We start from the raw sequence: 71,295 nt of genomic DNA on the forward strand, positions 1-71,295 counted from the left end.
TGAAAATTGCTTGGTCAGGACCCTTCCCTTAGCACCTGGAGGAAGCATCTCTCAGTGGAGAGAGAAGTGAGTTCCCCGTACACGCTGCCCCCAGACCTAGCCGACGATCCCAGCACAGTGTCCACGATAGGCCAGGCCCCAGTTCTCAACCACAGAGGACGCTGAGAGCGTGGCACAGGGGTCCTTGGGGCAGGCCCTGGGCACAGCCTGCCTTGTTCAGGACGCTGCCCTTGGAGGCACTTGGGATCTCTCTCCTCACTTCTCACTGCACTGCTGGCGATCCTGCTGAAGCACTGCGAGGCGTCTCTGGGGCCCCTGTTAGGCCGCGTCAGCCTGTTACCCGGCCTCCTGGGACAGCTGCCGGCCTGGGGGAGCCTCGGCCCCTGTGGAGGCAGCTGGCTGCTTCAGGGACATTGGGCTCTGCTGGCTTTCTGTCTGTCTTTCTGTCTGTCTGTCTAATGGGGTGTGGCCTCTTCACATCCCTCCATTCTCCAGGCGGTTCTCAAGGTTGCCCAGAGAATGCAGGTCAGTCTCCAAGTACGAGCCCCCAGACATGGACTTTCCTGACACCTGGTGGCCACTCGCCACCTCCCAGGGCACCTCAGGTCTAACCCATCTTAGGGTCACTGCAGAGGCTGCAAATTAGGCTGACTTGAGAGAGAGGAACAGGAGAAAAAGAAACAGAAGTTACTAAGGCGTGCATGGCGTGTCTACACCGAGAACTCAGGGATGAGGAACTCAGGGTGGTGGGAACCCACAGCTCACACAGCCTCCCCGCAAAAGAACAACAGACTTGGAGAGAAGGGACAGGCCAGAGGACAGAGACCTCGAGCTTCCAGACGCAGCGAAAGATGGGACGGCAAATGCATGGGGCGCTGACGGGAGGTGAGGGTGTCTCAGGGAGGAGCGGAGGCTGTCACGCAGGTTCCTCGGTGTCACCTCCGGGCTGAGAAGAGTCTAGAGTCATCTCATAATTAAGAATAGCCTGGCCCTTACTGATGGGGGTGGGGGAGAGTTTTTCTTGTATTTACTTTTTCTCAATGCTTTCAGCTCAGAATCCTCCCTGTGCTAGAGCGGCATATCTGGGGTGACACCCCCCCCACCCCTCCAGAAGCCAGCCCCAAGGGGCAGTGCAGCCAAGGGGCTCTGGGGCCTGGCTCTTCACCACCTGGAGGAGGTGACTTTCCCGTGCGTCTGCACAAATGTGGTCAGAGTCCCAGCCTGTGTCAGTCACCTGAGCGGGCAAAGCCCCCCAGGCCGGCTGGTTTCTCCTCAATCGCTCCTCTGCCACAGCCCGGAGCCCAGACGGGACGTATCGCCGTTGGGTCAATCTCTCTGCCTTTGTTTCTGTTCCACTCGGAGGGAGCGGATGCCCTGTTCCTCCCGAAGGACAGGCTCTGGTATCCCAAGAATGAGTCTTTCCTTCGATTTGGATCTGAGCTGAATTCCCTGGAATTAGGGGGAAAGCAACAAGGATGGGCTCCGGGCCATTGAGATTAGAATTTAAGAATAGTATCCGCTGCAGGAAGATAAAAACTTTTTCCTAAAAACTTAAAAACTTTTGCCAGCCATTCTCTAGCGATTACTCTCGAGGTGAAATGCTCGAGGTTTTGTGACCCAGCCTTTATCCCCCTTTCAGGTAGATGTTGCACTCTGAAAAATGTTGGGTTTAGCAATACAGCAAAATTGGAAAACAATGTAATTATTCTTTTGTATACATTGGTTTGTTTGGATTTTTATAAATTCACCTGCTAAGTATGTTATTGTTGCAGGAAGGGGGACCCCTTCCAGGGCCCGAGAGTGGGCTCTTGTCTAACACCCGGAAATGAATTGTCCACGGAGACACACGTGCTGACAAAGCAGGAGACTTTATTGGGAAGGGGCACCCTGGTGGAGAGCAGCAGGGTAAGCAGTCTCAGGTTTTATGGTGATGGGATTAGTTTCCAGGTTGTCTCCGGCCGATCATTCTGACTCAGGATCCTTCCTGGTGGCACGCACATCACTCAGTCAAGATGGATTCCAGCCAGGAGGATTCTGGGAGGCTGGTAGAACATACGGACTGAAGTCTCCTCTCTCCTTTTGACCTTTCCCAAATTCTTCTGGTTGGTGGTAGCTTGTTAGTTCCAAGTTCCTTACCTCCTGTTGTAAGATAACTCATGCAACTGGTTACTACGGTGCCTGGCCAGGGTGGGTGGTTTCTGTCAGTGGTTCTGCTAACATTATGACTCAGCATTTCCTACAAGCTCACGTGGGGACATCTTAAGAGAGAGAGGGAGTTCCTCAGGGCCCCTCCACGGAGGGGGCACACCTGTTACTTTTCTCTAAAAGGACAGAGAAAAATTTCTTTCTGCGCGACACATCGTGATTTTGCCTTTCTCTGAAGATTTTCTTTCAGATGTAATATACAGACACAGTGTACAGAATGTACTGTGAATGAAGAATGCTGCTGCCATATCAGTAAACAGAGGATGTTGCAGCCGTCCCCAAAGGTGCACCCTGAGGGTACTCAGGATGGGAAAGAACAGAATGCCGGCCCCAGGGAGCTAAGGCGCATATCAATGTAAGGTAGATAGCTAGTGGGAAGCAGCCGCATAGCACAGGGAGATCAGCTGGGTGCTTTGTGACTGCCTGGAGGGGTGGGATAAGGAGGGTGGGAGGGAGGAAGATGCAAGAGGGAAGAGATATGGGAACATATGTATATGTATAATTGATTCACTTTGTTATAAAGCAGAAACTAACACACCATTGTAAAGCAATTATACTCCAATAAAGATGTAAAAAAAAAAAAAAAGACTGACTTCAATGACCCAGACACTTGCATCTTCCCATACACAGAAAAGCGCTAAATTCATTAACTTGAGATGTCTGATTTTCTTTAATTAGCAGTACTCTTTTGATGTTCTGACTACCTGGTTTCTGTTGCACATATCCTGGCTCCCTCCTCACCTCTTGGGAGCAGTCCCTCAGAGCCATTGGAGAAGCTGTCTTCCAGACTGAAGTCCTCAGAAAGTCCAGCAAATAAAACGTAATTCTCAACTTTTAGGTTGTGCATTTTTTTCAGTGGACAGCATTATACTGTTTAGACTTTGGTCCATGGTTAATATTCTATTACATGTGAGTGACCACTTTAGATTCTGGGCTTCCAGGAATGAGAAAGCATACTTTCTCCTTGATTCTGTTCTGAGTATGACCGTAGGAAGGATGCAATACTTACAACACTTCTGCAGAAAATATTTGTGTAGTTTGCCTCAGGCGGGGCACTACCACAGGAAAATCGGGGGTCAAAGAATTTGGTGAGCACCAGTTGTGTGCTCTGCAAGGTGCCAGAGAGCAAAGCAGCCAGACCCTCGTCCTTGGAGAGTGAAAGAGGGTGCAGTGTGTGAAGGGCTTGGAACACCCTGCTCTGTGGTTCAAAGTAGTGTGACCGAGCAGGACCCGATGGGGCCTTCCTGGGACAGGCCCCTCCCCCAGGTCCTCAGCAGCTCCGCTCTGAAGTACCCAGATCATAGTATCTGATGCACCTTTCCCGAGTTGTTTTACAGATGCTAAAACCGCCACCAAATGGAAGAAATTAACTACTTGACGACCATGGGCACGTAGCCCCCAGCCCTACTGGCACCTAAGGATTGATCATGTGGACCCCCGTGACCCCGCCCTGTGACCTCACCATCAACCAATCAGAACTGTGCACGAGCTGATCACACACCCTGGGAGCCCCCTGCTCCCTCAGCTGGCCTTTGAAAATGCTTTCCTGAAATGCGTCGGGGAGTTCGGGTGTTTTGAGCACAGCTGTCTGGACTCCTTGCTTGGCGCCTGCAGTAAACGCTGCACTTTCCTTCCCCACAGCCCGGGGTCAGTGGCTTGGCTTTGCTGCTCTGGCGAGTGGACCCAAATTTGGCTCAGTTACACGATGCCAGTTGAATTCGAATCTGAATTGTCTGGGAAAATAAGACTATATGAAATACCTAGACGACGATGCCAGGCGATCCATAATTTACTGTGAGACAGTGTAATAAAATACGTTCTCAAGGAAATCCAAGAAAGCAACTGCCACTGTGAGCTCAAGAAGACGTTTGCTTTCCATGAATCGCAGAGCCCCCAGCTCACCGTCAGCTCACATCACCGACCTTTATTGATAGCTGTCAGCATCAGGTTTCATGGCCCAAGCTCCTCTCTCAAGCTGCCCACTCATATGTAAATGAGATGTTCAAAAGCGAGAACCAGGTCCTACGGTCAGCAAAAGGAACCCCATCCCCGCCTTGTGTAGCAGACTCATCACCCAGCCTAACCCTGCGTGGGCTGCTGTAAGCCCAGGTGGGTTCCCTTTCAGAGGTCTGTAGAGGCTGGGGGATATAGGTGCACCCTTGCTTCTGGGGAAAAGAAAGTGCTTTACAGGGGAAGTGCTAATATTGAGGAGGAAAAAGTTGTCCTCTACCCTTCTAGGTTCTGGCTGGTCTAAGAATTAAACTGACATGAGACGGATTAACAGGAGAAAATCAAACAAAATTTTAATAACGTGTGTACACGGGACACCCCCCAGGAAAACTGAGTAACTTTTCACAATGGCCAAAACCCTCACCTTAAATACCATAAAGATAAAAGAGGATGTTGAGATGGGGAGAGTCAGTTATGGGAAGTCACCAGGAAAAGTGCAGTAAATAAAGACGATGGTGACGCAGATTTAAGTCTTGCCTTCTCCACTGATAAAGAGTTTCTAGAGATATGGTCACCTTCCTCTTCCAGGTATAGAAAGGGAGACACCCTTACAAACCTACTCAGTTTCAGTTTCTTCCATGTGTGCTGTTTCTTATAAATAATCACCTTAAAATAATTAATACTCCAAAGGGGCACGTTTCAGGGCGACCCCTTCTGCTCCCTACACTAGCTTCATTGCAGCAGCACCCCGAGTCCTGTCTTCAGAGAAGGCAGCAGGCACCCTGTGCCTGAGTTTTTCTCTCAAAGGGGCTTCATGTGTTTGCCAGCTAAAAATTGACACTTGCCGTCTGCCTCTATAAAGACTAAGTTGCAAACTGCTATGGCCACTGACCTACAGCAACCTGAAAGGAGCTCGGGGTGGCGAGCAGGGATGAGACGCTCTGTGCTCTGGGAAAAGCTGGCAGAACAGGCCTTCGGGTAGTTAGATATTTTCAGGAGAAGATTTTAGGAGCCCAATTCTTGCATCTCCCGGTATCTAGAAAAGCAGTAAAATCCTGAGCCGTGACATCTGCTCCTCGTGACCGGCAGCCGGCCTCTGCCGCCACGTGTGCCTGATACACGCGCCCCTTCTCTAAAATCGTACATAACGCTGACCTTCCCCCGGCCTCTTTGCAGCAGTTCCTCAGAGCTATCTGAGATGCTGCCTCCCGGGCCATAGTCCGTGTTTTGCCCCAAATAAAACCTAACTCACGACTCTTACGTTGTGCTTTTTTTCAGTTGACATGTTCAACAAGGAATGTGGGCAGTTTGGGGCAGTTTTGGTCCTGCTGTTTCAAATGACAAATTAAAAAACGTTATTGATATCCCAGTCTTTAAGGGATTCAAAGAAAGCCTGAGGCAGGCTGAGTTAGGACGCCTTGAGCGACCTCCCTTGTGGAGCCCACAGCTGGGCTCACACCGGCTCCAGAGGGACAGTGCAGGGCGCTGAGGACCAGGGGACCTGGACCCTCACCCAGGCCCAGCTCCTGGGCAGCAGATGGATGGGCTGGCAGGGCCTTCCTGTGCCCACGTGGACTCGGGACTCTAGAGCCAAGGCTGGAATTTGCAGGGTGTAGGGGAGGAAAATTTACCACCCCAGGATGTGTCTCTGTGCAATGACAATTATTTTAGGCACCTTATCTATTTTTTATTTTTGGCTACGTTGGGTCTACGTTGCTACGCACGGGCTTTCTCTAGTTGCAGCGAGCAGGGGCTACTCTTCGTTGAGGTGCGTGGGCTTCTCCTTGCGGTGGCTTCTCTTGTTGCGGAGCACGGGCTCCAGGCGCACGGGCTTCAGTGGTTGTGGCTCGCAGGCTCTAGAGCGCAGGCTCAGTAGTTGCAGTGCACGGGCTTAGTTGCTCCATGGCACATGGGAATCTTCCTGGACCAGGGCTCGAACCCGTGTCCCCTGCCTTGGAAGGCGGACTCTTAACCACTGCGCAACCAGGGAAGTCCTAGCACCTTATTTTTAAGAAACAGAAGACTCAAGAAGTGTCTCTTTTTACCTCCCCCTTTAGCTACCTAATTAATTTAGATTAAAGGGTCAGTTCTTGGAAGAGATTTCCATAGTTCACTATAGTATGAAGGTGTATAGACACGGAGGAACCTGTCTACAGGTTTTTGTTGGGGCAAAGAATAGTGGCTTTATTCAGGAAGCCAGCAGACGAAGAAGATGGTGGGCTCGTGCCCCAAAGAACCATCTTGCCTGAGTCAGAATTCAGGCTCTTTTTATACTAAAAGGGGAGGGAGTAAAGTTAAACACTTCCTGGTTCTGGGCAGCCTCCAGAGGGGATGTGTTCATTTCTTCTTCCCCGTAGTCATTCACAGGTGGGCTGGCCAGGATGTTTTTGTTAAAATTCCTCTCTGTGTCCCACTGTCTCTGCTGGCTCAGCAAACATTAATTTACCCAACATTTGCTTTTCCATCCCCACATGAATTGCTTTCCTCCCATTTGAGGTCCCAAACCCCCAACATCCTCTTTTGTGTTTAGCTGAAAATGGTGTTCAAGGTGAGGGCTTTGGCCATTTTGGTGACTTACTTAGTTTTCTTGGGTCTCTCTCATGTATACATGTCATTAAACTTTTGTGTAATTTTTCTCCTGCTGATCTGTCTCATGTCAATTTAATTCTTAGATTCGCCAAAAGAACCTAAAAGGGTAGAGGACAATTTCTTCCCTGCCAGCAGTTGGCATAGGTGGCTGGATTCAACTTTACTAGCTGAACACTCCTTGCCCCAAGGCTGCTGCAGCTCAGAGAGCCTGGGACACCTGAGAAAAGCAGGCAGGAGGTAAGCATTTTTATTGTCAGTTAGTCTCCCAGATCTCTGCCTGCAGGGTCTGTTAGAAACAGAGTGGTAAGTGCCCTTTATATCTTTTCTAAAATTATATTAGCAGGAGAAAATACTTGTGCTGATTCCTTGGCTCAGTGACTTTGGGGAAATTTGGTAAATTACTCTCGGTTTGTGGAGAGTCACTCTTTTTCTTTGTTTTTTATGCGTTTGTCATAAGGAAGAAAACCATTGGTCTGATTAGTCTTCCTTTCATCTTGTTCTGAGTCTTGGGAGTGCAGGGGAGCACGAAGCAGAAGTGAGGAGCGCTCCCTCAACAGGGGCTGGAGAAAGACGGGGACAGAGAAGAGGCAGGAGCAGAGAAGAGGCAGGAGCAGAGAAGAGGCAGGAGCAGAGAATGACTTTCTCGCTTGGCTCCAGCTTAAAGCCTAGTTGGCGGTTTATGTTTGGCTTCTCTTAGCTGCTGGTTTCTAAACTTTGAGGTATTTTGTTACCACCTTTTTGCTCATTTCCATTGTTTCTTGACAGTCCCAGCTTGACCACATAGGGACAAGAAAACTCCTCTGCCCAACCTGGAGGAGGGGCTGATGACAGAAGCTTGATGTCTACTCAAGAATGAGGAAGATGGGGCTTCCCTGGTGGCGCAGTGGTTGAGAGTCCGCCTGCCGATGCAGGGGACGTGGGTTCGTGCCCCGGTCTGGGAGGATCCCACATGCCGCGGAGCGGCTGGGCCCGTGCGCCATGGCCGCTGAGCCTGCGCGTCCGGAGCCTGTGCTCCGCAATGGGAGGGGCCGCAAAGGTGAGAGGCCCGCGTACCACAAAAAAAAAGAAAAAAGAAAAATCACCATGGTTAGAGATTTGATGAGAGTGCATTTGATAAGAAAAGTTAGTTATTTCCGTGCCATACAACAGTTTCAGATAATAACTGGACGATGGGGGTATTGACAAATTTCTATGAAGTTCAAACAGTTTCTGGATACCCATATTACTGAGAAATATTTATACACATGTAAACTAAGAAGGTTTATCATCAGTTCCTATTTCACATACCAGATTAACTTCATGTATCTTTTAAAAAAATTTTTATTGAAATATAGTTGATTTACAATGTTGTGTTAGTTTCAGATGTATAGCAAAGTGATTCAGTTATAAATATATATATATAAATATATACATTCTTTTTTTACATTATAGGCTGTTACAAGACATTGAGTAGAGTTCCCTGTGCTCTACAGTAGGTCCTTGTTGATTATCTATTTCATATATAGTCGTGTGTGTGTGTTAACCCCAAACTCCTAATTTATCCCTCCCCCCATCCCCTTTTGTAACCATAAGTTTGTTTTCTATGTCTGTGAGTCAATTTCTATTTTGTAAATAAGTTCCTTTGTATCTATTGTGTTGGTCAAAAAGTTCATTCGGGTTTTTCCATAACATATGGAAAACCCAAATGAACTTTTCGGCCAACCCAATATTTTTCAGATTCCATATATAAGCTATGTCATATGATATTTGTCTTTTCTGTCTGGCTTATTTCCCTTAGTATGATCATTTCAGGGTACATCCATGTTCCTGCAAATGGCATTGTTCCATTCTTTTTATGGCTTTTCCACTGTATATATATATACCATATTTTATCCATTCCTCTGTCTGTGGACATTTAGGTTGCTTCCATGTCCTGGTTGTTGTAAATAGTGCTGCAATGAACATTGGGGTGCATGTATCTTTTCAAATTATGGTTTTCTCTGGATATATGTCCAGGAGTGGGATTGCTGGGTGGTATGGTAGTTCTATTTTTAGTTTTTTAAGGAACCTCCATACTGTTCTCCATAGGGGCTGTACCAATTTACATTCCCACCAACAGTGTAGGAGGGTTCCCTTTTCTCCACACCCTCTCCAGCATTTACTGTTTGTAGACTTTTTGATGATGGCCATTCTGACCGGTATGAAGTGGTACCTCATTGTAGTTTTGATTTGCGTTTCTCTAATAATTAGCGGTGGTGAGCATCTTTTCATGTGCTTTTTGGCCATCTGTGTGTCTTCTTCGGAGAAATGTCTATTTAGGTCTTCCGCCCATTTGGATTGGGTTGTTTGGTTTTGATATTGAGCTGCATGAGCTGCTTGTATATTTTGGAGATTAATCCATGTTGGTGGCATCGTTTGCAAATATTTTCTCCCATTCTGTAGATTGTCTTTTAGTTTTGTTTAACTTCACGTATCTTTTAGCAGTGTCCCTCTGGGAAATTTCAAAGTTAGTTTGAGGTCAAAAAGATTCCATTCAAACTTTGATTTGGGGAAGTTGTCAAAAATGTCAACAGATTTGAACATTTGATCAAATAAGATCACAGATCATTATGAAATAATGCTTAATCGTCTATTGAAACAAAGTGACAATGGGAGATTTTAAAGGCAAATACAGAAGTTTACCAAATTGTGAATAAAATTTAGCTCTTTTAATATTGAGAAGACTCAGTTCTCCCAAGCAAAGACCTGATAAAGACACGAAACACAGGAAATTTTGGTAGGACACAAAATCTTTACTTTCCAGGCAGATTACCCAAAAGGTAAAGAAAAACTTTTCACACTCTCTTATCAAGAGCAGAACAATAGTCTAAGAAAATTGTGCTCTTTTAACAAAAGAAAACTAAATGCTAATTTTGCACCAGATTGCACTTGTGTAGTTAATTAGAAGTCAGTCTGTGATTTGAAAGTTGAAACTCCAAGGGTATCTGAAGGCCAATAAAAGAAACTCAGAAACTGTACAGACTATGTGATGTGCTGGGAAAGGCATGGCTTTGATGTGCGGGGCAGAGTCAGTTCCTCTACCTTAAATTTAAGGGCACAGCGCTACCTGTGTCCATCACAGTATCATTCTTACAAAATGAATAGTATAAAATGTTTGGCAAAACATAAAGTGCTGCACAAACGAGAGTGATGACAGACTGTGGGTGTTAAATGAATTCACGTATGTAGAGTTTTTATTACAGGATGGCGTGTGCTAAGTGTTCAGTGAAGGGAGAGGGCAATGTTCAATGAAATGTTCAATGAAAAACTCAATTACAGTTCACTGAATAGCATAACAGACACACCATTATAACAAATATGCTGGGAGAACAGAACGCATAGTACCTACTCTGGCTGGAAGAATTGGAGAAGACTTTGAGACGAGGTAATTTTTCTGCAAGGACTTAAATTCTAAAGGAAAGTTCGCCAGGCAGAGAGAGGTGGGTAGGAGGGAAGGCAGGTAGGAAGGCACGACATGTGCTCAATAAAGACAAAGAGAAAGGAAGGGCAGCCAACTAGTTCAGAGTATGGGCTTTACAGAGAGCAAAGTGGGGACAAGAGAGCAGTGTAGAGAAGAAAACTACCTTCTTAGGTTGTTTGCAGGGGCCCTGTAAATTAGGCTCACAAAAGGCAGATTAACAAGAGACAAATGACAGAAGTTTAAAGTTTAAGGTGTGCATTGCACTTACACGTGGGAGCACCTGGAGATGAGTAACTCACAGCAGTGGTTGGAACCTGAGGTCTCCAGACCCAACTTTATAGGGAGGGAAGGGCACTTATGGAAAAGTCAGTGACATTTTGAAAAAATAATGGGCCTCTAGGAAACTAGATGAGAGATGATAGGATTTGCATTTGCTCTCAGAGCGAGCTAGAGGCATTCCACATCTGGAGCTGCGTTACCCTGCTTAGAAATCTTGGCCTAATGCACGACAGAAGAGAGGAGACCAAAAGAAGCTCTTGAAAGCAGCCAGAGAGAACACTCAGATCACCCCCGAATGAATGGCACCAGGCTGATGTGAACCTCTCAACCACAGGCATCTAGAAGATCTTCAAAGTTCAAAGTGCTGACCTAGAATCATATGCCCAGAATTAACCATCTTTAAAAATAACAGTGCCATAATTACAGTTTAAGATTAAAACAAACAAACAAAAAACTGGGAGGTTTACCACCCAAGAAGAACTCACTAAAGGAAATTCTATATAATAAACGTCAAAAAAGGGCAAGTTATCCAGTAGAATGGTCTGACACATAAGAAGGAATAATGAGTAAAGACATTGTTGAGCATACAAATAAATGTAAATTAATATTGTCCATAGAAATTGAAGTTTAATTTGGGAGATTAAATTTAAAATAGCTAATATACTACAAAACAGTAGCATATAAATTGGGAAGGATGCTCTTAAATTCTTATTATTCAAATGGAAGGGTTAAGACATTAATTCACTTAAGGCTAGTTACACATGTGTAGTTAAAAGTCAAGGATCGCCATTAAAGGAGTAGAAAAAGAGTACTTAATCTCTAAAATAGAGAGAAAATGGAGCACGAAAACAAGTATAAAGTCAACTGAATAAAAAGAAACTGTATAGGAGAACAAAAAGAGTAAAAAATTAGGACAAAGAGAAAACACAAATAATATTGACAAAAATAAGTTTAAATATTTCAATAGTCACAATATTATTGAACTAAATTTCAAGTGAATCGGTGAATTTTTCAGATTAGATTCTTTAAAAATTCAGCTCTATCTTGAGACACACCTAAATTATAAGAATATGAAAAAGTTGCAAATAAAAGTATGGGAAAGTATATGTTAAGCAAATAGCAATCTTTAGAAATTTATCATTATTATATCTGTAACAAAAATTCTTTAGGACAAGTAAGAGCATTATTGAATAAATAGGGTCACTAAATAATTAAAAAGATTCAACTCAGGGACTTCCCTGGTGGCACAGTAGTTAAGAATCTGCCTGCCAGTGCAGGGGACACGGGTTTGAGCCCTGGTCCAGGAAGATCTCACATGCCGTGGAACAACTAAGCCACAATTACTGAGCCTGCACTCTAGAGCCCGCGAACCACAACTGTTGAGCCTGCATGCCGCAACTACTGAAGCTCGTGCGCCTAGAGCCTGTGTTCCGCAATAAGAGAAAGCCACTGCAATGAGAAGCCCGCGCACCACAAGGAAGACTAGCCTCCACTCGCAGCAACTAGAGAAAGCCCGTGCATAGTAACGAAGACCCAATGCAGCCAAAAATAAAATAAAAAATCTTTTTTAAAAAAGAGTCAACTCAATAAGCAGATATAACAAATCTAAACTTATAAAGAAATAGGCTTTATTAAGTAAAATAAGTCAGGCAGAGAAAGACAAATACCACATGATTTTACTTATACGTGGAATCTAAAAACAAAACAAATAAACATAACAGGAACAGTCATAGATACAGAGAACAAACAGGGCAGAGAGATTGGGGGAGGGGAAAAAATAGGTGAGAGAGGGAGTTCCCTGGCGGTCCAGTGGTTAGGACTCAGCACTTCCACTGTGGGGAGCCCGGGTTCAATCCCTGGTCAGGGAACTAAGATCCTGCAAGCCATGGTACGGCCAATAATAATAATAATAATAATAATAATAATAGGTGAGAGAGATTAAGAGGGACAAAACTTCCAGGTATTAAAATAAATGAATCGTGTATGAAATGTACAGTGTGGGGAGTATAGTCAATAATTATGTAATATCTTTGATTGGTGACAGATGGTAACAGATTTATAATGGTGATTATTTTGTAATATATAGAAATATCGAATTGCTATGTTGTGCACCAGGAATTAACAAAGGGTTGTAGGTCAAGTATACTTCAAAAAACAAACAAACAAAATCATAGAAAAAGAGATCAGATTTGCTGTTACCAGGGGTAAAGGATGGGAGGAAGGGGGAATTAAATGAAAGCAGTCAAAAAGTACAAACCGTTTTGAAAAAAAAAGGAAAAAAAGAAATAAAATAGGCTTTAGAATATTTAAAGAAAAACTGATGGCTCACCAAGGGAGTAACAGGTAAATTCACCATCATAGTGTGAGATTCAGTCTTATTTCTCTCAATTACTAACAGGTCAAGAAGACAAAAAATTATCAAAAACAGATATTTTGAGAAGTGCACTAAACTAGCTTTATCTAATAGAGAAAAAAATATATATATAGATACCACTCTGTACTAAAAAGTATACACATTGTTTCTTAAGCACCTGTGGTTTTGATTTGCATTTACCCTAGTGACCAATGACCTTGCCCATCTTTTTTTTTTTTTTTGCGGTACACGGGTCCCTCACCGCTGTGGCCTCTCCCGCCGCGGAGCACAGGCTCCGGACGCGCAGGCTCAGCGGCCATGGCTCACGGGCCCAGCCGCTCCGCGGCACGCGGGATACTCCCGGACCGGGGCACGAACCCGTGTCCCCTGCATCGGCAGGCGGACTCCCAACCGCTGCGCCACCAGGGAAGCCCTGCCCATTGGCCGTTTGGATAAATGTCTTTTTAAAATAAATGTCTAGTTTTTAGTTTTATTGTCTTTTTATTGTTGAGTTGTAAGAGTCTTTATATATTCTTGATACTAGAACCTTATTAGATACATCATTTACAAGTATTTTCTCCCATTCTGTGTTCTTTTTCACTTTTTAAAAAAATCATACTTCATATATACACTAATATGTATAAAATGGGTAACTAATAAGAACCTGCTGTTTAAAAATTAAATAAAATAAAATTCCAAGAAAAATAAAATCATACTTCAGTTCTTATCTTCTGAAGCCAGGATGCTGACCCAGGTCTGCACATCTGGGACTAGGAATGTTGGGAATTCTATCCTGGAACAGGGCGGGGGTCTTGTTTGGAAGCTTCACTGACCTAAATGTAAATCCAATTCCTTGTGAAATCAGTATCTAATTGATCTCTGAATAAAGCACAAAATGCCCTGTGTCGCAAAATCAATCAAACATCGCCAGAATTTACTTCACTTGAGAGAAGAGCTATGAAGCATGAGCCCTCTTTTGAAATGAGGTGGTGCCCATCCATTGTCTGAAAACCAGTTCTAAACCCAGACCTGCACAGGGACTCCCGAATTTCCGGGGGTCTGTCTGGCTTCCGTTGCCCACTGCTGGCGGTGTCTCCGATGGCAGCCTGGCTGACAGTACCCTTCCCAGAACCAAGTATCCTGAGCTGAATCTATCAATAAGTGAGCGGGCCGAGGGAAGGAGAGGGAGAGGATGCTACTGCTCTGTCTTCTCCCACCCCCTTGGAGCTTCTCCAGCTCCACAGGTTCTGTTCTCCAGAGAAGGGTTTGATGTGAACCTACTTACAGACTCATTGCATGTAGGTATGCATGCGCCTGTATAGATGCGTGTCCATATGCACATATTCTTACATGCATACACACAGATGTAGACGATCCTTTTCATTAAAATCATTTCCTACCATTTTTCTTCAGAACCCACGCCATCGTTATCAATAGAGGTCTTTACAAAATGTTCTCATTTAATCACACCAAGTCCTCTTCCAGTCTCTCTCTCTCTCCATCTTGCCAACTACTTTTCCAAAGTAGTTCCCAGGTCAGCAGCCGCCAGTGCACCTGTAATTTACAAACAGCTCCTGCCACTTGCTGGAGCGACAATAGGTGTGACCACGTGATTCCCCAACATCCTATCGGAAGGAGCTATTTCCCCGCAACCAAAAGCAAACCAGGGAAACATCTCAGCGTTCCGAAGTTCTCCAAGACTGAGAAGCCGCGCGCTAGGATGGTGACTGGGACTTAAGGAGGTCACAGAACTAGGTCAAATTGACAGAGGATGGCATTATTTGGTTTGGGGACAAAATTCAAATTTTATAGATGTTTGTGTGTGGTGGACAGAAAGGCACAAAATTGTCTTTGGCATTTTACCAATGTAACGCTACATCGCTGTGCCTTTGCCTGTACAGAAAATATAATCGATCAAAAGCTACAGCATAGTCATCACTTTTGCCCCCATCGGGCGTCGTGGGCCCGTGTGCATTTGGCCCTCGGCTGTCCAAATTATGGCCTCAGACTCCTTAGCTACTCAGCGCTCTGCCGGGCCTCGTTGGAGCTGCCTGCTCTGGTGCGCTGGGCTCACCGCGCCGGGCTGTGAGCTGCAGAACCGGAACTCTCAGTTGCCGTGGAGAGAAATCTGTCTAGGTTTTCATCTGGGGAGCTGAGCGGCTGTATCAGTGGCTTGAGGTTATTCTGCCCCTTTGTGGAGATGTGGGGCTGGGAACCGAATAGGACCGCCTCCCCAGACTTTCTATCAGATGACCTGCTTTGTTTGGGGGATGACACATACCTCCCCTAAATTCGTTTGATTCTTCTCTTTGCTTCGCTATTTCCTGTTCGTCCGCTAGTACAGGAGCCCTCGCCATCCCATCCGTGCGGAGCCCCAGCACCGGGAGTGGCACCTGGCATAGGTGGGCACCCAACAGGCCACATGCAATGACTGTGGAAGCAGTTCTCTGTCTAAGGCAGCAGAGGGTCCATTGGAAAGGGAGAAGGTTATGCCTTCGGGAAAGGAAAGGTGTGCATGCGTGTGTGCACCTGTGTGCACAGCACGTGTGTGTGCGTCTGTGCACGCACGAGTGTGTTCTACCCCCGGAGCCGCCATCATCCCTCTGAATGCCACGGGGTGGGGGCAGTGAAGATCGTCCCCTCTGACTCATTCCACTTTGCACGGCTGATGGGGCGAGTGAAAGGCGTGGTCGCTGTGGCCTGCTGGCCGCCTCCACCGGGTTCTGAAACCGCACTCCTTCGGATGGACTCAAACCCACAGTCTCTGCCTTAGGTAGGAGGGTCCTTGAACCCTGTCGCACCTCAGCTGGGACTCGAACCCACAATCTTCTAACCAAAACCACACAACTCATCTCAGGCTCTGAATGAAGCTCAGGTTCTTCATGTCCCAGCACAGAAGGAACTCAGCGAGAGGCAAAGTGATTGGCCAGAAGTAGATTTATTAACACAGGACACTTGCGAGGGACATCAACGGGTAGGTGAGAGGGCTGTGCCCCGAGAACTTAGTGAGCTACTTTTTGTAACCAAAGGAAAAGTGGGGAGAGAGAGAAGACCACTGCTTCCTCTTCCTTTGCAAAGATGTTGCAGGAAAATGGGGCACGAGAGGACGGTCATGTCCCAGGTCTCAGGGGAGTCCCTGGGACGGGCCGCCAAGTGAGGGTCCTTGGCTTCAAGCAGGAAAGAACTCAAGATCGAGCCGTAGTCAAGTGGAAGCAGGTTTACTGAGAGAGACACCCGCTCCATAGACGGGATGTTGTCCCTCTGAAAAGGCTAGAGCGCCCCGAGGTGTGGGGTGCTTAGTTTCCACGAGCTGAGCAATTTCACGGGTAATGAGTGGGAGGGTTACTCCAACTCTTTGGGGGAGGGGTGGGGCTTTCCAGGAACTGGGCCACCGCCCACTTTTTGGCCTCCTGTGGCCGGCCTGGGAACTGTGATGGACCTGTGGGCACGTCATTTAGCTGATGTGTTACCATGAGCGTCTGCTGAGGCTCCACTGGAAGTTGAATCTTCTGCCATCTTGGGCGTACTTAGTTCTAACCAGTTTATGTCGTCCTCAATGGCTATGTCATTCTTTTAAGGTTGTGCCCTGCCCTTCCCCTCCTGTCTCAGTTCAACAGAGGGCGTGCGACCTCACCAGATGCCGCAGGGCAGGGGGCTCTGCAGCTTCCCCTGGAAGGTTCTGGCTGCACAGTTAAGCCTCTCAAATGTCCCAGGTGGAAATGGGTGCTCAGGACCCCAAGGGCAGAGAAGACCCAGAATCTTGAGGGGGCTGGGGGCTGATGCCACGTGTGAGTGTTGTGAGGGTGGAAGTATAATAGCTGGACTGTTTCATGTCTTTTTGTGGCCCTGCCTCAGCTGAGTTTCCCTCAGGGTCTCTGCTGTCTCTGATAAGTGATGGGAATGAACTAAAGGGTGCTGACAGAGGGAGGGCTCGGCCCAGAAGAGCCCCCGCCCAGCTCCAGCGTCTTTGTCCCCGCCCCGTCTCAACGCAGAGGACAGCAGGCAAGGCTGCCGCTCCGAAGCTTTAGCCGCTTTGGGATACTTGCTGTGAGAAGACGCTTTCTCAAGCCAGAGTCATGCTAACGTAAATCGCTTTTCTTTTTTTTTTTTCCTTAAAAACAAAGCGCTGAGTACATTTATTTCCAAAGTGTAAGAATTCCTAACTGAGGCAATAATGTGTTCCATGCCCTACCTATACATTTTTCATCTTTATGTAGGTGAAGGTTTAATTAATGTACAGGACAAATATGAATTCCCTTGGCACTGCTTTTATTAAGAAAGATGTCAGATTTAAATGTCAGGAAAGGTGATATTAATTTTCTTACATAAGTAATTTCTTTAAAAGAGCAACCCGTTGACGGGACTCCCTTAAATGAGGAGTAATTTTAGCTTCTTAGCAGGAAGTTTGCTGATTTTAAACGGGATTCTTTAGCTCTCAAACCCATGCGACGCGGCTTCTGGTGAACTCGGGTAACAGCACAGTGACACCTAGTGGCTGGTAGAATCGCGCCCCACGTCAGCTGCCCCCTGCTCTCTAGAACATTCCATCACTTGGCTCCCCTGCTCTCTAGAACATTCCATCACTTGGCTATCCAATAAGTGATCACGAAAATTTAAGCAGGTCTACAAAATCATCTTTCGTCCTCAAAGTGATATGGTATTGACGTTCATATTGAGAGTGAAATGATTATTGGTGTCTTTTGAGTCATTCATCCTCATCTCTTTGGCCACTTGAGGGTTGCCCTGGCCTGGGGTTCACGGCTCTGGGGACACATCACCGATGGTGCAGAAATTGACTGAAAAGTCAAGACACCTTCCAGGGTCCTGGAAATTCCCATGGTCTTCCCATCCCAACCACGTGTTTGCAGGAGTGTGAGTCAGTGGGGACACCCTTGTCCCCACTGGGTCCCTTTGATTATGAGGAAAGTATCACATGACTGTCCTCATCACAGTAACAATTTGGGAGCAGTCCTGGTGGACGTTTCCTCTAAGAAGTATTTTGGGAGAGTGATGTCGCCAAGAGGGTTTGACGTAGGTCGTTCCCGACTTCACTCCCCTCACAGGAAGGGCAACTAACAACATTCGAGCACAAGACAGCTCTGAGGGAACCCTAGGACTCTGCGCTGAGCCTGCAGCGCCCCGACCCCAGGGACCAAGAGAGATCGCGTTGCCGGGTAAGAAAGCGGCCACAGGCTGACCGCTCCCCCGGGCCGGCACAGCACCACGTGGAGAGGCCTCCCCGAGCCCCCGAGCCCCCGGATCCCCAGTGGGAAAAGAGAACCCATGGTGGACAGAGCAACCTCCCCCTGCCCCCAGCATTGTGGGTCACTTTGCTGGGTGCAGACCTGCCTGCTTTAGATCCTCAAACAGGAGTTTTACTGACCTAAGAGCTCTATTTGCTCAGGTCCAGGCAAGGAGATGAGTCACAGCCCTGCCCTCTGTGCAGACTGATTTCCAGCCGCATCTGACCAGAAGGGCTGGCCCAGCTGTGCTTGAGCTGAGAGGTAGGGGGAGCTCATGGTTTGCATAGCAAAGCCAGTGACTTTTGGATCAGAGAGCTTGGGATGCAGGTCAGCTTCAGTAGCTTGGGATGCAGGTCAGCTTCAGTTAAGGAAACACAGAGCTTCCCTGGCCGTAGAGCTGCTTCTCCCACCATGCCTGGGCAGGAAATCTAACCCATAGCCCTGTTCATCGCTGAATACAGCCTTCAGCCTGTCTGACCAGAGAACGCACCCGGAGCACACGGGAGCCGCAAAACCCATTCAACAGCCCCACGTATACAGTGGGACTGGAACACAGAGCACAGCCTGTGGCTTCCCCTGTCTGAAGAGCAGAACCAGTGGCCTCCCAGACCAGAAAATTCATCGCACACTCAGACCTAACTTGGGTCCTCAAGCAACATGCTATACAGACCCTGGGTCTCGTCCTGCCACCCTGCCAGGGAGGGAAGGTTTTTCATGGCCCCATCTACTAATGGATACAGTATCCAGTTCTGACCAGGAAATCCAGGCAACTGTGGAGCCCGCTCTACGACCTCACTTGGGTAGGAAACACAAGTCCTATCCCACTGTGCTCAGCCAGTGACACCACACCCCCAATCCCCATCCTCAGAGCTCGAACAGATGTCCAGAAATAGACCATAAGAGCAGGACTTTCCTCAAACTCTTTCAAAAAGTCAAAGAGGAGGAAACACTCCTAAACTCATTTTACAAGACCAGCATTATCCTGATACCTATACCAGAAAAGAAGACTACTAGAAAAGAAAACCATAAGCCAATATCCCTGATGAGCATAGATGCAAAAATTCTCAATAAAATAATATCAAGCCAAATTCAGCAACACTTAAAAGGATCGTTCACCATGATCAGCTGGGATTTATCCCTAGGATGTAAGGATGGATCAATATACCCAAATCAGTGTGACACACCACATTCAAAGAATGAAGAGAAGAATCATATGGTCATCTTAATAGGTGCGGAAAAAGCATTTGACGAAGTTTAACATCCATTCATGATAAAAACTCTTAACACATTAGGCGTAGAAGAAACATATCCCAACATAATAAAGACCATATATGACAAGCTCACAGCTAACATCATACTCAATGGTGAAAGGTTGAAAGCTTTTCCTCTAAGATCAGGAACAAGACAAGACTACTCTTACCATTCTTATTCAACATAGTACTGGAAGTCCTAGCCAGGTCAATCAGGCGAGAAAAAGAAATAAAAGGTATCAAAATTGTAAAGAGAAAAGTAAAATTGTCCCTATTTGCAGGTGACATGATTTTATATATAGAAAATTCTAAAGACTCAACCAAAAAGTCCAATTAATGAATTAAGTAAAGTTGCAGGATACAAACATATAACATATAAAAATCAGTAGTGTTTCTATACAGTAACAACAAATTTTCTGAAAAAGAAATAAAGAAATTGATCTCACAATAGCATCAAAAACAATAAAATACTTGGGAACAAATTTAACTAAGAAGGCGAAGGATTTCTACTCTGACAACTACAAGACACTGATGAAAGAAATTAAAGACAACAATAAATGGAAAGGTGTTCTGTGTTCATGGATTGGAAGAATTACCATTGTTAAAATGTCAATACTATCAAAAGCTGCCTGCAGCTTCAACGCAATCTCCATCAAGATTCCAATGACATTTTTAATAGAAGTAGAAAAAACACTCCTAAAATTTATATGGAACCACAAAAGACCCTAAATAGCCAAAGAAATCCTGAGAAAGAAGAACAAAGCAAGAGACATCACACTTCCTGATTTCAAGCTATACTATAAAGCTATAGTCATCAAAATAGTGTGGTACTGACATAATAACAGAAAATTAGACAATGGAACAGAATCAAGAGCCCAGGAATAAACCTAATCATATACAGTCAACTAATATTTGACAAGGGAATCAAGAATACTCCATCGTTGGTGCTGGGACCATTGGATATTCACATGTAAAAGAATGAAACAGGACCTATACGTTACACCACTCACAAAAATTAACTCAAAATGGATTAAAAACTTTAATGTAAGTTCTGAAGCTACAGAACTCCCAGAAGAAAACATAGGAACATTCTCACAGATGTGGACCTTGGCAATGATTTTTTGGATATGCCACCTAAAGCACAAGGAATAAAATAAAAAATAAACAAGTGGGACTACATTAAACTAAAAAGCTTCTTCACAGGAAAAGAAATCATCAACAAAGTGAAAAGACAGCTTACAGAATGGGAAAAACATATTTGCAAATGATATATCTGATAAGGGGATAATATTCAAAATATATAAAGAACTCATATAACTCAATAGCAAAAAATAAATAAAATAACCCAATTAAAAAATGGGCAAAGGACCTGAACATTTCTTCAGAGAAGATATATGAAAGACCAACAGGTACAGGGAAGGATGTTCAACATTGCTAATTGTTAAGGAAATGCAAATTAAAACCACAGTGTGGTATCACCTCACACCTGTTAGAACTGCCATCATCAGAAAGACAGGAGATGCTGGCGAGAATATAGAGAAAAGGGAACATTCACACACTGTCCGTGGGTATGTAGATTGGTGCAGCCACTATGGAAAACAGTATGGGGGCTTCTCAAAAAATTAAAAACAGAACTACCATTTGGTCTAGCAATTCCACTTCTGGGTATTTATACAAAGAAAATGAAAATACTAACTTAAAAAGATATTTGGGGGGCTTCCTTGGTGGTGCAGTGGTTAAGAATCCTCCTGCCAATGCAGGGGACACAGGTTCTATCCCTGGTCTGGGAAGATCTCACGTGCTGCGGAGCAACTAAGCCCGTGTGCCAAAACTACTGAAGCCCGCGCGCCTGGAGCCCGCGCTCTGCAACAAGAGAAGCCACCACGATGAGCCATCCACACGCACCGCAACGAAGAGTAGCCCCCCTTCGCCACAACTAGAGAAAGCCCGTGCAGCTAGGAAGACCCAACGCAGCCAAAAAAGTAATTATTAACTAATTAATTAATTAATTAAAATAAAGATAAAAAGAGATCTGCACCCCCCAGGCTCATAGCAGCGTTATTTACAATAGCCAAGACATGGAAACAACATAAGTGTTTATCAACAGATGAATGAATAAAGTTGTGGTATATATATATATATATATATATACACACACACACACACACAACATAATATTATTCCGTTTTTTATTATTGTAAAAAACGAGGAAATCCTGTGCTTTGCGACCACATGGATGGACCTTGAGGGCATTACACTAAGTGAAGTTAAGTCAGGCAGAGAAAGAGATACTGTATGAGCTCACTTATATTGGGAATCTTTAAAAAAAATTAAAAACAAACTCATAGATAAAGAGATCAAACTTATGGTTACCAGAGGTAGAGGGAGGAGGGAGGGGGGATTGGAGGAAGGTGGTCTAAAGGTACAAGCGTCCATTTATAAGATAAATAAGTACTAGTTACATAGTTACATAGTGCATGACATGACTACAGTTGGCGCTTCCCTTTAATATGCAGGCATGTTATTAAGGGGGTAAATCCTAAGAGTTCTCATCACAAGGAAACTTTTTCTCCTTTTTTCTTTTCTCTTTTCTTTTGTTTTTATTGGATCTCTAAGAGAAGATGGATGTTAGCTGAACCTATTGTGGTGGATCACCCCACAACACTGCACAGGTAAATCAAACCGTACGCCTTAAGCATATACAGTGGTGTATGTCAATTATCTCTCAATAAAACTGGAGGGGAGAAAAGAAACATTTTGTCTTGCTAGAGAGCGAGGTCGACTGAAAACCACTTGTTCACCTAAAATATCCCTCTTAAAATAAAGGGGAAAAACAGAGGGGGAGACTGAAAAACCAAACATGATTAAAGCAATTATTTTAGTGATTGATTCCTGATTAGAAGAAGGACAGTTAGAGGGACGGGACAGGGGTGGAAGAGACCGGATGCAGACTTCCCACGTTCCTTTGCACAAGCTCAGAGCTCCTCAGGAGATACTGGTTGACTGTGGAAAGGGCTGGATCAGCGGCTACTGGGAGCTGCACACTGGAACCAGTTAGAAAATCCAGAAGATCGTCTGGTAACTTTGAACAGTGAGTAGCAGAAGAAAACCTCAGGAAGGTCTTCTGATATCAAAATGTAAGTCATCTGTGGGTAAAGACAGGTCAAAATTGAAGTAAGCTGGAGTGCCGCTGAAAAACAAAAAGGAACTCAGATAACTGATAACAAGACTGGTGAGAAAAGTGCGTATGCTATGCTAAGTATGACATTTCTTTAAATATTGTCCCCACTGATAATTTCACTGAGAGTTAACGTCATCTTAGCTGATTTACATTCACCGGTGATTTCTATGTGCCAGGGCTCTTCCAAGGGCTTTCCCAATGGTTAGCTTCTTGAAATTTTGCAACCCTCCTTTTTCAAGAGGAGACTGAGGTTTGGAAAGTCACGCGATCCACCTGAGATGGTCCAGCTAAGAAGTTACAGGATTAGGGTTAGAACTTCCAGATCTCATTCGTGTCCAGGGTTATCATCCCTTTTCCTAGACTGTGCTGCTCACATGTCTCTGTTAGGTGTGAAAATACATGTTTAGTCAATCCCCAAAACTCTTATTTTCCCCAAAATGTCTCATAGGAATAAGTTAAGCTGCAAGGGCAAGAACTGTATCGTGCTATTCAAATGGTAAAAGGTTTGCTTCCCTGAGCTGCGTCACCACCCCGTGTGACATTTACCTACACTGTAAGGTTTGCCTTATTGATCCCCACTAGATGAAAATAACTGATTTCACAGAACTTTGGAAACAATCCCCAAACTCCAAATTTTACCAACAATGGAATAAAGCAACTGAACTAACAATTGGAAAGACAAATGATTTCGCTTGCTTATTGGCTGTGAGATGTGGGGTATGTTTAAACTCTAGACTGGTCCTGTCCAATACGATAGCCACTGGCCACAGGTAGCTATTTAAATTTAAATTTTAATCAATTAAAATTAAGTGCAGTTACGCATTCAGTTCGTCAGTTGCATTAGCCACGTTTCAAGCGCTCAAAAGCCACGTGTAACTAGTGGCTACTGTATTGCGTAGTGCAGAAAGTTCTCTTGGACAGCACTGCTCTAAACCTGCAATCCAAAACCTCCAAAGTCTTCTGAAGCTGGTTCCTGTCTGGTAATGGGTCTAAATTCTAATGATAAGTATCACAGCACTGTCGGAGGACAGCATGTAAAAGTGCTTTGCAAATTATAAAGTGTTATATAATTTTTTTTAATTATTGCAGTGTTGTAAAATCATAGTCTTTGACGTACTAATACTTTGGCCCTTGGATCTTCTAATCATGTTAACTCTTTTTCAGAAGATGAACTATAGATCTTGAAGCTGACATTTATACTTTGTTCTTTAAGACTGAAGTACATTCCAAGTTCTGCACCACTGATAATTTCTCTTAATGAGGAAGGTACCATTTATATGTATGTATGTGTGTGTGTGTATATACATGTAATACTATGTAATATATATAATTATATAATATATGCGATTATATAATATATATAATATGAAAATCACCACTTTCCTATAAGGACCATATCTATCAGAAAATAGTAGAAAAATGTTCCAGTCCATATGAGCTGATAAGAGTCCTAATTTTTGCCCAGTTAGAAAGTGATTACTGTGGGTTCCAGAGAAGGTGAATGAGTAACAGCCCCGGGTGCTTCAGTGACTGTCAAGTTCATTAACGCTCAGCAGCCTTAGTGACTGATACACGTCTAACTCAGACTCCAAGACAGAATGTGACTTCTAGGTACTGACTGCTTTTCCTGGGCCCTGATTGGTTTCTTTTAGGGAACTACAAATCTCCTGGTGCTTGAAGCTTTTAGGCAGCACGATGGAAAGAAGCCTGCAGAACGTTCTGGTGCTTTCCTTTGGATTTCTACTTCTCTTTATTGCCTACGGAGGTCTGCAGAGTCTGCAGGTAGGTGTGTACAGTCGTCATGTGATCTTACCTTCTGAATGTCTCTGGGACTCCAAGAATTCCCGTGGCACAGACAGCGAGGAACGTGGGGCTTCACCCTCCAAAATCCTCTAAAACAAACAGCGGTTTTTATGTGCAGCCCCAACTCCCAGTTCAGCAGGATGGTACAGCTGCGGGTGTTTGACCCTCAGACAAGGAGAGCTGGTCTTGGGTTAGTGATAAAATCCACTTTGCCTTTGCATCAGTAAAAGGAGACACAAGACGAATCACTGTGAATTTGTGGTCAGGGGCAGTAATGAGAATTCATCAGAGGTCCTGATACCACGTAGATTCCTGCTAGATCTTCCCCCAGGCAGTTCCATTTTAAGTCTGATCTTTAACTGTGAATGAAACCACAAGGAAGCCCCAGGGCTGGTCAGGAAGCAGCCCGTCATCAAGCCCTTGTGCTTTCTTCACCAGCTTCGTGCTCTGTGGCCTGGGGGCTGCCACACAGTGGAGCATCTGCAAGGTTTCTGATGACGAGTTAGTGTGGTCCTGGAAGGTCTGTCAGTCAGCGACAAGAAGTAGGCGCCTACTGTGTGCACAGAGCTGAACAAGAAAAGCATGTGCAGGGGGCTCAGAATGGAGGTGCAGGACAAGAGAGGAGAGATTCAAATTTTCTGTCTTCATTGTTACAGTGCAAACCCTTTGGACGTGTAGGTGGGCGAGGTAGCTCAGATTCAGCCCTGAATTCCAAGTACATGTTTTCCTCCGTGAACCCCTATTCAGTCTTTTTTCTGATTAGGGTCACAGAGAATGAAGTTATAGCCCATGGTGATTCCCAGAATCGAGCTGAAGGGGAAGCACAGCCTCTTTCTTGCCAGGATACTCCATGACTTTGTAGACATTGCTCAGAACGGTGTGATGCTGTAAAATGCTAATGTGTGTGAAACACCTGTTGTGTCGTGCCGCCTTGAGCGCACGTTGAATGCAGTGTGTGCTTTCTGGAAGGAGAACGTAGCGAGACCATGGACCCATCAGTGACACTGTCCCTACAGAAGCTTGCCCCACTGGAGGAAGTCCTGCTGTCAGCAGGTGGGGCAGCTTCCCTGGGTTCGGGCGTGACTGATGGGATCCGAATTCTCAGGAAGCAGTTGTGATCTGACAGCTGCAGCTGAATGACAGCAAACTGGCCCCCTTGGAAGCCAGGGGAGGGAGTGGGGGGGCCCTAGGAGCTGCCAGGAGTCCCTTCTCTGAGGCTATGGCTGTGGGACGCTGAGGCCACACACACGTGGAAGCCTCACTCAGGAACCCTCGGAGTGGCGTCTGTGTGGAGAGAGCAGTGCAGCTGAGGGGGAGCCACACTGGAATCCACGCCTTCCCCGGGGCTCCTGGGCTGGGCACTGCTGTCCCTGGTGTGGCCTCTTCCTCTCCAGAAGACCGGAGACGTTAGAGAACCAGCCCTCCCACCCTGCCATGGAACCATCCCACGCGCCACTCACCGCTGCTCCGTCCCCGCCCTTATCTGGCCCCATTTCCGTGCCCACTGCTCCAGGACACGTAAACATGGTTTAGCTCTGCCAGTCAGGACTGGCTTCGGAGACAGCAGGTAAGGACAGGGGTGGGTGTGGCCTAGGGCTGGCTGGGTCCCAGCCGCGTTGAGGGGCTGCCGGCCCCCATCGCTCCTTCTGCTTTCATTGGCTTCTTTCTCAGGCCCCAGCGAGGCAGCAAAGGTGGTCGTAGGCAGCCCCAGAGTGCCAGGCCCGGTCCAGCCCCAGAGTGCCAGGCCCGGTCTGGATCCGGTCGTGCACTTGCCCAGGACGCAGACACGCATCTACACCGCCTTCCCCGCAGCAGATGATCTCTTATTTATCATTCAGGTCTCAGTGCACACGCCACACTTCCTTCTCCCCCTGCCCTGTGCCCTGGGTCCCACGTCTGGGTGAGGCGCCCCTGTGTGCACGCCAGGTCCGCCGGCACACACCACACGGTGCCTGTGAGCTCCATGAGGCCAGGCCCTCGCCACCCCGCCCATCGCTGTATCCCCTGCCTCAGACAGCGCTCAGCACTGGATCCAGTGGATCCAGTCCATTCCCCAGTATGGCGTCTGGGGCTCCTGTTGGTCTAGTCTGGCCGGCTGTCCAGCCTCACCTCACCGGAAGAGCTCAACAGCTGCGGCCAAAGACCCCAAAGACCTCCTTGGGGCCTTTCCTCTCAGGACGGGGCCTCTGCAAACACATCCCCTAAACGTCCCTCCTCACCCACACCTCCCGACCTTTCCCCGGTCCCCTCCGCACCCTGCAGGTCTCGCGAGGCCTTGACTCCTTCCAGAAAGTCTTCTGACGCCTCTGGACTGGACTTCGTGCCCCCCAGGAGCTCGGCCCCTGAGCTTCCCCCTGCAGGACTCACTGTCCCACTGCAAGTGGCCTGTTGGAGGCATCCCTGGCCCTGGCAGTCCTGTCCTTCGCCCGCTCCTGGGTGGTGGCTGGTGGCTGATGTCTTTCCCTTTTGTATCCCAGGAGCCACGTAAGCCTCTGCTGGTCAGTGCTTACGGCCGATCCGTCGATCGACTTGCCGAGTGAGCTGAGTGGCCGTCCGCGTCGCTTACATACAGGCCACTCCCGTGGGCTTCTCCTCGGGCGCGGATTTTGCAGGCTGGCTCTCCTAACACATGGAGAGACAGGGACTCGAACATGGTCATTCACTTAAAAAAAAAGACATTTGGTTTCGAAATTTGGTTCCCACTTTGGAGATTGAAATCCGCCTTCCTTTCCAGCGGTGGGCAGCGGAACTCCATCATAAGTAACAAACGTACCTCGCCGCCGACTGGCAGCAGGGCTGTGGGTGGAAAGGAAATTCCAGAGCAGAGCAGTGCTGCCAGCCTCTCGTTAGCACACAAAGAGGCAAGGTCACTAATACGTGAGACCTTAATACGTAAGAATTAAGAAAACAAAGGGCCCCGGCTGAAGCAGTCCCCACATTCCACACTCCTAGCAACTGGAGTTAGGAGCAGAGATGTCCAGATAACCCCACTTCAGGCAGACTGTTCAACTTTTGTCTTCCAACCAGACTTTAGAATTTTCATGGGACCAGATGTTCTTGTTCTGTTTCAATTAATCAGCAAACATGACTAAGTACCTGTTTGGGGCAAGGCACTGGGAGAGATTCAGAAAAAGCAGAACGTTCCGTGCGCTCAAGACCCTTGGAGACCCTTGGCATGCACTTGAAGAAAGGGCACCATCTGGAAAGAGGATGAAGGCGGTCAGAGTGTGTTGAGGGGTGGAAAGGGAGAGGAAATCCTGGGGTGAGAACACAGACTATGGGGTTTGGGGTCTCCAGGAGAACAGGAAAGGGATGGGCGGGGAGGGCTTCAGAGAGGCCCCCGGCTGATGGGTGGAATCTTCTGTCGTCTTGCTGGGGGACCAGGCAGGAAGGAATGGTAATAGTCCAGGCGTTACAGTCCTGGCTTTGGGGTCATCTGGACTAATGAGCTGAGTGTATGATCCTACGCCGCGTGTTTCTTTCCCCCGTGGAGGTAGTAATGCCTGTCTCAGCCATAAAGGAGAAGGAGCATGACAGCTCGCATTCCGGTGTTTGCACTTTGCCAACGCTCTAAGGTGCTGGTTTGCTGAGTTTGGGGCTCTGGCGTCTGCAAGGGAAGAGACCCTGTGGGCGAAGTTTTCTTCTCTGGTGTCTGGTCAGTTGTGTGGGGCACAGCGGGGACCCCTTGCACAGTGACCACAGGGTCGGGCTGAGCTGGATGCCGAAGCGAAGGAAACACACGGACGGACCCTTGTGAAGGAAGGTCTGGCTGCGAAGGGAAGCACTAGTCTTCTTCCCCGCCCCCTCCTCTACCCCTCCTCCCCTCCCCTCCCCAGCCTCTACTCCCCCTCCCCTCCCCCTCCCCTCCCCCTCCCCTCCCCCTCCCCCTCCCCCTCCTCTCTCTCACTCCACACCTCCCCATCCCCTCCCCTCCCCTCCCCTCCTCCTCCCCTCCCCTCCTCTCTCTCCCTCCACTCCTCCCCATCCCCATCCCCCTCCTCCTCCCCCCTCCTCCTCCCCTCCCCCTCCTCCTCCCCTCCACCTCCCCTCCCTCCTCCCCCTCCTCTCTCTCCCTCCGCCCCCTCCCCTCCCCCTCCTTTTGCTTTACAAGTGAAATAAATGGAGGAAGCAATTATGCTAATAGGTTTTTCTTTCACAGCAAAAGCCAGAAGTCACGGCTGCCATTGCCTTGGCCTGAGCTGGCTCTGGTTACCTATTTGACCTTTTGTTCGCTTCACACCACGCTATGCTAGGCACCAAGTGAGGAATGACAAAAACAGGAAAAGTGTGCCTTGTGTCTACACAGCATTAAACTGGGGCTGCTGGCTCTGCCTCAGGCCTAGCGGGAACCTTGGTCTCCAAGGAGGCCCCTGGCTGCCCTGGCCCCCCGCCTTCTCAGGGATGAGGCAGGGGCTGCGGGAAGCAGGAGGCATGAGGGCCCCTCTGCCCCAGGCGGGCCACGCTGGCTGCTTCCCCCGCGTCTCCACTTGCTGATTCCCCTTGACCAGAGTTCACTGCAGTCTCCTCCCCTCCCATCCCTCGGCTGGAGGACAGGCCGCCCGCCCAGGCAGCCTGTTGCTGGGGGTCTCCAGGACCTGGAGATGACCCAGACCACCTAGCCCTGGCAGCCGGGCCCCTGACCGGGCTGGCCTTGTCCCCGCAGAGCAGCCTGTACAGCGAGGAGGGCCTGGGGGTGGCGGCGCTCAGCACACTCTATGGCGGGATGCTGCTGTCCTCCATGTTCCTGCCGCCCATCCTCATTAAGAAGCTCGGCTGCAAGTGGACCATCGTCATCGCCATGTGCTGCTACGTGACCTTCACCCTGGGCAACTTCTACGCCAGCTGGTACGCCCATGTTCGGATGCTTCCCGAAATTCCCCTCTCGGCTTCTGGGACAGGACGGTAGCGTGGCCTTCTTCCCATGTTTTCCCACCGAGATGTCTCTGTCCCCTTTGCTGGGCCCATGCTCCCCCGACTGCCCATCCTGGCCTCTCCTGAGGCCTCCAGCTTCCCTCCTGGGCCAGGGCACTTTTATGGCCCAGCAACGAGGGGAGAATCTACCTAAGATGCGGAGGGTGAATTTCAGGGGGACTTAGCAGAATGTGACCTGCGGACCAAACCCCATACCCTCACCCCATCACAGGGAGTGGACGCAGCAGGGCTGGAGCCAGTGCCCCAGGCCGGGCCTGAGCTCTACCTGCGCCCTGACGGAAAGGGACCCTCGGGGACCAAGCTCTGAGGGCAAGGGCCACGTGCCCTTGTTGCCAGGCATACACTTATCAAGCATCTCTTTGAGGGACACCCCGCTGCCATCCAGGATGTACTGATAGGATGGCTTCACGTTATTCTTTTTCTTGTTACCGTAGAGTTCTCATACAGAATCCTCATGGAGGAGAGCGACAGCTAGACGGATAGGTAGATAGATAGATAAGTAGATAGATAGATAGATTGATAGATAATAAATAGTTTCTAACGTACTACCTTTAGAAATACCTAGAACCCGCCCAGCCTTATTTGTAACCCCAGCTCATTGTAGCTACGTCCAAACACAAAGAAACTGCACTGGCACCGAATTTCACTCTTACAAATGATGCTGAACGAGAAAAGACACAGATTTTTGCGTTCATCTGAGGCTAAGGGGCAACTCTGTCCAGCAGAGCACCACCAATGACACGGCAGTGCTTCCCTGGGCCAGGCAAGGAGCTTCCTTCTCCCCGAACGGAGGGAAGAGTGGAGAGCCCGAGGCACCCCATGCCCGCGTTTCCTTTCTCAGGTACACGCTGATCCCCACTTCCATCCTGCTGGGACTTGGAGCGGCCCCGCTGTGGTCCGCGCAGGGCACCTACCTCACCACCATGGGAAGCACGCACGCAGAGAAGACAGGAAAGCTTGGCAAAGACGTGGTCAGCCAGTATTTTGGCATCTTCTTCCTCATATTCCAGTCGTCTGGTGTGTTTGGCAACCTGATCTCATCTCTGGTGTTCGGCCAGACACCCACTCAAGGTAACAGGAAGGAAGTGGTGACCGTGGAGGGCCCCTGGTCCCTCTACACACGTCCTCATTCAGGACTTGAGCAGGTGGTCCCGTGAGGCCGCAAGGCATGGCTCTCAGGCTGCCTGTGCCTCAGGGTCACCTGGCCCCCGGCTCTTCCCCAGGCAGTCTGGTAGGGTCTGAGGGTCCGTCTGGTCCACGGGTGCCCCAGCGATTCCAACCCTGGCCTCCCCTGAGCACAGGGGAGCCTGGGGTGCCCTGGGGAAACTTAGGGCCACCGCTCAACTGTGGAACTCGGGTTCACAGAGTCCATTACTATCCTTCTAGACTAAGAACGGGTCCCACGGATTTATTTTGCCCCTGAATTGATCCATTCACCAGCGTTTTCCTTGTTACACAAAGGACCACTTATCACTTACCAGATTTGAACGTTTGGTGACTGATGCTTTAATTCATCTGTCTGCCTGACCACACTCAGACAGGGCTGCAAAGTGTGGCTCTGCCCTATGCCTGCACCCTTTGATGTCTGAGGACTTAGACCAAGGACAGAGGAAATAAATACCTTCAATTCTCACAGGAAATGTATTAATGGGGACAAATGTTCTCACTCTCCTGCTCTTATCAGGATCATGTCTCTCTCTCTCTGCCCTGATCCTGTTAACCCATGTAAAGTCCCACGTTTGGGAAACTGTAATAAAAAATCCGTCTCCCCTTTTTGCTCATGTGATGTCATCCCTTGCTAAGTGCATCCACAGAAGGGAACCTTTACGGTGGACAGACACCAATCGTTACTCAGTTTTGGAGAAACCGTCAGCAATCAGCCAACAGAAGCTGGGGTGAAGGTTCAGTCTCTGACATGACTGTGGTGAAGGAGCGAACGGGTTTACTCTTAAAGACATATAGACAAGCGAGCTTCAGTCTCTGCCCAATCATAGGACACAGAATGTGAGGGCTGGAAGGCACTGAGAGAGCACTGCAAGTTTTCTCAGCCTTTCTAGGCTTCCAGCCTCCACACTGCCTTCTCATCCGACGAGCTGCGCATCTCACCGGCCAAGGGGATTTTGCAGCACTTTATGTGATAGAATCTGTTTGATGGAAACAGTGAAACACTGAGTGTTCTTTCCTCCATGACATCCATCGTCTCTCTCCCGAGATTCTGATGTAGGTCTACTGAGGGTCATTGATGGTTCCAATTTTATTCTTTTAATGGAGAAGAAAGTAACATTCCGAGAAGGTATGCAATAACCTGCCGGAGGTCATGGGACTGGTTCCAGGTGAATCTGAGAGAGAACCCAGTGGGCCTGACACCCAGTCTAATGTACTCTAGTTCTTAATTAATTCCGAAAAGGGGACAAGGTTCAATTACGTCAAGAATGTAATGTAACAAGTCACCGACATTTATTGCACATTGGTCCAGAGTGTCTTAAAATCAAGTACCCAGACACGTGCCCAATGGGAAAAGCATTCTGGGACACTGGGTCAAACGAGCCCTTGTCTCGTGACTCTGACCTATGGTGATGTCTTGTCCTCTGCGTGTCCAGGCTCCTTTTCCCTGGGCCTTTTCTTCCTTGTGTACCGTCTCCTGTCAAGTTACCCGTGTCCTCAAAGCACCTCTTTGCTTCCTCCTTCACAGGGGCCATCCCGGAGGAGCAGCTCCTGTCCTGCGGGGCCAGTGACTGCCTCATGGCCACGGCGTCCACCAACAGCACCAACCGTCCCTCCCAGGAGCTGATCTACACCCTGCTGGGCATCTACACAGGTACGTGCTCGGCACCAGGAACCCAGGCAAAGCAAGCCCATCGCCTTCCTGGGTTGAAAGACCACCTGCTCAAGGTATGAATAGTCTCTTCGCCTGCAAAAGCCCCACAAGACGCGTTCAGCTGGGTTGTACTCAGCCTTTTCCACGTGAAACCGAACGCAGCAGCCTCTGCTGGCCGAGGTCTCCTGTGGTGATAGAAGCACTTCGCGTCTGCACCATCCAGACCAGTAGCCATTACGTGCACTTACTTAAATTCTAATTAACGCAAGTAAAATTACTGTTCTGAGCTCACAGCAGCCACGTTCCAAGTGCTGAATGGCCACGCGGAGCGATGGCAGCCCCAGCAAGTGGACCACGGCCTTGGCGGGTTGTGGCTACTCGTGTTCTAAGTACGTCCAGGTGGATTTAGGGAGTCCCGAATCCCGGTGTTATCACCTTTTTCCAAGGAGTACATTTGAACGGCTTCTGCTGAGAGGCTGGGCTTGGGCACGGGTCTCCCCAGCACCCGCCCTCGGGCATCGGCGAGGCCTTGGGGCTCCCCCTGCTGGTCACAGGGCAGCGGAAGGCACAGGACATTGGAAGCTCATGAAAGATGGTTGCCCGAGGGAGTGAACCCCTATGGTTCTTATCCTTAGACGCTCATTTGAATGGAAAATGTTTATGTTGATAGCTTTCTAAATGACTTTGCTCTTACAGATGTATCACCACTTTGACGGGCGTACCCTTAGACTAGTTTTGTTGTTGTTACCATTTGAAGAAAATTTAAGGGTATTCTCTGTCATTCTTTTTTTTTTTTTTTTTTTTTTTTTTTTTTTTTTTTGGCGGTACGCGGGCCTGTCACTGCTGTGGCCTCTCCCGTTGCGGAGCACAGGCTCCGGACACGCAGGCTCAGCGGCCATGGCTCACGGGTCCAGCTGCTCCACGGCATGTGGGATCTTCCCAGACCGGGGCACGAACCCGTGTCCCCTGCATCAGCAGGTGGACTCTCAACCACTGCGCCACCAGGGAAGCCCTGTCATTCTTGAATTCTAGAATCTGTAAAGGTCTTGGACTGTGTCCTTCTTAAAGATCAAGAGTCTGATAGGTATCGGATTTGGTGGGACTGAGTGCAGGACTCCACTGGGAATCAGAGGTCCAGAGGCCACGTGCATGATCAGTTTGTCTCGCCTGTGAGATAAGTTGCCACCAACACGCTGGTCTCTTTCAAGGTTGCTTCCAAGTCAGAGGTGCCAAGTGAGCCCTTTATGCTACAAGGCAGAGCGAGTGCTGGCAGACGCCAAGCAATGTGCTCGAACTCCTGTGGCCCAGAAACCAGCCAGACAAGACCCTGACTTTCAGTGACCTTAGGGTCCAGATGTGTCTTCAACTAACCAAGATTTGATAGGACGCATGTTTTGAACAAAGTTCCCAGTTGACATGTAGTTACATCTTCTGGGGAAGTTGCGTTCTAGGGCAGCTGTGATGGAGAGGTGGTACCCAAGCCAGGTGTTGGAGGGTGAGTAGGAGTTTACCAGGCAGAGAAGGGTACGTGAACAACACTGAAGGCAGAGAAGCCCCAGAGGGAGCCAGAGTGGCTGGAGGACAGGGGCCTGGAGGGGGCAGAGGAGCCAGAGATGGGCGTGACCAGCGGTGGCCTTGAGTCTGGACGTGCACTTATTTGTCTTGTAGACAGATTCTCGTGTTAGTTTAGCGTGGGCATGAGAAAAACTGCGGACAGAGAAACCAGTGCAGGGGCGATACAGTGACCCAGAAGACGAAGGGGAGTGAGGACGGTGTGCAGAGCGAGGGAGGGGCCGCTCAAGAGAGTTAGAGTGACAACTAGCAAGACTGGACATGGGATATGGGAGCAGATGGGCCGACATTCTGTTTGGGAAACGTTCAGCCTGATGTGAGGGCAGAACAGTGTGTCCCCTGGGCAGTTAGGGACCTTCCACAGAGGTCCTGGTTCACAGAGAATCCAGCCGCCTAAGTCTAGATGTTTATGTAAAGCAGGGACCTTGCAGACGTCATACGGGGAAACGCTCTTAGTATCTGGATCCTGGTTTGCAGGGCTTCACACCCTTCTTCCTTCAAGCAAGCCCATGTTACCACAAAGACAAAAGAAAATTATAAAAAACAGAACTAAAATAAGAAAGGAGAAAAACAGACCAAAGCAAAGAGAGCACCATCTCCCTGGAGTAATTTTCTAGGACTCCTGAGCTCTGCCCTCACGAGGCAGCGTATTAGCCCTACCACCAGCAGTCGCCCAGTCCACGCCCCTGCAGATGGCCCTGGACCAAGGGACCCTCTGGACACGCGTCTGTGTCCTGGTGAACATGTGGCTTCCAGTCCTACCCCCGACCACCGCCGCTGCATCTCAGCCCCTGTCCCGGGGAAGCTGTGTCCTGGGGCTGCTCCGAGCTCAGGCCGGGGAAGGAGCTGTGGCAGGTGGTGGGTGTTCACGGCCAGCTGATGTGCCGGTTTGGAGGAGCGCCTGCGTGCGCTGACTTGCTTTGACAGTTAAGTGGGAATCATGACCCCAGAGGACGTCAGTGCCATTGTGAAACGTCTGCGGACAAGAGTCCGGCCTCATAAACTTGGTCACAAGGTTGAGTTAGCATGAAATGGGGGAGGGGACCAGTGCTTAGCCAGGAGGAAAAGCAGCTGAATTACAGAGATGAAGCTTAGACGTAAAGTGGTGCTCCTCAGCGTGGAAATGTGTTTATTAACTACGGACTTCTCTGGGACGCGTGGGGGGACTGGTTTCACCATTTCTCAGGCAATTTGGAGGAGGGCTGACTTGGTGAGCCTCACCGTTTCAGTACGGCTCAGGCAGCTACGCCACAGTGAGGGGCGAGCCTGCTGCCTTGGGCGTCTGGGGCTACAAGAGATGGAAGAATAGCAGACAAGGTTGGAGACCAGTAAAGACACAGAGTGGCTCAAACCCTCTTTAAAGGGTGATGGGTCAAAGCCAGCAATGAGCGATAAAAACTGTTCTGAAGTGTCCCCGATCCCACCAGGGAGAGGAAAGACCACCACTGGACCTGAGTTCATCTGTGGGTCCCAAACCACGTGTATCATTATCATGGTAGATGGAAGAGCAGTAGAGACATAAGAAATGACAAAGGGCCCTCAGCCTCACTGAGGGAGCGAAAAGGTGTCCACGTAAAGAACAGGAAGATTAAACAGACATTTGTTCTCCCTCGAGAGACAGGAAGGTGGGTTCGTGGCAGAGAAAGAGATCTCGTCATTACCTCTGGAATCATGAAAGTACAGGATATCCCCTCAAGGGTGAAAGGAATAGTTGTCTTGAGTCATTTTTTGATAGATCCCCTGTTCACAGGGTCCCAAATACAAATATTGTAAAAGGGAAAATCCCCCTCTCACCGCCACCCAGCTTTCCCGCAGCCGTAGACAGCCCACATAGTCCTTAACTCTTAGACACACCGACCGCACGTGTAAACAAATGTCTTTATGCCCCTCCTTGTCCAAACCAAATGGGAGCACAGTAGACTCCCAGCTCTGCACCTGGCTTTTCCTTTCAGCCATTTGTCTTGGGGGGAACTTCCCATCTCAGTATGCAAAGAGCTCCTTTCCTTTCTCCAAACGCATCATCCCACTGGGGTTGGGAGATACCCTAATACATGCAGCTCCTACCACAGGACGTTTGGATGAAGAGATTTGGGATGAACATGAAGAGAAGCCAATGGTAACTTTCCTGGCGGGACCCATAACCCTGAGAAGGGAGTCTAGCTGCTGATAGAAATTACTTTGAGGATTCTGACGAGAGAAATGGTGCATGGTTAAGGGCCCTGAGGACCTCGGGGGTCTCTCCCCAGGTGTCTGTGTTTCCAATCACCTGCTCTGTGGGTGAGACAGCCCGACAGTCACAGAACCAGCACACGAGGATCGAGGCAACGTGTGTGGCCTCCGAGTCCACAACAGGGGTCAGGGGCTCAGCCTGCCTCCGTCACCTGAAATGTGGATCTGAAACCGACCCTCCGTTTCGAGAGGAGGAGGAAGTGAGGAGATGAGTCCACGTGCGCGGTGCCGCTGGAGCCCGTCACAGCAGCCTGTCCCCCCTCCCCTGTCCTTTCAGGCAGCGGCTTCCTGGCGGTCCTGCTCATCGCCGTGTTTCTGGAACCCATAAAAGACGCTCAGCAGGAAAGTGAGGGAGAGAAGCAAGCGTCACCGTTCTGGTCCACTTTGCTGTCGACGGCCAAGCTGTTCAAAGACAAGCGCCTCTGCCTCCTGGTCCTGCTGCCGCTGTACAGCGGGTTCCAGCAAGCCTTCCTGGCCGGCGACTACACGCGGGTAGGCGACGAGGCCGGCGGGGCTGGCACGGGGTCCGGGGCTGCGCTGGGTCCTTCCCGGCCTCAGGAGAGCCGCCGTGTGGTTAGGACATCAGCCCACCTGGGGACACCCCTCACTTGAGATGTGTTTTCAGGGAAAGGACCAAAGCTGCTCTGGAGTCATCGCAGGGACACTTACTTGCCTGCATCTCACCCTGTGTCCTCATTTTAGAGTGAAAAATAGGGAAAACCATGAAATCCACAAATAACACTGAAATTCCTTATTACCTAGTTTTTTAAAATTTTTTATTTTATATTGGAATATAGTTGATTTACAATGTTGTGTTAGTTTCAGGTGTGCAGCAAAGTGATTCAGTTATACATATACACGTATCTATTCTTTTTCAAATTCGTTTCCCATTTAGGTTATTACAGAATATTGAGCAGAGTTGCCTGTGCTATACAGTAGGTCCTTGTGGGTTTTCTATTTTAAATATAGCCGTGTGTACGTGTCGATCCCAGACTCCTAGTTTATCCCCCCACATTTTCCCTTTGGTAACCATTTTTTTTCTAAGTCTTTGAGTTCGTTTTGTAAATAAGTTCAGAGGTATCATTTTTTTTAAATTCCACATATAAGCAATATCATATGATATTTGTCTTTCTCTGTCTGACTTACTTCATTTAGTATGATAATCTCTAGGTCCATCCATGTTGCTGCAAATGGCATTATTTCATTCTTTTTAATGGCTGAGTAATATTCCATTGTATATATGCAACACATCTTCTTTATCCATTCCTCTGTTGATGGACATCAGCAGGTTGCTTCCATGTTCCATCGCCACCCCAGCTCCCTCCCGGGAAGGCTTGCCAAATGGGCCAGATAAAAGGCAGGGTAAAAATCTGAATTTCAGATAAACCACAAATATCTCTTAGTATAAGTATGGTCCTGAGTATTTGGACACCCAAGAGTTTCTTTGGCAGCCCTACTCTTAGGACAGTCTTGTTGGGGTCTTGGAGTTTCAAAGAATGAAGACAGAATGACAAACAGTCCCCCCGCTATCCAGATGCAAGGGGCCTCCCAGCCTGTCTCCTGTCTGTCCCCAACCCTGCCCCCGAGTCACGGCAGGAGCACTTCTTCTCATCTCTATGGAGATTCCCTTCCTGTTCCTTCCATCTTCTTCTTTTTTATTAAGACTTTATTTTCTTAGAGCAGTTTTAGGTTCACAGCAAAACTGAGCAGAAAGGACAGAGAGTTCCCGCACACCCTCTGCCCCCACACGGGCACATCCTCGCCCGCTGCCCGCCTCCAGAGGGTCCGTTTGTTACAACTGAGGAACCTACCTGGATACATCGTCATCACCCCGAGCCCACAGCCTACCTGAGGGCTCGTTCTTGGTGCTCTACATTCTCAGGGTTTGGACAGATGCATAATGACGTGAAGCCATCATTATGGTATCGTTCAGAGGAGTTTCAAGGCCCTAAAAATCCCCTGAGTTCTGCCTGTTCATTCCCCGGCTCTGTCCTCGCCCAGCTGTCTTCTAGGCAGGATGGGAAATGACCCACACCAGCAAGAAGAGTTCAGATTCGCCCCTGTATAAATAACATACGGTACAGATACGCGGGGAGAAGTCTGCCAGGCGGCCATGCAGAGCGTTCCCTGTTAGTTCTTACCCAGAGGAGGGTTTTCCTTACAAGCACAGGCGTTCTCCACCCGGGAGCTGGAGGCCAGCTTCGTGGGCCAGCTTCGCGGGCCAGCGGTCACAGGGCAGAAAGCGTTTTAGCATGGGCTGTATTCCCGGATCAAAGTGAACCCCCAAACCGCAACTTCAGAGCTCAGCCCTGGAGCAGGCCTGAGGCAGCGCAGGTAACTGGTCTGTGCTTCTCTCCAGTCCTACATCACCTGCGCCCTGGGGATCCAGTTCGTGGGCTACGTGATGATCTGCTTCGCAGCCGTCAACGCACTGTGCTCCGTGCTGTACGGGAAGCTGGCCCAGTACACGGGCAGGATTGCTCTCTTCGCACTAGGTAGGTGGACCGTGGACGCACAGTGGACGCACTCCTGGGGCAGGTCTGGCTCCACTGCGGGCGATTAGAGCGTGTGTGATGAGGGCCAGGGTTGGGGTAAGGACGGGGTTTGGTGCAGGTACAGAAACGGGGCCCACACCCACAGTGGGGGCCAAGGGGTCAGGCAGGAGACAGGGAGCCTTCCAGAAGGAGGAGATCTGTGTTCACGTGGTGGATGAAGCTGGTCTTCTAAACGGGCATCACCTTCTATTTTTCTTGAGGGAACAAGAAGGATCGGAGACAGCGTGAATAAGGAGAGATGAGGGTGTTAAGGAGACAGCTACCTGGTGGCCCGGTCAAGGCCCAAAGGGTCCGTGGTGAGGGAGCAAGAGGGAGGGAGCACATTAAGCATTGGTCAGTGCTCACTGGGGGCCAAGTAATTTGCTTTATATCGAGGAGAGAACAGAGAAGGAGAGTAACTTGCCCAAGGTCACACAGCCTCGGAGAACCCAGGCTGCACCTGCTGTTTCTGCTCCTTGGCAGTCCCTGAGGGTCATAAGCTGCTCTGTTCCCACACTCGAGGGACATCACAGCGTCTGCAGAATCACGAGGCCAGGGCTTAGGGCTCATCATGATAAAGTCAGGAGGAATGAGGACGTTCTCCCCCAGCCTCTCCCTCCTCGTCCTGTTTGGAAGCCCCAGCTCCCCGGCTGGGGCGCCCCTTCCCGTCCCCTCCTCATGCCCCCTACTCAGTGAGAAGCAGGGGTCCCACCACTCGCTCCTAATGAAGAAACCCTTCTCTCTCCCACTCTGAAGCCCCATAATCTGGGGACCCCTCTGCCCAGCAAGGCGACACTTTCCTCTAAGACACAGAGGTGTGTCACCCCCAGGCCCCCCACCCGATGATGTGGAGGCCAGAGGTGGATGGAATCGCACACCTGCCAGGCGTGCCCTGCATTTCACCTTCAGTCTCCGTGTGCCACGTCAAAACCCACCTGAAGAAATCAGTCTGGATTATTTTAGGAAACATCATTCCCTCCTGGAAGCAAATGGTCAGAAGACTCGTCCTGTAGCACAGAGTGTCTGAGAGAAGCCCCTTTCCCCGCTCACAGGTGCGGTGACCCACCTGTCTTGCATCATCGCCCTCCTGCTGTGGAAGCCTCACCCCCGCCAGCTGCCTTTGTTCTTCGTATTTCCGGGCCTCTGGGGCGCGGCTGATGCCGTCTGGCAGACACAGAACAATGGTGAGTGCCCGGCACAGAGCCATTCCTGCTCAGGTGGCCCCGCCTTGGCCAGTCATGGGGGGGCATGTGGTGGGTGGAGGGCCCCCCAGGGGGACGTGGTGACATGTGCAATAAGGGCAGTGGAGTGGGGACCACACAGGCAGGAGGGCTCCAGTTCCACACTGGGGATTTGCAGTGCTTTCTCTGAGCGTCTACTCAGATCCATGATGTCCATGAAGTGTGCAGCTTTCTTTCCTGAGATGATGGTTCCTTCGTGGCATCCCCCTGGAAGAGCTGGTCTGAACAGAACAGCTGCTCTCAGCTGAGGTTGGGGACAGGCGGAAGCGCTTACAGGTTACCGTGACAACGTCCCTGCAGTGGCTCTAGGGCTTCGGGGTGGGGGAGTGGGTGTCAGTTTTCGGGAGAACAGAGTTAAGGGCGGGAGGGTCAGCAGAGGCTTCACCGTGGGGGCCACGCCCTAGTGGGCTCCTGGCGGATAGTCCTCCAAGCAGCGGGGAGCCTGGGGGAGGCAGGGAGTTGGGGAGGCCGGGGGGGAGCCGTCTCTGTCGCTTTAGTGCCGCAACAGGACTCCACAGGCTGGGGGGCTTGTGAACAGCAGACATTTACCGCTCAGAGCCCTGGGGCTGGACGTCCAGGGGGAAGGCATCGCGGATTCGGCGTCTGGAGGGCTGGTTCACAGAGGCTCTCTCTTGCCGTGTCCTCACATAGAGGCAGGGGCGAGGGGCCGATCTGGGGCCCCTTCGCAAGGGCACTGACCCCTCCCTGAGGGCCACACCCCACGACCTCGCCCCTCCCAGAGGCCGTCGCCTTGGGGTTTCAGACACTGAGAGGAGAGGCTGGCTGGCCCGATGTAGGGCCGACGTACCGCTGAAGGGTCCACTTTCACTCAGCACTGGTGGACGCAGCAGCAAGGGTTTAGGGCGGGGGCTGGCAGGGTCACTGCTGCCGTGACTCAGGGGACGGGGCGGACCCACCGGGAGGTGGAGGGCAGGGGCGGGGGCTGGTAGGGTCACTGCTGCCGTGACTCAGGGGACCGTGCGGACCCACCGGGAGGTGGAGGGCAGGGGCGGGGCTGGGAAGGAGGCCGAGGGGCGGAGCTTCTGGACGCAGGGACTCAGTGGTCCCCGGGACAGGCTGGGCGTCGGGATCCCCAGGCTGAAGGCGGCAGACGAGCCCACAGACCTGGACGCATCAGCTGAGGGGCTTGGCTTGAGCTTGAACACAACAGAGACAGGACTCCGGCGGGGGGACCCAGCACTGAAAAGGGGCTGTTTGGGGCGCGTATCACTTACGATTATTTCAGGCTGCGCCGCACGGCACGTGGGATCTCAGCTCCCCGGCCAGGGATTGAACCTGGGCCGCCGTAGTGAGAGTGCTGAGTCCTCACTACTGGACCGCCAGGGAAGTCCCTCTCGTAGGATTTTAGATTCAGACTGAAGGGCTGTGAGGGGAGGGGCCAGAAAAGGAGGCCCCTGGCCGGGAGGGGAGGGGTGCCCTTTCTTTGGAACGCGGGGGAAGGCAGTCAGAAGGAAGGATACGGGCCCCTTTGTCACCACGGGGAAAGGAGTTAATTCACGCCTGAGACATGTGGCTTCCTAGAGAAGCCACAGCTAGCGACGACCTAACAGACGGTCTTCACCGCGAGCCGGCTGTCAGTCCTGCGAGGATTCGTTCGCCGATGTAGGCCAGCCGGGCGGCATCACCCTCAGCGCACCGCCCCCTGCAGAAGCGCGGCCACCGGCCCGGGCCTGGGGCAGAGCGGGACTCGGGCCCAGAGGTCCAGCCGCAGCCTCAGCTGATGTTGCAAAGAGGGCGGGTGAGAGGCAAGGCAGGCAGAGCCGCTGAGGGCAGGGGGGCCCCCGCCAGCGCAGGGGAACTGGAGAGCTGCCCTCAGGCCGCCGAGAGCGGTGTGCGTGGCCAGTGCTGTCCGGCACCCTCGGGGGCCCTGCACCCCGACAGGGCGGCCACCAGACGTTCGACAAAGGCCTCAGAGGCCAGGCTGTGGACGTGAGGGACACGGGAGAGGCAGGCGGGGGGCATCAGGGGAAGAGGTCCCGGGAGCCCCGAGTGCATGGGGAGCTGGAGGGCCGGAGCCAGGCCTGGGCTGGAGGCCCAGGGTTCAGACTGTGGTGCAGGGAGCTCTTCCCTGGGCTGCAGTGGGTGGGAGTCCGGGCCGCCCATGGCGGGTGGGAAGGGAGTGGCCGCAGCCCGGGAGGAGACGTCCAGCCGAGGCCCAGGGAGGCCTCCTGTGGACGCAGGCTCCCCGCGGGTCAGGAGGCGCCCTGGGTTGGCGGGTTGGCGGCATGTCCTGCCAGGGGATGAGCCGTAGCTGACTGGGTCTGGGGGGGAGACCACGGGAGAGAGGGGAGAAGGGGGCTGGCGGGCGGCCCATGGAGGACACGGAGGGCGGCTTGAGTTCTGTGTGACCTAATGGGACGAGGGCTGAGGGCGGGAACCCTTGGCCCTGAGTTTCCCGAACACCTACGGCCCTGGCCCCGGGCGGGAGGGTGTTGGAGGCCCCAGGAGATGAGCCGTCTACACAGCCGGCATCCTGCAGCTGCATGAGCCCGGGGCCCCGGAGGTGAATCTGGCTCAGAAGAGAGCCTCTTCCTTTGGAAACACCACCCACCATTCAGCCCTTATCAGGGAAACACCCAGGACTGGAAACTGGGTCAGGCCAGTCCACAAACAAGCCACAGGCCAGCGTTTCCAGGGGCAGGAGGCCTGGCCGCTGTCCCTACACCCAAAGAGAACAGGTACACGTGACCTCACCCATGGTGGACTCAGTACTCCAGGACGGCCTCTCCTTACTATCTTATCTGTTGCTGGCTTATGAAACAGCTGAAAACATCACTGAACAAACCCCGTGCTGTTGGAACCAAGGGGTTTGGGTTTCACAATCTTGGCAGGAGGCTCTCCTGAAGTTCTGAACCAGGTGACAAAGGTGTGTGAGGCTCAGTGCCGTAATCTGGTGTGTTTGGACAAAGGTCAGCTGGTGGAAGCAGTGACAAACTAGTCTCAGGCTGGGCTGCGATGTTGCTCAACAGAAGAAATACTTAATCGGTTGGGGAAAGGTACACAGACACCGTGCTAGCTTTTCTTGGCCGTGCAGACTTCTAAAGGAGTGCAGGTCACAACTTCCCCCGTAGGAATCTTAGGCATTTTCCCCAGGGAGCATCAGGAGAGAACTGCTTTCAACATCCCAGAGGAGGTGTGAAAGACGCCCACTGTTTTACTGAACAGTCCAAATGCTTCTGCCATCTTGCTTTCTAATTAGCTGACATCTCTGAGTTCACTTGAATTTTTTACAGTATTTACACATTAGAAGTCAGCAGCCACGCAATAGTCCATACAATAATTCCTTAGGTGTTTCAAATGATTGCAAATAAAATGTTTGGTTTTCTTTCTCCCTGAGATATAGGAGTAATTGCTTTAACTCTCCTTTTCTTTACACGGACATGAGAGGCCGTCAGGCAGAGCCTGTCAAAATTGTGCAGAGTTACATGAGGTCCAGTGAATAACTCGGATAAAGACCTCCTTGAATAAGGAATGCTAATTTAAAATGAGTTATTTCTGTCTTTTTGTTCAGATCAAAAGTAATTTGTTTCAAGGAAAAATCAGTTGCTGGGGAAGACTGTTGTTTTCGTGTACGACTTGAGAATTTCTTTCGGCGTCTATACTGGCCATCGTCCTGGCTAGGAGGGATGCTTTAATGACTGAGCTTGAGAATTTCTTCTGGCGTCTATACTGGCAATCGTCCTGGCTAGGAGGGATGCTTTAATGACTGAGCTTGAGAATTTCTTCTGGCGTCTATACTGGCGATTGTCCTGGCTATAGGAGCGATGCTGTAATGACCGAGTTCCCTGCAGGCTGGCTCCCCAGGCTCTCTCGGGCTCACCGCCCTGCAGCGTGCTCCATCCATACCGTCTCTGTATTTTCAAAAACTGGAAATTTCGTGTAGCTTTCGCCATGTCCCAAGATCAGCTCTCTCTCATTTTTGCTTTTTCCATAGCGAGTTGGATTTCTAATCCTATTCTCCCTGAACGTGTCTCTCTTCTAAGAAGATCCGTGAGCCACATACTTTCCTGGTTAATGAGACTGGATACAAGTCAGTACAATTCAACCCTCCTTTTCAGTCATCACCTCTCAGTTTACAAACATTGTTACAGTTCTCCAGTTTAGAGGCAAATCGGGGCGGGAAGCGTCCAAGCCCCCCCCACCCCGTCCTGGGGCAGAACCGTGCTTCTCGCTGCCCACGTTCCCACTGGGCTCCGGGGATCCCTCCGGCCGTTGGAGCCGGGGATCTGGGCGGCTTTCTGTTTATCCGCCCTGACAGTTCACGAAAGGTGGGTACCGTTGCCATGGCAACCCTTGCGCGCGCCAATGCCTGCACTTGAGATTCAGAATGTCTGGCCTAAAAATACTCTTTTGCCCTGTCAGCCACCAAAGGGGCTGTTTTCAGGTTGATAGACTCAAAAAGCCTGTCTTCTCTTACATGTCCAGTTCATGTATCCTGTCTTTTCCAAACAAACAATACTCATTCACATCCTGTCATCCGACGACAGGGGTCAGCATCCGGTCACTTCCACCTGGTGCCTTTCCCAGGTCAGGCTGCAAGCAGGCTTTTCTCTTCCTTTTTCTTTTGGAATAATCTTAGATCAACAGGAAAGTTGCCAAGACAGTACGGAGTTCCCATATACTGTTCACTCTGTTTCCCTTAACTCGAACATCTTACAGAACTGCAGTACATTTGTCAAAACCAAGAAATTAGTATTGGTACATAATGAAGCTTCAGACTTTACCAAATTTCTCCAGGTTTCCCCCGCTCCATCCTCTGTGTGCTCCCGGATCCCAGGCAGGCCCCGCGTTACACGTAGCCATCCCGTCTCCTTTGTCTGGTCTGTGCCAGTTTCTCATTTTTCTTTGTTTTTGATGACCTTGACTTTTGGAGAATACTGATCAGGTGTTTCGTAGACTGTCCCTTAATTTGGGTTCATCTGATGTTTTCTCATAATTAGGCTAGAGCTAAGGGTCTGGGGGAGGAAGACCCCAGAGTGAAGCGCCTTTCCCGTCACCTTGATCGGGTTACAGGACAGCACAGGACTCGTCATTGATGCTGTGGACCTCGATCGCTGGTCAAGCCAGGGTCTGGCTCCTCCCACGCAGAGGGCTACTCTTCCCTTCCACTGTCAGTTCTTTGGAAGCCAGTCACCAAGGCTACGATTCAGGGGGAAGTAATTACCCCTCACCTCCTGGAAGAGGAGTGTGTACGTGCGTTAGGTATAGTTCTTCTAGGACGAGCATTTGTCCATTCTCCCCAGTTTATTTAGCTATTTACTCAGAAGTTTGTCTACCTCAGTATGGGCTCATGTATTTATGGTATCCTTTGGGTTACAATCCAATGCTACGTTACTTACTCCTTTGTTCTAATTGTTCCAACTTTGGCGACTGGGGTCTTTCCCGTTGGCACCTGTGTCCTTTCGACTCGCCCCCCCCCCCACCGCTACCTATTTTGGGTTTTTAGTACCTCCTCACTGTTAGGCACTCCAGAATAGTCTAGGCTCGTCTGGTAGCGCCTGTGCCAGCCCTAGGTTAGCCATTTCTCCAAGGAGCCTGGGCGTGCTTCATTGGAGAATGGTGTTAGGAAGTAAGATCTGAGTGCTGGGTGTGCTCATTGCTACTGAGGCACTCTCAGTGGACAGAGTGAGGAGGGGGCATAGGCTCACTGGCCCATATACACACACACATCTATTTATTTCTGTATCTGCATATCTATCTATCTATATCTATCTATAAAATAAGGCTGAACTCACACTGACGTCCCAGCACACAGGCTCATTCTAGCACCCCCTTCTCACCCCTATCCCACTGCTGATCTGTAACTTCTTTCCTTGACCGTGAGAAACCCAGTTTCCACTCTGTATACCACATTGCTTATTTGTTCAATCCTAGCTCACATGTAATTTCAGAGTTGTTGAACTATTACTTTGAGACTACTTCTCTTTTTCATGTCTTTCCCTTCTGCCCTCCGTGTCCTTAACGGTTGGAATTTGACACAATTAACGTGCTGCCTTCTTTACGTTTGGATTAAAATAGGAAACAGATCATGAGTAATTTCCCCAAAAGCCTGACTTTAGTTATGACTGGCTCTGCCCTCTCCTCCTCAGGCTGGGCCATATTCCCAAATGGGGGCAAATGGAGTCCCCCAGACTCCCTTTCTCTGCGTTTTCTTAGACGGCAATTCCGGCTGCTGACATCAGCCTTCTGCCGGCCGTGATCCAGCCTCTCCTGGACACAGCCATCTGAGGAGGGGGCAAGGGAGGGGTCCTTCCCTCTTGTCCAGCTGTCACACGTCTTCTTCCGTCTCTGTCGTTCATCCAGAGGCACAGCCAGCTTCCCACAGACTTCTGGGCTCCAGGTCCTCCCGGTAAGGGCCCCTCCTGCCTCCCAAACTGCTGAGCTGTTCTGCACACGAGGCTGTGAGCTCACAGCCACTCGACCTCTCTTCCCTGCGGGTGGATCCCCTCACCAGGGTCACATTTCAGAATCAGACTCACAGAAAGGCGAGTTCTTCATTTGGCATTTAAGACTCTGGGGGCCCAGAAAGTTTAAGTTTATGGGAAAACCTCAGGAAGCTGAGGACCCCATAGCCACTTAAAAGGCTGAACTGGACTTGAACCAGAACTTGCCCAGGAGAGAGTGGGCAGTGGGTCCCTTATCCTGGAGCACAGTGGTCTATAATTGTCACGGCCTAAACTTAACCTTGAAATCGTCTAAAGACACCAACCTATAGACCAAAAACGTTGACTTAAAGCTAGAGTTGGCTGTGTTACTGGATTTTCAGAACGTCAGGGTGCATTTGTCAGGAACCACAACCCGCTAAGGAAGCAGCTGGACCTTTTTGCCGGAGAACAGGACAGAATCCACCACTTGTAGCCATAGTGTCACCTTGGATTTTCTTCTCTAGCATCTTGTTTTTAGGTCCTATTTTAGAGTCACCCTCAGAAGAAAGACAAGAGATCTTGAAGTAATCTCAGAAGTTACGTCCCAGGGTGTGGTTATTAGGTTCTCTTTGGGCATTCACTTCCATTAGAGAGGGCGCTTTGCAGACTCCACACAAGAAGCACACCTCCTTCTGAATGTTCCAGACAGCCTCCAGTTTTCCCAAATAGGCATGTGTTGTTTAAAATGTGTATCTTATGTCATATCTTATATCTGCCTGATGGACCCCGCCCTGAGCGGTTCCTGTGCAGATGGACATCTGAGTAACCAAATGCCGAGGGGCGTCTCCTGGGCGCTGACATTTCCAGGCAGGGCTGCAGGAGACCTTGCTGCTGCCCTCAGACCTTTCCCCCCAGTGCTGGAGGGGCCCTTCCCCCCTACAAGCCTCCCCTCTCCTGTTCTAAACGCGGGGGAGAAGGGGAGGGGTAGAAGGAAAGGGGCAAAGTTAAAGGAACAGAATGAAAAATGAATATGTGCATGAAAGCTCCGCCGTCTGCTCTCCCCACCACAGCTGCCCGCCCTGTAGGCGGGACAGTTCTGAGGACACGCCCACCGCCCTGCGGACGGCGCTGCCTCTGGGAATGAAGGACTCCGGGTGCAGATTCTGTCTGGTCCCGCTGGGCTCCGGGCTGTCTGCCCATCCCCCCCGCTCTGGAGTCCACGCTTGACATTTTGGTTCACGCATTATCTGACCCACGTGCAAAGGAGGTGCCTTGGCCCGTGCCGTGCTGTGTGTGGTCACGTGTCCTTTGTTACCTGGACTGCCTCACCAGCGTGGGCTTTTGGGTTGTAAGGGGAAGGGGAGAAAAGGAAGGAGCAGCTCTCCCCCCAGGACTGCCCACCGTTTACTTGGGTTACTGTTTATCCTCTGAGAGGTGTGCTGCCCCACAGGGGTGTGCTGACCCGCAGGACGTGCTGACACTGCAGGACGTGCTGACACTGCAGTATGTACTGACACTGCAGGACGTGCTGACACTGCAGGACCGGGCTCAGCGTTTTGCCACTTCATGAGTCACCATCCACCCATGCGTCCACTCAGTCATTCAATAAGGATTTTCGCTGACACTGGGTTGCGCTGGAATTATCATTCCAGATAAGATGGGTTCCTGCCTCAGGGAACCCACGGCCTAGCAGAGGACAGGGGGACGCAGGGCAAGTCCGTCAGCCAAAATGGTAGGCGTGGTGACCAGGCAGCTCCGGGCAGTGCAGCAGGACATCTGCCGGGATGCTCAGGCAGGTACCCCTGTTGAAAACTTTCCCTTCCTAAGTGTCCACCTTCCAGACACACTGCTGCCTCGCTCACGTCCTGGGGATGGGGTTGATTCCCGTTTGGCGAAACTTTACCACACTGCAAGCAGGAACAGAAAATCATTTCCCTTCACCTAGAAGCATTATCAGACTGTACTAGTTTGCTAAGGCTGCCACGACAAAATACAGCAGAAATGGAGACTTGAGGTCTGAGATCCAGGTGCGGCAGGGCTGCTCCCCTGAGGCCTCTCTCCTGGGCGTGTACTCGGCCATCTTCCCCCCGTGTCCTCATGTGGCCGTCCCTCTGTGCATGTCTGTGTCCTGACCTCCTCTTCTTATATGGACACCTCTTATATAGTCACATGGGATTAGGACCCACCCTGATGATCTCCTTTAACTTGATCACCTCTCTACAGGCCCAACTGCAAATACAGTCACACTCTGAGGTCCTGGGGGCCAGAACTAGCACATGTGGATTTGAGGGACACAGTTCAGCCCCTATCACAGACTCAGGTCATTTCTCTCCCAAACCTTCAGAAAACCACCCAAGGGCAGAAAGAGAAAGACAAATACCGTATGCTAACACATATATATGGAATCTAAGAAAAAAAAAAGTCATGAAGTACCTAGGGGTAAGACAGGAATAAAGACACAGACCTACTAGAGAATGGACTTGAGGATATGGAGAGGGGGAAGGGTAAGCTGTGACAAAGAGAGTGGCACGGACATATATACACTACCAAACATAAAATAGAGAGCTAGTGGGAAGCAGCCGCATAGCACAGGGAGATCAGCTCGGTGCTTTGTGACCACCTAGAGGGGTGGGATAGGGAGGGTGGGGGGGAGACGCAAGAGGGAAGAGATATGGGAACATATGTATAACTGATTCACTTTGTTATAAAGCAGAAACTAACACACCTTTGTAAAGCAATTATACTCCAATGAAGATGTTAAAAAAAAAACCACCCAAGGGGGTTTGAGTCCCTTCATCAAGAGCTCGGTGTGGGGCGGTCTCACTCGGAGGCTTCACCTGGCTGAACGCTCTTACCCCTAAAGTCTCCAGGAGGGGAAGGAAAGGCCCACACCGTGGTGATCCCCTTGCCCTGCGGCAGGCACCAAAAACCCCACGGTTGAATAACTTATGTACTGTGCACTTCCCCTAAGTGCAGGAATGAATGGCCTTCCCCCTTCTCGCCTTCACCTACGGGTCCCACCTCTCGGCCTTGCTTTTCTTACCTGCAAAGCTCGGGCTTGGGCCGTGCCCCCTACGGTGCTAACTTTCATCCGTTCTGTTTCTTGTATCTACGGTGGCTCGTCACTGCTAGAGAACATCACCTGACTTGCTGTCATCCACAGCGTGGAATAATTCCAGTTTTTACAAAGGAAGGTCCTGGTTTTATTGGGAACACTGGGCCGTGGGGAAGTTGCATATTTCCGGTGATGATCAGAGAGGTCGTTTGCGGTTCTACAGCCACATTTTCACCCGTCTCCCCCCTGCAGCTCTTTTCGGGGTCCTGTTTGAGAAGAACAAGGAGGCCGCCTTTGCCAGTTACCGCCTGTGGGAAGCCCTGGGCTTCGTCATCGCGTTCGGATACAGCATGTTCCTGTGTGTCAGCGTCAAACTCTACGTCCTCCTGGGCGTCCTGAGTCTGGCCATGGCGGCATATGGAACTGTCGAGTATCTGGGGTCCAAGAAGGCGGCCAGGCTGCGCACCGAAGAGCAGACAGAACCAGCTGAGGAAGGAGCAACACAGACAGAAATGTGAAGCAACAAACCCCACGGTGGAGGAACCCGGAGCGTATCAGCGGGAGAGTTTTACCTAAGATGCCTCAGAGTTTATAGTTGATTCTTTACGACTACTTCAACATTTCATTTTTACGTGAATTTTTTTTTCTATTTTATCAAATTTTTCAGTCCACCCTCTCATCCATAGAGATCCAGAGTATACGTGAAAGATATAAACTCAGGGTACAATCAGCCACTCGGAACTTGCCTAGAATCATGGGGGTAACAGCTGATGCTTGTTTTTGTTGTTGTTGTTAAGAATTGGAACGCTGCTTAAAAAATGCAGCCCAGGGCTTCGCTGGTGGCGCAGTGGTGGAGAGTCCGCCTGCCGATGCAGGGGACGCGGGTTCGTGCCCCGGTCCGGGAGGATCCCACATGCCACAGAGTGGCTGGGCCCGTGAGCCATGGCTGCTGAGCCTGCGCGTCCAGAGCCTGTGCTCCGCAACGGGAGAGGCCACAGCAGTGAGAGACCCGCGTACCGCAAAAAAAAAAAAAAAAAAAATTGCAGCTCAACACCATCATTTTACAAACAGGTAAACTGAGGTCCAGGCAAGTCAGTGACTACCTCTGAGAGTCAGTAAGTGACAAAGCCAGACTAGGGTTTATGTCTCTTGAAACTTATAGAGTATGAGTTTCTAAATAAATGCAATTACATTATGGACTTGACTCTTGTCCACATACTTTGGACACACACACACACACACAAGTCATCACATTACCCTGTTGTAGACCATTGGAGACAACAGACAAAAGTAATTTCCAGGGCTTCCCTGGTGGCGCAGTGGTTAAGGATCCGCCTGCCAATGCAAGGGGCATGGGCTCGAGCCCTGGTCTGGGAAGATCTCACATGCCGCGGAGCAACTAAGCCCGTGTGCCACAACTACTGAGCCTGTGCTCTAGAGCCCACGAGCCACCACTACTGAGCCTGCGTGCCATAACTACTGAAGTTCGCGTGTCCAGAGCCCGTGCTCTGCAACAAGAGAAGCCACCGCAATGAGAAGCCCGCGCACCGCAACGAAGAGTAGCCTGCACTCGCCACAGCTAGAGAAAGCCTGCACACAGCAACAAAGACCCAATGCAAGTAAAACTAAATGATAGATAAATAAATTTTTTAACATCTTGATTGGAGTATACTTGCTTTACAATGGTGTGTTAGTTTCTGCTTTATAACAAAGTGAATCAGTTATACATATACATATGTCCCCATATCTCTTCCCTCTTGCATCTCCCTCCCTCCCACCCTCCCTCTCCCACCCCTCTAGGTGGTCACAAAGCACCAAGCTGATCTCCCTGTGCTATGCGGCTGCTTCCCACTAGCTATCTACCTTACGTTTGGTAGTGTATATATGTCCATGCCTCTCTCTCGCTTTGTCACAGCTCACCCTTCCCCCTCCCCATATCCTCAAGTCCGTTCTCCAGTAGGTCTGTGTCTTTATTCCCGTCTTACCCCTAGGTTCTTCATGACCTTTTTTTTTTTGGCTTAGATTCCATATATATGTGTTAGCATACCGTATTTGTTTTTCTCTTTCTGACTTACTTCACTCTGTATGACAGACTCTAGGTCCATCCACCTCACTACAAATAGCTCAATTTTGTTTCTTTTTACGGCTGAGTAATATTCCATTGTATATATGTGCCACATCTTTTTTATCCATTCATCTGTTGATGGACACTTAGGTTGCTTCCATGTCCTGGCTAAAATAATTTTTTTTTAAAAAAGAATGTATAGAAGTAATCTCCAAAAGGATACGACATGTGAGGCTGATAACACGATGAGCCTGGAGGTGGGGCTGCCGCTCGCATGCCTTCTGCCCACTCACCAGCAGCACCTACGTCCCTCTGTCTTGCTCCTTCCTCACCATCTTTGACGGCTCGGGAACACCTGGTAACGTGGTCACGGCCCTTCTCTGAGCCCCGCTTTCTTTCTGAGGCATCCCAACCCTCTGGCACCTCTCAGACAGTGTTCCCCGTGTTTCCTCTTTTCTCCTTTCATGGACCTGTCAGTTAGACCGCTGTTTAAACACCACCCCCCTGTGGCCAGTGTTTCTGAGGTGCGTCCTTCAGCCCAGCCCAGCGCCCTCCAGGAGGCCACCTGGCCGCTCTCAGGGGCACTCTTGCCTCTAGGGCTTTGCTCACCTGCCTCGTCGACCGTGAACGCTCTCCTGCCCTCAGCCCCTATCCATCGAGCTTGTCTGGGCTATGCTCGTGGCCCATGAACACACACTTTCTGACCTCGGTCTTTTGTATGAGCATCTCCCCCTGCTGGACCTCAAGCCTCCCAGTGTCCACTATGTAATACTAGTGGGTGCCTAATGGAGGTTTGTTGAGTGAAGAAAATGTAGCAATAATTCAAAGAAGGATGAACCCATCCTTGGCCTGTCCACGAGCTTCCAGCCAAAGCCTGGCCCTTCCTCAGTCGTTGGTTCACTCACTCACTCAGTACCAACCAAGCCCCAGATGCCCCAGATGCAAAGCTGAGCCAGTCCACACGCTGTCCTTCCTTCCTGCAGCTTCAGCCAAGAAAGAAGACAGGTGTTAATCAAATAAATAAACGTTTCGGCTGCTGTGAGTAGACCCATGAGGCCTCTCAGATGCCACCTGCCCCCGCTGGGATTCGCCCAGGACCCCCAGCTCCGGGACTGGCCGCGCTCTGCACACCCCGCCGTCCAGGCCGGGCCGTCCTGTCCGTGTGGCACCCTCTTGCCTCACCCGTCCGTCAGACAGCTCAGGTGCTGTGCTTCCACTCCGTCCTCCGGCCGGTCTCCTCCAGGCCACACACACACACAGCCGCTCCCCCTCACGTCCTGCCTGCCTTTCACGGCCCCCAACTTCCAGTCCTTTCTGCCGGCGCCAGACCCTCCCCTCCGCCCAGGACCGACCCCCTCCATCCCACAGCCCAGCTCCTTCTGAGGGCTCTCAAGTTCACGGTCTGAACGGACCACGACTATAGTCTTCTTAACACCACTGAGGCTTTACGTTCTCGAAATCTCATAGCACCGTTTCCCCTTTTCTGCCAGTCTTGCTGGCCACCTTGCACTGTGTCTGTTTGCAGGAGGCCTGACCCCTTTGCATTCCCCCAATGCGGAGCTCAAGTCATTTCACAGCGAGTCAAAGCTCAGTGAGCATCTCTGCAGAAGGCCCTCGACGAGGGCTGGATGGCACGGACCCCCCGCCGACCTGCAGCGCTGCGGCTCTGTACATAAGCCACGTGGGCCCTGCCTGCAGATCGGGCTGACCACGGCCCGGTTCGGAGCTGGGCTGTGGGTGCTCGCTCAGCTCAGAGCATCTGAACCTGAGGTGCCCTGCCTTACGCAGGAATCCCTCAGACCTTGGCCCCGAGACACCGTGGCGCCAGGAGTGTGCCCTGGGCTCAGGGTCCTGCAGGGATGCACAGTGTCCAACAGTGTCCCAGCGTCAGAGCCCGGAGACAGGGGCCCCCCAGGCAGTCCTGGCTTTCCTTGATTTATTTTAATGTTTCGGAGGCCGGGGAGGCGCCCTCGGTGACTGACAGCCCTGGTGGGACCTGACGCAGGGCTGCGTGCCGTTGAGCACCGGCCTGCGCACCGAGGATGGGCTGACCTGGCTTAGAAGGCAGCAGCGAGATGCTCAGTACCCTTGCTGGGAGTGCTCAGTCCTCCTGAGCCTGGGTGCTGGTGCTGGGGGCACTCTGCCTGCAGAGATCCAGCAGACACCCAGCAATGAGGGGGATGTGGGCAGAGAGGCCCGGACTTGAATGTCCGGCCCAAGGCTGCCCCGTCTCCCAGTTCCAGGCAGAGAAGCCAAGCGGAGGGCATCTCCGCGCGGCCCTAAGGCAGATCCCGCTGCCTGAAGAGCGCACTCGAGGCCGAGGCGTCACCAGGCTCTGAACAGATGGCTGAGCACCTTGTTCTGTTTGCTGCTGCTGCTGCCTAAAGAAAACTCTGCCAGGAGCCCAAGCCCCTCCGGGGACGGGAGGGCGTCAGGTCCAGCTGGACGCAGGCCTGGGCGTCTGGAGGGCCGCCGCCAGGGCTGCCGAAGCCTCCCAGCTGGATAACACTTTCCCACCTGCCAGCCGGCTGCGGGGCCGGCACGCTGGCCCTCCTGGAAGGCTGCCTACGGCATTCGGGCCGTTTCTTTCCTCTTCATCCTTTGAACTTGGGCGTGTGCCCAGGTGCCCTGGAACGACGGGGCCGAGAGGCAGCGTCCTTGGGGCTCTTGTCTCCACCTGGGCAGGAGCGGGTGGGGAGGGTGAGCGGTGGGGCCCTGCATCATGTCAGCGTTGCTCTGGGAAGGCTGAATGGTGGCAGAAAGCAAGTGATTTAATCTTGCTCTTACTGTTCCATTTGCTAAGTGGGACTCTTCCTGCTTCATAAGGAATCATTAAGACAGTGTGTGGGCTTCCCTGGTAGCGCAGTGGTTGAGAGTCCGCCTGCCGATGCAGGGTACGCGGGTTCATGCCCCGGTCCTGGAAGATCCCACATGCCGCGGAGCGGCTGGGCCCGTGAGCCGTGGCCGCTGAGCCTGTGCGTCCGGACCCTGTGCTCCGCAACGGGAGAGGCCACAACAGGGAGAGGCCCGCGTACCACAAAAAAAAAAAAAAAGTAAGACAGTGTGTTATTAAAAGGGGAAAGGGGCAGGGGAGATAAATTAGGAGTTCGGGATTAACATAGACTACTATATATAAAATAAACAACAAGGACCTATTGTAGAGCACAGGGAAATATACTCAATATTTTATAATAAGCTATAAGGGAAAAGAATCTGAAAAAGAGTAGAGAGAGAGAGAGAGAAAGAGAGAGAGGGAATATGTATATGTAAAAAAATAAAATGCTTCGAATTTTTTTTAAAAAGACAGTGTGTTATCATAAAACACTGTGAAGGGCTGTACACAGTGGAGTGACGAGAATGAACGCCCCAGAATAAGGTTAAAATGCGATGGTTTCGTCTATCTCTGAACTCGGGTGCCGTTAGTACAAGCCTCGCCCGGATTGGGTCCAACAATCGTAAATCTCTTGACCCGCCTCCCAGGGCTCAGGAACAAAGGCATAATCTTACTATTTGCTCAGAGTAATTAATGAGGGCAAGGTTTTTAAAAATATAATGTATGAAAGTATATCACAATATATTGTTAAAAATTTCCTAAAAATTAAAGGTATATCTAAAATAAAATGTTAAATGTAGAAATAGCAAAGTTAAAAGCATATAATAATAAGGAGAAAGTGAGCATGGCAGTCATCTAGGCTTATGCTGCCGGACTCACGGTCATTGTCTAAAACGAGTGCTGAGTGTACTGGCAGCCCAGGCGATAAAAAAGAACACAGATGGCCTAACAATCATTATCTGATACAAGGAGGCTTGCCAGTGTTTCAAAAGAGAATCATTTTCTAGGTCCTGAGAGAATAGTTTCCCAGGTCCTAAGATGTAAAGGAGTATTCACGTGGGTCGCAGGTAAGGAATGTGGACGAGCCCATGGACGCTGGCTATGTTCTGGCTGGTTGGTCCTGGTGACCATTGACAGCAGCTCAGGGACTTCTGCCGGACGGTGATTCCGTGGACAGGTAGGGCCAGGGGTGCTGCAGGGCCAGGAGGGCAGCTTTCAGTGAATAAGGTCAGTCACTTCCCACTGAGCCCTCCAGGAGCCTGGAAAGTTCTACTCAAGGCCAGGCTTTGGGCCTTAGGTGACCCACACCCTCAGCCTCACCCAGAACGTACTAGCACCACTCCAACGGGGTTTACGTAGTCAGGGAGTAAAGTACACAAGCCATTTTACTAGTCAGAGAGGAAGACAAAATAAATCACATAGAATGTGAGGGTTAAAAAGGACTAAGGTGTTTGGCAGTCCTTTCCAGTTTCACGTTCAGATCAAAAACGAGGATGGTGTTTCTTCCCGAGTCCCTTTCCAGGCCCGGGTCGCAGCTCTCCTCCGCATCCCTGAGCCCCCTCCAGCCCCCTCCAGACCTGCTCTCGGAACCTCCCCCTCCCCCAGCCGCACGACCCTCTCCAGGCCTCCCTCCTGCCCATCACCTGTGTTCATCTCCCATTTCCCACCTCCCCACGCGCTTCCAACTGCCCCATCAAATTACCTCCGCTCCGGCTCACGGGGCCCAAGCTTCCTGGTTTTCTCTTTCAAATACCAGAATTAAACATTTGACGTATCAATCTGATTGCCAAATATGTCTCCAGGGCTTCGTCTCCGCTCAAGGGCAAGTCTCCCCCCTCACGTGCGGTGGGGAGGTGAGGCTCTGCTGGCAGACCAGCTGGGACACATTCACGGTGGTGCTTCGTCTGCTGGTCTCCAGATGCTCGGCTAAGCGTCTGGGTAAAGCAGCCTGCTGGGGGGGGGGGCGCGTCTCGTGAGCTGCAGGGGCGCCCCCAGCCCAGGCGACGCGGTGGCCTCCCACAGGGCCGTCACCACCACCTTGCTGAGCCCTTGACCAGCCATGAGCCTTCTGCGTGTGTTAGCTCATTTCATCCTCACGGTTGGGGGCCGTTTGGGTTTGTCTCTCCCGACCTCTGACCCAGGGGTCCAGCCTGGCGTGGAGCCCGGGCATCAGCATTTCTAAAAGTTCCCCAAGTGTTTGAAAGTGTAGCCGGTGTGAGGCTCCCCTGGTTTTAAAATCATGTTATTTCTCTGCTGCTGCAGCAGCGTGCTCCCCCCGGCCTCCAGCCACCCACACCGGGGGCCAGGCCTCCCCTGCGGATCTCTGCCCCCCAACTCAGCCACGGGCAGACAACACTCGTGAGCTCCGGGGGGTCTGGGCCTCGGCTCTCGGCTCTCTCCCGCCAGGCCCCAGACACTCCTCTGCTTCCAGCATCACCTCCCTCGGTCGCCCGCCCCTGTGGGTTTTGCTTCTGCGAAAGCTTCCAGCCCCTCTCTCCTTGGTCTCTGGTGCTTCATGGGCCAACAACCATCTCCCAAAGTGCCGGAGTCACATGCTGCTTCCCCTGCCCACAAACCACCAGCCATGATCCTTTTCTTTCAGGGTGAAGTCCAGCGGCTTAGCCTGGTTCACAGGACCCTCCAGGATTCGGTCCTCTCTCGTCCTTGTCCCCCGCCATCCCTTTTCTCCCCGAGATATAATACACACTTCCCCCAATACAAGTTTATGTGTGTATTACTTATAAATATAATCATCTGTGCGTCTAAGCGGGTATTGCTGGCTTTGCTAAAATTCCTTTCCTCCCCGCTGCTGGCCCACATTAGTGCTCAAAATTCCCCTTAGGTGTCTTTCCTTAGGCGAAGTCTTTTAAAACTGCCCTAACCTCCCCCAGGCAGCAGCCTGGCTGGCTCGGGTGCCCTTCCATGGCTTCCCCAGAGGGTTCTGCCCTTTCTTCCTCGCCGGCCCTTGAGGCTCCCCCCGGGATAACAATCTGTCCCCTTGTCTGTCCCCTCCCCAGCGTGAGGGTGGGAACGTGGGCAGATCCCACAGCTGGAGGAACCTGGGTCTGGAGCAGCAGTCGGTTAGCTTGTCCTTTCCTCCCGCCGGGGCTCAGCACCCTGGAGGAGCAGCAGGTGGGAGAGGAGTGCGTGTCCGGGGCCGTGGGGACCGGGCGGGCGGCGCCGCATCACCCGGGCTGCGGGAGCGGGCACGACGGGTACACGGCGCCCCTGGCGGGTGGGGCGGGCGGAACAGGGTGCGCGGGCGGGCGGTCCTGGGCCGGTCATTCACCTGAGTTCCCCGGGCCATGCTCCAGCCACAGGTGATGCTCCTGGCCCACCTTCCTCTGGTTCAGTGGCCCGCTTGTTATTTCTGTTAGAACATCAGTCCGACTCTCAGTGCAATGCTCCTTCACCTCTTCTCCCCCAGTTCCCTACAAAAATAAAACAAAAAACCACAAGCCTCCCCACCAGGCTGCTTTGGGAGGGAAAGCCTCTTATCTAGGAATTCAAAAGCAGGTCATTCTCCTGCGAGGCTCCGTCCAGGTCTGCCCTCAGGATATTTTCATTCTGCATGGAGCAGCCCTTAATTAGAGACTAGTTCTTTCCTTCCAATCTCCAGTTCTGTGGGGTTTCTGTTTCCCTCCACCTACCGCCCTGGAATGTGATCAGGGACCCGAGTGGAGATTTTAACCTGTGGCCATGAGATCCACAAGGATTCACTGGTGGACACACACAGGGAAACACGCATTCCATGAATGAAATTCTGAGGCGAGGGAAACGTCCTTAAAGAAAACCAGGTTTGGGAGGGTTTACATTTAATGTAGGTCTGTGGGAGGTCCAAGGACGTGAGGAACCCCAGAGCCACCGTTTGAAGGTCTTTGCCCCCAGCCCTTCCCCTCTGCTGCTGTCTCCTCAGCCCCCTCACTGTCCCACCTGCCCCTCCAGCTCTGCAGCTGAGTTTCCTACTCCCAGCCACTGCCAATCCAGAAAATAGGCAGAGGCCTACTGTGTGCTGGGTGATCACCACACAGGGTAAATAGGGTAAACAATGTCCGTGACAAACGTTACCAAAGGGAGAAAGCTTAACCCTGGTGCACCCCGTAGCTGGTGGGAGACATCGACTGAATGCAATCCAAACGTTGGAGAGCTGAAGGCCTCCATCACTCCAGGCGGAGGGACGCCAGGGCCATGAGACTGACCAAGAGGGTCTCCAGGCGGAGGGATGCCAGGGCCATGAGACTGACCCAGAGGGTCTCCAGGCAGAGTGACGCCAGGGCCATGAGACTGACCAAGAGGGTCTCCAGGCGGAGGGACGCCAGGGCCATGAGACTGACCAAGAGGGTCTCCAGGCGGAGGGACGCCAGGGCCATGAGACTGACCAAGAGGGTCTCCAGGCGGCGGGACGCCAGGGCCACGAGACTGACCAAGAGGGTCTCCAGGGACACAAATGGCTGTAACGTGCTCCACAAAGCAAGTCTGAGGTGGCGTGGGCCCAGAGGAGGGGGCAGAGTCCTGCTGGTGGGAAGGGACAAAGGGCAAGTAAGTGGGCTTTGAGAGCCGTGGGGCAGACATCTTCTGGGCAAAATTAATTCTTTTTTATTCAGAAAAATCCAGAATGTATTGTGTTGCTCATGTTGTGCTGAGACTACAAATACTTACAATTCTTATAATACTTCCCAGCTTTAAGCGATTTATATACCAGTGAGGAAGACAATGAGGACACGCATTTGTAAAGAGCGACGTGATCTATAATTCAATACAATGTGTACTTGAGTGGCAGCGGGGTCAGGGAAGAAGGAGAAACATCCCAAGGCGGGCAGGCGCAGGGAGAGGCCCAGAGCCTGGAAAGGGCAGCCGGGGATGTGGAACCGCAGCTCAGGCACAGCTGCGGACCGCCCACCAGTCCCATGCCGGGAGGGCCGCCCACCTCTCTCAGCCTCGGTTAGTGACTTCCCCACAGATTCTCAGAAGTCCCCGGAGCCAGGCAACGGCCCTGGCCAGAGTCCTGCCCTTCCCCTTCCCGGGTGGCCTCTGCTCTATCCCACGTGGGCTGACTCTCCAGGAGACTTGCTGACTCTTCACTCTCTCATCTGATTTTCACCTCCGGCCTGGGAGGGGGACCTTATAGAAAGGAGCTATGTCATTTCCAGGCAAAGAGGTCATTTCAGAGAAGACGCTGGAAGCAGTCTCAGAGGTTGGAAGTCCCCGCCTGGGGCAGTGTGCGAGGCTCCTGGGCACCAGTCTGAGTTTACGGTTCATGTCAAGGAAATTTAGCAACCTCAGAATGTTCCTAGGATGGGAATAGCACGTGTTTCACGCCTAAGAAATCACCTTGAGCATCATTTATTGTTGTGGAAAAATTTTTAATCTTACAAAAGTAAAATTTCAGCAGAAGTTGAGTAATTGTACTTAGACTGCAACACGGTGTGCAAATGCACTTCCTAGTTAAAAAAAAAAAAAGCCCTTTAATGTTTTTCTTCATTTTTTTTTTCAGGAGGGGTGTAAATGAACTGAGTTTCAAACTCAAAATGATGAAAATCCCCTCCATAGACCTTCCTGAGAGGATACACAAGAGGAAGATGAGGACAGAAGTTAAGGCGGCAGCACAGGACTTGTTTTCAAAGGTGTTCTTTTTAGTTTCATAGCGCCTGGAGAAATCAACTTATATCAAAATATGGCATTCCTTATATCTTTTGTGAAACTGAGAATTTGTAATTATTTATTCATTCAGAAATCAGTAGGGACTTCCCTGGTGGTGCAGTGGTTGAGAATCTGCCTGCCAATGCAGGGGACACGGGTTCGAGCCCTGGTCCGGGAAGATCCCCCATGCCGCGGAGCAGCTAAACCCATGCGCCACAACTACTTGAGCCTGCACTCTAGAGCCCGTGAGCCACAACTGCTGAGCCCACGTGCCACAACTACTGAGCCCGCGCACCTACAGCCCACGCTCCGCAACAAGAGAAGCCACCGCAATGAGAAGCCTGCGCGCCGCAACAAAGAGTAGCCCCCACTCGCCGCAACTAGAGAAAGCCCGCGAGCAGCAACGAAGACCCAACGTAGCCAAAAGTTAATTAATTAACAAAAAAGAAATCGGTGGATCACTGCCACACACGCAGTCCCTCTCTGCCCCTAGGGGTGGAGCTGCGTCTGATCCAGGTGACACACCTGGGTCACCCAGTGGTGGTGAGTGAGCGGTGATGACGGCAGTGCTATTTTCGGAGGCTGGTCCCCGAAGGCCCTCTTGAGAAGTGACAGCTGAAGCGAGTTCTTGAAGGGAAGTGAGCGCAGGAGCGTCTGCGTGTGGCGCGGAGACAGGCACGACGGCGCCTAGAGGTTGAAGAAGTTTCTGTGACTTTCTCTTGCAAGAATAAGTAAAAGTATCCAAGAGCATTTTCTAAATTAGATACTACCACGTACTCTCAGGTTACGAAAATTAAAACAATCTCATCTTGATGCAGAATTAGAAAGTTGAAAGTTCGGTGGAAGGGAATAAGTAGTAAAGAGATAAAGTCAAATATGTGGAATGTGATAAATTTGCTTTTGAATATTTTGTACTTTTGTTTAAAAATTTTCCTTCTGTCGCATCATAGGAAATCACAGACGCCCTTCTGTGGAGCTAGCACCAGTGAGTAGAGACGGTCCGTAGGGGACAGGCTCCCAGCGGGCGGGGTCGGCATGGGGTGTGGCCAGCTGAGTGCCCCCCGCTGTCCCGGCCAGGAACCCTGCAGGAGGCAGGTTTCAGCAGTGACCGTCATGCCGCTGTTGAAATTTCCATGCCGTAAATGACACGAAGGTCACTGGAAGCCGTGCCACGTCGAGGAAAGGCAGGGAGAAGGGACGTCACCTTCAGGGCTCTGCACTTGCCGGAGGAGACCTCACGTCTCGGGGGAAACTCACCGAAAGTGTCTTCACCGGGGAAACAGGCATGAGCAACCCCAGGACACGGGCCCCCTTTCTCCCTTCAGACGGAGGATACACGCGGGAGCTCGAAAGCTGGAAGACAGGCAAGCAGGACGTAGCTGCTAACGGTTTATGAGGTGGCCAGTAGCCTCCTGCCTTGACCACTTTTGGGAAGCGGTGGAATCTTAGTCCTTATTTATGCAGCAACGTCGTGGACCTGGAGATGCTCACACTAAGTGAAGTCCGCCAGACCGAGAAGGACGAGTACCTCGCGATATGACTTATATGTGGGCTCTAAAACACGATCCAAATGAACTTATCCGTGAAACAGAAACAGACTCACAGATGTAGAGAACAGACTTGTGGTTGCCAAGTGGGGCGGGAGGATGGATTGGGAGTGTGGGGTCAGCAGATGCAAACTAGTGTACATAGAATGGATAAACAAGGTCTTACTGTACAGTACAGGGCAATATCCTGTGATAAAGTGCAATGGAAAAGAATATGAGAAAGAATGCATATATGTATGACTGAATCCCTTTGCTGTAGAGCAGAAAGTAACACAACATTGTAAATCAGTTGATTTACTTCAATACTTCAATAAAATACTTTTTTTTTTTTTTTTTTTTTTTTTTTTTGCGGTACGCGGGCCTCTCACTGTTGTGGCCTCTCCCGTTGCGGAGCACAGGCTCCAGACGCGCAGGCTCAGCGGCCATGGCTCACGGGCCCAGCTGCTCCACGGCATGTGGGATCCTCCCAGACCGGGGCACGAACCCGTGTCCCCTGCATCGGCAGGCGGACTCTCAACCACTGCGCCACCAGGGAAGCCCTACACATATATTTTTAAGCATAAACTGTGTCACACAACAACTATTTTTTGTGGCTTATCTGATCATTTTCCCGGATCAGAAGACACGATGCTGCAGGGCGGGTTCCCTGGCGGGTGGTGGGACTGCCCCCTGCCTGCCCCCTCCTCAGCCTCCCCTGGTCAGCACTGTCTGCAGTTTCTTCTCTCTTCCTCTCTTTCTCAGCTCTTCTTTCCCCAGACATTGAGATGGGCCAACATCATTTCTCTGGCTGTGAGAGCTGTCGGAAAGGCATTTAGTGGACTTTAAACCCTTGTTTTCATGAGATCAGTCACAACATCTTAATCACACATATTCTCTCTCTCTCTCCCTCTCTCTCCCTCTCTCTTTCTCTCTGTCTCTGTCTCTGTGTGTGTCTCTCTTTCACCCAGAGGGTGTGATGCCCACCTGGACATAATTAACCACACTGCGAGGCTGTGGCTACCACACAGCGTACGCTGCCAGCCTTAGTCTCGGACTGATGCTTCCAAAGAAAATGGTTCCCTCTCATGTGTAAACTCACAGTTTAAAAACTTATTTTTAAAATTTACAGTTATTTCCTGATTATTAAAGTGATCTATTCTGTTATAGAATATATAGGAAGCTCTAAAGTAAAAACAAAAAAATCGTTTATAATCCCATTACTTGGAGATAGCTACTTGCTAAAAATTTGGTAAATTTCCTCCCAGTCCTTTCTATAAACAAGCAAGATTAGGTGCTGCTCTGCACAGTTGACAATGTGGATTTTTTTATCCATTTAATCTGTAATCTTAAACAACTTCTCATGTCATTGTGTTTTGAAATATTTAGAACATCACTATCATAGACACATCACAGGGATCTCCTGTCGCTCAGTCTTTGCTTATGTCACTAGCTATCACTTTATGAAAGACTCTAAGACATGGAACTTGTGTCCAAGGTACAGGAGGGCTTTGCGTGTGTTTGATTTTAATTTTTGTTGTTTGTTTTTAGTAAATAGGTGTAAAGTTGACAAAGAAGATCTTACGTTCCTTCGGTGTTCTTTCTAGATCTATTAGGCCAGGAATCTGGGGAAGAAAAATAATTTGAGGGGACCTGCCGAGGAGGCAATGAGTGTGGATTCTCCAAGGACGGGACCCTGCGTCCACAACACCAGGCCCTACCCCCGACCCAGACTTGCACCCCTGGGACCGTGTTGCGTCCCGGCAGAGCTGCAGCTCTGTTGTTCTGTCAGTGACCTGAGACATACCCCTCCAGTCTGGTTTCGCTGGGCTCGCCCCAGGTCTCTTCAGCTCTGGGAACTTGTAGTCGGCCCACCAAAGTGTGAGTTTCAGGGACAGGCCCTCCTTCTCCTGTTTCTCAGGCTTGTGGTTACGAAGAGCCGGCCACTCCCCAAGCTGTGACACTGGACGGGCAGCCCCCTCGTGGGCGAGTGGGTGGTAGATTCCCACAGGGCTTGAAGGGGAGGGAAACTTTGAAAGAGAATCACAGTTTACTGACCAAGTATTCTTCATTTATTGACATTGAACAAAAAGTGAAACCAACTGGAGTGAGAATAGAGAAGTTTCCTTAATAGGAAGAGTATTGAAGAAATAGAATGGTTTTTGAAAATGGGGTTTCTAAGGATAAAAAGATTGAACAAGATCCCTAAGGGAAAAGCTCGAATATTATAACTTTAAAAGAGAGGAAGTAAAGGACAATTCAGTCTTTCAGAAGTAAGGGAAATACACCAGGGTGCTGATAAAGACAAACAGAATTTTCAAAAATTCTGTAACTTTGATTTTCTATCTTTAAAAAGGAAAATGTGTAATTATTAATGTTTATGTTACCTATTGAGCTAGAATATTTATAATTTAGAAAGTCTTTGGTGTACTGTGGACAGAAATCTGCAATTAAGGGGTAGCTTTTAACGTCTCTCAAGTTATCATTGTGTTGAGAGAAAGGATTTAATCCGTTTCTTCCCTGCATTTGTGTAACTCCCGTCCCTGAAAAGACGAGTGAGTGCCAGCTTTTCTGGTGTTACCGTGCATGTGCCACGGCATCCCTGGAGGTGAGACACGTGGTCCCCAGCCAGCCCTCACCTGGAACAAACGCATCCTTGTGTGCCCCCAAGGAACTCTTTATAACAGGCATGCAGTTCATGGGAGGTGTCCCTAGAGGTACCAGTCGGGACGTTTCTGCAGCTCTGGACGCTTGGACGACTCTCCAAGTGCACCTTCTTAGGAAACACGAGGCAGGTGAACCTGCATGACGCAGAGATGGGGGGACATGTGGGCTGGTGGCCCAGCTAGAAAGGAAAACCCTGATAAAATTAAAGCAAGAAGGACTACAAGTCAAATGACCCAAAATGTCATGTAAATCAATAGTCGTGGTGGGCTTCCTGAGACATGGACTTTTCATGCACACAGGAGTGAGGCTGCTGCCAGCAGGGAAGCGGTGGGCAGCGTGGTCAAGACCCTGGGCTCTGGTGCAAGCTGGGCTGGGGGGACCTTGCTCCTGCCGCTGACTGCCCTGTGACCTGGAGCGAGTGACCTAACCTCTCTGAGCTGCCACGCCTTCATCCATAAAATAGGGCTTTCCCAACGCAGCCAAAAATAAATAAATACATTTATTTAAAAAAAAATAGAGCTTAAAATTGTACCTACTGCACCTCGTGTTGCTCGGTTCGTTGCAATGACACAGGAGAGCACATGACACGTGGAAAACATGCAGCGAAATAGTAATTCTTACTGTTGAGACCCCTTAAAGCTTCCGAGTTAGGTCTCAGAAACAAAGGCATCGAAGCACCGTGGGACTGCAGTTGGCTGCGAAATTGTATTACTACACTGGGGGAAAAAAAAGTTTCGTTAAAAGTCTAAGCATCGGGCTTCCCTGGTGGCACAGTGGTTGAGAGTCCGCCTGCCGATGCAGGGGACGCGGGTTCATGCCCCGGTCCGGGAAGATCCCACATGCCGCGGAGCGGCTGGGCCCGTGAGCCATGGCCACTGAGCCTGCGCGTCTGGAGCCTGTGCTCCACAATGGGAGAGGCCACAGCAGTGAGAGACCCGCGTACCGCAAAAAAAAAAAAAAAAAAAAAGTCTAAGCATCGTTTTGTTAAAAGTCTAAGCATCAGACAGAGGTTAGTAATTACTGCAGCAAATGTATCTGGCAGCCGAGATGCCCCAGATACAGGGCACAGTGCTGTACCTGTAAGAGTACCTCAACTACAAGGACCCCACAGGCAGCTATTGTCATATTCACCCCACATTGCTGATAAGTAGAGAGACCAGGTAGAACCAGAGTCCGTTTGATTCCAAAGCCCGAACCAGGCTGAGCAGGGACTTCCCCGGGAGTCCAGCGGTTAGGACTCCGAGCTTCCACTGCAGGGCGCACGGGCTCCATCCCTGGTCAGGGAAGCCTCCTCAGCAGAAAATCAAATCTAACAAAACGAAAGGACAGGTGAAAATGGGCAACTACAAAATGGCCAGGCCCCCCCTACCCCATACCCTCTTCGAGGGGAATGCGGGACCAGATCTACCGGAAAACAATGCGGACTTGAGAACCATCTATTTGTTTCCATCATTATTTTAACTTTATAGACAGCAAGTCTTCCCAAACTTCTCAAGCCCCTTCAGTGACAGCTGTGGATGGAGAGCCGTGCTCACGCGGACACTCTCAGGACACCAGGGCTTCAGTTTAATGCCAGATGTGGGAAGTGAAACACAATTTCCCTGCTTTCGGGGCAAAACAAAACTGCAAGAGGTTTTTTCCCTCTGCCCCGATCCTCTTTCCACAGACAAATTTTAGTTTGCCTTTGACTTCATTCGATGCTGGTCAGCGTGCTTTCTGTCCTTCTGTGGGAAAGAGAACGAACTCGGGCCTGCGTCCCTGTGCTCCGCTGCGTCAGGCTCGGCCGCGGCGGAGACTTGGCCACATGCTGCCACCCAACTGCTCGGTGGCGCACAGCTACGCGGCGGAGGTGAGCACGGCCTTGCTGCTGCTGCTGGAGTGTGGCCTGGGCACGCTGGGCAACGCCGTGGCGCTCTGGACCTTCTTCTTCCGTCTGAAGGTGTGGAAGCCCTACGCCGTCTACTTGTTCAACCTGGTCCTAGCAGACCTCCTGCTGGCTGCCTGCCTGCCCTTTCACGCTGCCTTCTACCTGCGGCAGAAGACCTGGGGCTTGGGACGTGCGTCTTGCCAAGGGATGCTCTTCCTGCGGTCCCTGTGCCGTGGGGCGGGTGTCGCCTTCCTCACCGCCGTGGCCCTGGACCGCTACCTCCGGGTGGTCCACTCGCGGCTCAAAGTCAACCTTCTGTCCGTGCGGGCGGCCTGGGGGATCTCGGTCCTAGTCTGGCTCGTGACGGCAGCCCTCACTCACCAAAGCGTGTTCCTCTCTGAGGCCGAGTGCCCCAGTTCTGAGCCCAGGACGGAGTCCTCCTTCAGCCTCGTCTGGCAGGAAGCGCTCTCCTTCCTCCAGTTTATCCTCGCCTTCGGCCTCATCCTGTTCTGCAGCGCCGGCGTCATCAGGACTCTCCAGAAGCGGCTCCGGGACCCACACAAGCAGCCCAAGCTGCAGAGGGCCCAGGCGCTGGTGGCCATGGTCGGGGTGCTGTTCACGCTGTGCTTTCTGCCCAGCTTCCTGGCCCGCATCCTACTGGCCATCTTCCGAGGGGCGCTCAGCTGCGGGGTCCTGAGCTCCATGGTCCACGCCGCCGACGTGACCGGCAGCCTCACCTACCTGCAGGGCGTGCTGAACCCCGTGGTGTACTGCTTCTCGAACCCCGCCTTCAGACGCTCCTACCACAAGCTCTTCTACACCCTCACCCTCAGGGCCCGAAAGCAGGAAGCAGAGGCTCCGGGCTGTGAGCTCAGAGATTCTTACTCCTGAGGATGGCCAGCTCCCCACCTCGCGTCCACGACAGCTACCCGGGGGGCGCTGAGCCGTCACGACGGTTAGTTAAGATTCTGCACTACAAGCTTGAACGCAACTCAGCAAGTGTCACTGCTGTTTACCAGGATTCCCTTCAGCTATTTTGTGTTGCAGAGCAGTTCATCAAAATGAGAGAGCAGAGCCTCCTTTACACAATTCCCATGCAGGTTCAATCACTAAATGACTACGACACAGTCATAGCTGGAAAAAGATGCTGTGGTGGACCGGTGACGTGGAAGGTGGTGGACCGGTGACGCGGAAGGTGGTGGAAGGCGGTGTTGCAGACGCGGTCCTGACTCTGTTCGGTGTTGGCAAGTCACTTTATCCTTCTATGCTTGAATGAAAAAAATGCAAAAACTCTATGCTCTTTTTCTACCTACTGCACAGACTTGTGGCAACTGACATGGGGAAGTGGGGCTTTGGGTCTAAAAACAGGTTCCGCAGGGTGTAAGTGTCCTGAGCTCAGTTCTTCACAACTGATGGTAAACTTGAGCTTCACCTGCACAGATTTTACACATTACATCCAGGACAACACAGTCAGTGCCCTCGTTTATTATAAGGAATACTTTCCTACTAAACGTCTCAAAATTGCTTCTAGTACTTTTTTTTAAGTTTGAATGTCTGAATACTTTTGGAACTCAATCTGCTTCCCCTGCTCTAAAAAAAAATCACTGTACTTTAAGCCTCCTGGGAGAAACACACAGTATGAGATACCAATTTGCATGTGAAATGGTGATTTCCACCCAATGGCAACTCCTGAGGACAGCAGCTAGGGACCAGCCCGGGTGCAAGGCCACTGCAGGGAGGGTGGGCGCAGCCCCTGGACACCAACAAGGGCTGCATCTTTTCCTCTCACTCTTCTTAAATTATGTCCCGAATTTGTAGCTCATGCTGGTGACAAAGGATTTAGAAAGTCCGCTTCCTGTCTGCCTTCTCTCTCACTCTCTGTTCAAGGTGGTTGTGCTCTCCCCCAAAGGGACTCACCGGGGTCTGCGTGTAATACAGGGTCCCATGCAGCCCACACCAGGCAGCCTCACCTGGAGCTGCACCTGTACTGCCCCCAGGGAGAGACCTCTGCTTTTCCCAGGAGGTAGTCCTACGATAGCTGTAATAGTTAAGGTTAAAACTGCTGGCATTAGGCAATAGAAAAGGGCAAATCCTCACCCTCTCCCGGAGCTGTTTGCCTCCCGGGTAGGTTCCTTTTACCAGAACCAGACTTGAAATGCGGTGTGACCCCCACTATTGTGCTTCTGAAGGATGTAGACCCTGTTGACACCAGTATAATGTGCCCAGTGTCCCCAGGGGAGTGAGGGTCCCATCAGCAGCATTGTGCTATTTTCTCGGGTTTTATTTCCTCCTTAGTGAACAGAATTTCAAAGGGCTTAGAAGGGAAATGTGACCAGATGAGATGCAAAGAGGTCAAATAAAATTCTCTGATGGGAACATTCTAGGCTGTGTTTCTTCCCTTTCAAAGAAAAGAAATGTCTCCATTTTTCTTCCTTTGATCTTACTGCATATACAATTTTTAATGATCCTTTTAAAAAAATCCAACATTTAATATAAATATTTTCCATATTATGATAAATTCCCCGTAAGCATTACTGATGACCTAATCATCTTCCCAGAAGCTGTTTCTTAACCATTTTCCTGCTGATGACATTTAGATTCTTTACTCCCTACACAAGTAAATTCCACACCCTGAAAGCATGTACCCATTTACAGACATCAGGCGCCCTTAGGTGGGGCAAAGCCAGCTCATGTGGTTGTCTAGACAGGCCTGCTGGCGAACACTGGACACGAATGCTTCCCACGCACGGTCGGTCCTGCCTGGCTCCCTCCGCGATGCTACGGCCAGCGGCTCTGCCTGGTGAAACGGGGAGGTCTCCTCACAGCATTACTGCCTCTCGGGCTCTTACTGACCTTCTTCTGGACTCGCTGTGGGATCCAGGAGCTCCTGAAACCCCCCATGTCTCGGCTAACCCCGGGGTGGCCTGACTCGGTTGATCTGGGAGACATGGGTAGGTTCAAAGGCCCCTCATTAATCCCATTACTGTGCAGCCAGGGCTGAGAGTCCCTGGGTTACTGGCCACGGTCAGGGCCTTTGGGTCAGTATCCTGCTTGGTCACTTCCCTGCTTTGTGACCTGGGACAATTCACCGAACCACTCTGAGCTTTCCTCTTCCATAAAATGGGGATAATAACAACAGACCGTACGGGATTATTGTGGAGACCAAATAATACATAAAACTCTGTTGGGCACAGAGCCTGTACACGACCATATTCAGTGGGTGTTACTTTGCTGTTTCCAAGCGATAGGTTTATTCCCTGATCTTTGTTTATGTCTCCAACAGTCTGTGGGCCCTTTGCAGAAACAGTTTTTCGCCAGTGCACCCTCAACACAGAGCCTCGTGGACTGGGTGTCAAGCAGTTCTGCTAGGTCAAAGCTTTATTACTATTCTTTCTTCCTAGTAATTCTTTTCTGCATATTTTCCAAGGATTCTGTGGAAAGGACGATGCTTTGTAGTAGAAGCTTCAGGACCCTCTGAACACCCATCTCTGAGGATGTTTTGGTCACCCTGTCCTGTCACTCCCGTCAAAGACACCAGCTCTGCACTCAGACAGTTGTCTTCTTTAAAGACGTAGAGTGACAAGGTTCTCGACTTCTCCAAATTATTTTCTCTGAGAAAAGGAAAAGACTCAAAATGAAAGTGTGATTAAAGAGTACACGATGGGCCCCAGAACCACAACTATGTGCTCCCAGTAGCAGATTTTGGTTTCTTTTCCCGTGTGACTCGCTTCTTGTAAGACAGCAGGTACCCAGCCCTGGCTGCCAGGCTTGCAAATCTCAGAACTGTCTTAATCCCGACATATTCAGGAGCCCAGATCTTCATGTGAGTGGTGCATTTCTCTCCCTATTCAGGTAATGCCATCCCTGTTTCAAAATCCTGGTCATCTACGCCTTTTTCTTTCCAAAATCCAGCAGAGGCCACTGAGCCCTCCCTGCACACACCCTGCAGGTGCCGGTGTGCTGTCTAGGACACTCCAGTCTCTGTCCTGGGAATCCCTACCCGCCACTCAGGTCCAGCCTCTGGGACCTACCTCTGACATGCCCCAGCCAGACCCCAGCATAGCACCTGACTCAACCCAGCCCAAAGGCCTCCCGTGGACCTCACGTCTGCTCTCCCCACCCAGTCAGCTCCTTGCACGGGGCCTGGCACACAGTAGACGCTTAATAAATCTGTGGAATAAACACATAAACAAATCAACCAGATTTAAAGTTTAAAAGTTCACTTTATCCACTATTTAATAGGTTTTTTTTAAAAAAAAAATTCACTTTGAAACACTAGATCCAGAGGCAAACTTAAAATTGTATCGTAAAGAATCTTCTAGGGAAACAATACAAAGGAAAATATAATTTTCACATTTAATGGAGAAAAGTTTTTCCTCTATATTTTCATAATAACTTCTGCCAAGAATTCAGGCAACGATTTTGATTTATCTAAGGGTCGGGATGGTGAACGGATACCATGCTTGGCCGTGGCCTCGGTGGGAACTGGGAAATGCATCACGTGCCTCTCAGAGGCTTCCCGAGCACACCGCCCGTGCTCACGGGAACACCCCCTCCACAAACAACAGTCACCCTCAAAATGTCTCTTTTATAAAACTGGGGTAAAATGTACGATCTTACCCGTTTTTAAGCATACAGTTCAGCGGCATTAAGTACCTTCACACCATTGTGCAACATCGACACCATCCATCTCCAGAACGTTTCTATCGGCCCAAACTGACACTCTGCCCCCATTAAACACTAGCTCCCCTGCCCCTCCCCCAGCTCCTCCCTCACCCCCTCCTTTCTGTCCCTATGGATTTGACTCCTCCAGAAACTTCACATACGTAGAAGCAGACAGTACTTGGCTTTTTTCTTAATGATTATTTCGCTGCACATGACGTCCTCGGATTTCGTCTATGCTGCAGCCTGTGTCAGTCTTTCCTTCCTTTTTAAGGCTGAATAATCATCCACTGCACAAGTGCACTGCGTTCCATTTATCCATGGGTGTCAGTGGACACGTGGGTTTCTTCCTGTTCTTGGCTGTCGTGGCTAACGCTGCTATGAACATGGGTGTGCAAATATCTCTTCAAGACCCTGGTTTCAGTTCTCTTGAGTCTATACGCAGAAGAGGAATACTGGGTCATATGATAGTTCTAGCTTTAGTTGTTTGAGGACCCTCCACACTGCCTCCACAGCGGCTGCACCGGTTTCCACTCCCACCAACAGTGCAAGGGCTCCAATTTCTCCACACCCTCGCCAACACTTGTTGTTTTCTGGTTTTGTTTTTTCTTTGTTTGTTTGTTTTTTAGAGTAGCCATCCTAATGGACGTGAAGTAGAGAAATGCTTCTTTGAAAATCGGGAAATGCTTGATAACGTCAGAGACTAAGAAGAAGACATCCCTGTGCCCGGATCCCGGAGCACCAGACCCAGGCCCACCATGAGTTCGTTTGTGGCTGCACTGTTCTCTAACCCACCGAGATCTCACACAGTGTCTGTCTCTAAGGCTCTTTTTCACTGAAACCATAGGCCTGAGGACAAGTGCACCGGGGATGGTCAGAGAAGCCGTCCCCTGGATGCAGAGTCGCGCCACTCCTCTCCCAAATCCCAGCCACAGACGCCGGACATGCGCTCGGCTCTGAAGTCAGGACCAGACAGGCT

General features: G+C 50.4%; 2 protein-coding genes across 2 annotated transcripts; both read left to right on the forward strand.

The window, feature by feature from the left end:
- Positions 1-24,184: 24,184 nt before the first annotated feature.
- Positions 24,185-49,577, forward strand: UNC93A (unc-93 homolog A; the record flags this gene model as incomplete). The annotated part of the gene is made up of 8 exons (XM_082855415.1): positions 24,185-24,271; positions 28,956-29,137; positions 30,066-30,295; positions 31,917-32,046; positions 36,125-36,335; positions 38,203-38,338; positions 39,430-39,561; positions 49,312-49,577. The coding sequence occupies 8 exons, from the start codon at positions 24,185-24,187 to the stop codon at positions 49,575-49,577; spliced, it is 1,374 nt and encodes a 457-aa protein (XP_082711541.1).
- A 16,014-nt stretch (positions 49,578-65,591) lies between these two features.
- On the forward strand, positions 65,592-66,545 carry GPR31 (G protein-coupled receptor 31; the record flags this gene model as incomplete). Its single annotated transcript, XM_082855536.1, has 1 exon — positions 65,592-66,545. One exon carries the CDS (start codon positions 65,592-65,594, stop codon positions 66,543-66,545), a length of 954 nt encoding a protein of 317 aa, XP_082711662.1.
- Positions 66,546-71,295: the final 4,750 nt, after the last annotated feature.

The sequence above is a fragment of the Leucopleurus acutus genome (genome assembly GCF_964270905.1).
Source record: "Leucopleurus acutus genome assembly, chromosome: 15".
Taxonomy (NCBI): domain Eukaryota; kingdom Metazoa; phylum Chordata; class Mammalia; order Artiodactyla; family Delphinidae; genus Leucopleurus; species Leucopleurus acutus.